General features: G+C 40.7%; 2 protein-coding genes across 2 annotated transcripts; both read right to left on the reverse strand.

The window, feature by feature from the left end:
- Nucleotides 1-5,543: 5,543 nt before the first annotated feature.
- mcm5 (minichromosome maintenance complex component 5) lies at nt 5,544-27,855 on the reverse strand. The gene is made up of 17 exons (XM_003220931.4): nt 27,702-27,855; nt 25,884-26,058; nt 25,217-25,343; nt 24,014-24,142; nt 23,118-23,290; nt 22,810-22,965; nt 19,858-20,024; nt 18,514-18,685; nt 16,325-16,436; nt 12,757-12,900; nt 11,533-11,598; nt 10,704-10,880; nt 10,255-10,367; nt 10,023-10,151; nt 8,921-9,063; nt 7,794-7,921; nt 5,544-5,955 (listed from the first exon to the last, which is right to left on the reverse strand). The coding sequence occupies exons 2-17, from the start codon at nt 26,045-26,047 to the stop codon at nt 5,854-5,856; spliced, it is 2,202 nt and encodes a 733-aa protein (XP_003220979.1). The 5' UTR covers nt 26,048-26,058; nt 27,702-27,855; the 3' UTR covers nt 5,544-5,853.
- A 3,273-nt stretch (nt 27,856-31,128) lies between these two features.
- hmox1 (heme oxygenase 1) lies at nt 31,129-43,961 on the reverse strand. The gene is made up of 5 exons (XM_016993664.2): nt 43,821-43,961; nt 41,761-41,884; nt 35,041-35,532; nt 33,627-33,735; nt 31,129-31,553 (listed from the first exon to the last, which is right to left on the reverse strand). Exons 1-5 carry the CDS (start codon nt 43,943-43,945, stop codon nt 31,426-31,428), a joined length of 978 nt encoding a protein of 325 aa, XP_016849153.1. The 5' UTR covers nt 43,946-43,961; the 3' UTR covers nt 31,129-31,425.
- Nucleotides 43,962-60,630: the final 16,669 nt, after the last annotated feature.

Genomic DNA, 60,630 nt, shown 5'->3' on the forward strand with positions numbered 1-60,630 from the left:
TCAACGGATTGATTTCCAACTTTCATATCGACCATTGGCTCCCCTGGTTCAATCCTAACCACTCCATGGCTACCCGGGGATCCGGGAGCCGGTCTGTCCTATTGCTCATACTCATCTTCCTCCCTCACGGAGGCCAATCCATGCACATCTAACGCAGGGTCTACCAATCCAGCTGCAACCGGAGCCCATCTGGGCTGGCCGGCAGCTCCACGGTTCTGCCTCTTCCCTTTCCAATTTCCATTCTGCACTTTTCTATTCTGTCCTTTCCCAAGATCCACTTTGCAATCGGCTGCCCAATGCCCATGCTTGTGACACCTTGCACATTCATTCTTTCCCAGTGGTTTGCCCCCTGGTCCTTTCTTTCCTTGATCCTTCCCTTTCCAGCCTGCTCCTCTGGGTCTTTGCGGCTGTTCCCCTTGGAACACCGCAGCTATGACCTTGGCCCTGCGGGCCACCGCTGTTTCTTCTTTCTTTGCCTGCACAACCTCCCGAGACAAGTAAACCTGATTTGCAATCTCCAAAATCCTTTCCAAAGTCAAATGAGCCAAACCAGCATCCTTCTGTAACTTTCTCCGTATGTCTGGACTACACTGGCTAGAGAAAACACTCTTCAACACTATCTTTCCTGCAGCTTGATCCCTCTGGTCCTCCATGTCATATGGAGAAAACTTCTCAAACGCTTCTCTGAGTCTTTCTAGAAATGCTACCGGACTCTCATTCTTCTCCTGCTCCATCTGGTAAATCTTTTTCAAATTTGGGACCCTTGGAACTCCTTTTCTCAAAGCACGCACAACCAGATTCTGATACAACCTCAGTGCCTCCTTACCGTGACCACCTTCTTCATTCAAATCCCAATGTGGGTCTTCCCTCACTGGGAATACCCTTTCCTGGTACACATCCACAGCATCTATACTACGAGAGGTTGCATGCTCCTTTGCAGCCTCCTGTCTACCCACTTGCGTCAACAACACTCGTTCTTCTGCCGTCAACAAAGCCTCTAACAACTGTTTCAAATCCACCCAGCTAGGATTGTGTGTCTGAATGATACCTTCAACCAGGTTCGCCATGCCTCTCGGATCTTCTGACCAGGCGGGACGGTTCGTCCGCCAGTTGAGAATGTCCGAAGAAGTAAAAGGAACGTGTTGAAACAAAGTCCTAGTCTCAAATCTAGGGCGCCCCTGATCATCTAGGGACAATGGCACAAGTTGCGGCACCTCCCTTATGGGGCACAATGTTGCCTCATCATCACTTGATTCACTATAACAATGGGCTTGCTTCAATTCTACCAGCTTCTGGCGGGCATCTATTTTTGCCTGCCTCTCCGTTCGCTTTATCTCTTCTGAGGGGTAGAGCGGCTGGGGGCTAGAACTCACCGCAGGCTGCTCCTGCTTGGGGGCGCTTGCCGCTGCCGTGAGGTCAAGTCCCCCTACCGCACCTCCCCTTACGTGTGATGTCAGTGGAGTATAGAGGGTAGGTATATACGGGGGAGCCGGCATGGGTTCGTCAGCCGGATTCCCTGAATCTTGGTAGGGGGGAGGTTTGGCAATTTGCCTCCCTCCTTTCTTTCCCATCGGGGTGCCAATTCCCTTCTGGGGATCCCCTAAGACCATTCCTCTATTTCCCTCAGGCATCACCTCTCCAACCACCATGCATTTACACTCTCTCAACCAGTCTGGTGGCTTCCGTACAATATCATACCAAGCTGAGATGTATTTGGCCTGATCAGGGTGTACCTCACCAACAAATCTATAGACATTCGCAGTCAAAGCAAGATCGAGTGACCCTTCAGGAGGCCACTGGGGACTGAGGGGGAATGAGGGCCATTCCACCTCACACAGCGAGCGCAACTTATTTGGCTTCATTCCTTTCTCATATGTGTATTTGGAAAACTTATCAAAATTATCTAACATGCATTGGAGAGGGGTCATTGACCCTTCTGCTCCTTTGGATCTCTTTGATTCTTTCCCACCCATTGTGGTATGTGGAGTCGACCCTGGCCGGCACCCCCAGACGATCAATGGCCAGTAACCGGGAACGCAAGGTCTTCTCCGCCCTCCCACAGGATGCGAAAAGAAAGCACAGAAATAAATTTTTCAATGGAGTATGTCCCCCAGACTGTGGTTGGATCTCCCGTGCACGTCCAGTTAATAGGGCTTGCCTCCTAGACCCGGTTGGATCTCCCTTCCAGGTCTCACCTAGAGCTCTTCCCTTTGGGTTTCTCACGTTTTCCCAAGGGCTTCTAACGGGACCCAGAACAATTCTACAATTTAAAACTCTCCCTCCCCGCAATGCTAAACAACAGCGGTTTAAGAGATATACTTGCCTATCTGGCGTTCTGTCCCGCGGCGGCCGCCTTCCCACGAGCGATGGTTGTCTCCCAACAGGTTGTTTTTGGAGGAGAGCTCACCTTCCCTCGCCTCGGGTGCCACTCAGGGAACCGCTGGTATTTTACCTCGAGAGGCCGTGCACGTCTCAGCGCGGACCGTACGCGGCACCCCGGAAGGGGAGAGTGGACACGCCCTTGCTCCCAAGAGCAGCTCTTAAGTGGTCTACAACGGAACCTTGGCGAAGTACTAGAAATCCCAAAATTTCAAAAATCCCGGACGAGCCCCCAGAAATGAAAGGGGTGATTTGGGAACTACCCCAATCACTGAAATTACCCGAGTTCGCCAAGCCGCTATGAGACCAATAAAGAGCCCAAAATTAGTTGAGGACAAACACACCTTTATTAGGTAGCTACCGGCTGACAGAGCCACACAGCAGTGTGAGGCTGCAAAAGCTGTCGGCCAAGAGTGTTTCCATCTCGGCCAATTTATAGGGCAGTTGTTTATCACATTTTAGTTCCTCTTTCTGAACTGGAATTTACTGGAAATCCCCCCAGTTCAGTTTGTGGTTAGCTAGAGTTTCCTGCGTTGTCAACAAGTCCAGGATGTTCTAACCACAACATTTCAACAGGTGCAAGCAGAAAATATGTAACATATATATATTGCATACATTTCTTGGAATCGGCCCACCACAAGCTTGACCACAACTGAATTCTTGCTTAAACATAGAACACATGCTGAGAAAACAGCAAGTTGCAAATCTTCATAATTCAGAGGGGAGACTGATCCTTTTAATTTCAAAGCAGACAGGCAATTCTAAAATGGAGTCACGTTGGCTAAGTGACCCCTTCAGTGGCAGAAAATCCCACAGGAATCTCTTCTCATCCATGACAGTAAAACCACAAACAAGTACTAGCAACTTGCTGCTCTTTTAAGTCATGTTAGATTTACTGCTTGAATAAGCTGGCCTATTGGTAGGGTCAGCTCCGAGTCTCACCCATCATGTCATCTGATATAATTAAGAAGGCACAATGGCCATCATATCTTCAAATAAATGTGTAGTATGATTCCACGTGAGGACTGGAGTTAACTTTTTTGCAAATGCTCATGTAGAGCTCAGCCGGTGTCTTTCTAGCTGGGCAGGACAGATGCCCGAGGCTAATTGGTACGTTCTCATTCCAAGCTGGTTCATCTTTTCTATTTTGGTAAAAGAACAACATCTCAACATGGCATTGTGTTCACTTGTGGAGTTCGGTTTGTTCGTCCTCAATTTGCCAGCTCCCTCTACTGGTTATAGTTCATATACTGTATAAAATTAGTAGTACTTCATGGCATTCATAGATGGAACATTTTCTTAATTTTCTACTGGGTGAGGCTATTTTACTGGTCAGAGGATTAGAGAAAACATATAGGCACACCCTTTCAAAGATGAATACAGAACAAACAAAAAATTGAGGGACTGGCTCCAATTTTTCAAATAGAACTCTAACATCCTAACTTAGGAAAGCAAGTTCCTTTTGTCACTGGTGTTGAAAAACTAGAAGGGGACATACACATAAAACTGTTTGCTCTACTGGAAAAAAAAACCTGAAGATCTAGATCCATCTACCTATTTGTTACTCACAGGCCACGGGTCCAGAGCCCTCAGCAGTGTCAAAGGATGGAGTCATGTTAATGCTGTTGGAGAGCAAGTCCTATCACACTTCCCCATTAAGTGCCGACTAGACCTGCTGGTGGTGGTGCAGTGTGTTAAAGCGCTGAGCTGCTGAACTTGCAGACTGAAAGGTGGCAGGTTCAAATCCCGGGAGCAGAATGAGCGCCCGCTGTTAGCCCCAGCTCCTGCCAACCTAGCAGTTTGAAAACATGCAAATGTGAGTAGATCAATAGGTACCGCTCTGGCGGGAAGATAAGGGCGCTCCATGCAGTCATGCCGGCCACATGACCTTGGAGGTGTCTACGGACAATGCCGGCTCTTCGGCTTAGAAATGGAGATGAGCACCAACCCCCAGAGTCGGTCACGACTGGACTTAACGTCAGGGGAAAACCTTTACCTTACCTAGACCTGCTGGATCTTGCAAACCAGGATCTGGAGATCTGCATGTTCTCCAGCCCTGATTTAGACCAGTGGTTTGGACAGCAATTCCAATAATCCCTCATCATCAGAGTTCTCCAGGACTGATGGGAGCTGTAGGCTGTTCATCCCTGTACTATAGCAACTGTCAATGGTTCGGTTTCCTATTGCTTAGTCTTAGGTAAGGATGTAAATAACCTAACCTGACCTTGTTTGGCATGCAAAACACATTTTACCAGAGCTATGTGTTTTTATGTTCATTGGTTCACATTTATCTCTTTTCAGTGGTGAGGCAGTTATTCTTGTAGAATTCACTATACAGCTCCTTGGGAGAATATTTAAAGTGTGCCAGCTATTCATATTATACTGGTCTGATTGATTGGTTCCTAGGCTTTAATGCTGGTGGGCTTTAACTTGCTGCCATTTTAGATCTAACATCATTAAATGTTATCTTGTTATAGTTCTTACTACTATCCACAGGGTTTTAAGTGGTTTATTCACCATTATTCATGTGCTTTGTAGGAAAAATCAGCGTAATATCCTTTTCCCTAAGAAAGAGTTCTAATGTTTCATTGTAATGGGAGCATCATAGACAGATATTGAAGTTTCTGAAAAATGAAACATACTTCCATGTTCATTTGTCTACCACTTGCATTCAAGAAAAGCATGGTGACTGAAGTCATTTTGTTACTTTTGCCATGACATAAATTAGATATGGAGAAGCATTTCATTTTTAAAATGGAAAGGGTTCCCTACCAGCCAGCCCCCAAGACCTAGTACATTTGCTTTCCTGCCTCTAGCATTGGATGACACACACAAATTAGCTCTAAAACTACTGGCTGATTACTTATTGATGCATCGCTGCTGTGTACAAGAGTCAAGTTGTGAAAATGTGCCTTGCAACATGCATCTCTCAAACGAGGGAGATTTGTTTCAGAAAATGCCTTGTGCCTGGACCACTATCAACATCTTCAATGCAGGTCACTTGAGATCACAACAAAATGGAAGCACAGCTACTCAACTAAGTGGCCGAAGACCATGACCAGAAAGAAACAAGTTGAAGATTATGTTTACATATGAGACCCTCTTCCATTCTTTCCCCCCAAGTCTTCAAACAGAACCATCCATCAATCCGTGACAAACTTACATAACTTAGTTAAGTTTTAATGCAGTTAAAAAGCTTTTAATATTCTAGCAAAAGATCAAGGCGACATTTTAATGGGGAAGCTGGAACAAACAACAACAAAATCTATTCTGATCTAAGATCCCTGTTGAACACTTTCCCAGGAAGAACTCCTTTAATTCAGGATGCAAGTGTCCCATATTCTTCACCCTCTGTTTGCTATAGAAATTATGCATGGCAAAGAAGGCAAGCAGCCCAAGAGAATTCCTGGAACTTCAGTGCCAATGGCAGGGAAAACCAATCTTCTTTAAGTTCACAGGAAAAAGATGGGCCGGTTACTTGATGCGGTATAGGACCCTGCGTTGCAAACGATGTTGTATCTCTCCCCGGCGCATCATGAGCTGCAGCACTCTGTAGATGGCGTGCTCAGGATATTTCTGGGAGGAAGACACACAAAAGCAGAATACATTTTGTGAAGCTTGTAATGTCAAAAAGCAACACTAGAACTTGGAAAGAAAATGTTAGGCTTGCCTCATGGACAATTTTTCACACATTGTGCTCCCCAATAATTTGTTTGTATATGATTCTGTTTGCTTACTGTATTGTATATGTATGTTTTGGTATGCAGTTTCCCCTTTACTCTATGTTTCTTGAGGTTGTGGGAGGGGCTGCAGATCACATGATCTGATCTGGGAGTTCTTGGAGCTCAGGCTCCATTAGAGCACAGGCTCCATGAGATACTGGGCTGTGGCGCAGGCTGGTTAGCAGCCAGCTGCAATAAATCACTCTGACCAAGTGGTCATGAGTTCGAGGCCAGCCCATGTCGGGGTGAGCACCCGACAATTAAAATAAAAAATAGCCCCTGCTCGTTGACCTAAGTAACCCGAAAGATAGTTGCATCTATCAAGTAGGAAATTTAGGTACCACTTATATGTGGGGAGGCTAATTTACGACACCATAAAAATCATCCAGCCGCTGTTGGAATGAGGAAGTTGCCATCGCAGTGGATGATGAAGCAGCTGCTCCTCCTGTGGCTGGAATCAAGCATACCCTCAGGAAACTGGAAGCTGGAGAAGGTTTAAATTGCCTTTGCATCTGTCTCTGTTCTATGTTTATATGGCATTGAATGTTTGCCTTATATGTGTACAATGTGATCCACCCCTGAGTCCCCTTCGGGGTGAGAAGGGCGGAATATAAATACCGTAAATAAATAAATAAATAAGAACAAACTCATGTTGCTGTTGACTATAAGAAAGATGCTGTGTTATCTGCATTGAGAAACCACTTCAAATCTATCTGTAACTGGATTGACAAGTTATGTATCTGTATGCCAAATACATGAAGGTTGTGAGTAAACCAAACATGTTACTTTTAATGAAGTCTGCTTTATTTTTGTCTCTTGAGAGCATGATATAGACACAAGATATTTTATGGGAGAGCAAATGTTTTTGGACACTGAAAAGAACACTTCTGAAGAACTGCTATATTTTGTGCATTGGCATAATCTCTGTTCTTAACAGATCAGAGACAACTAGGTTATCAGTCTAACAACTGAAAGCCAAATTGCCTTGCATAAGTATATGTGGATATATACTACTGAAGAGACAATTATACTCAAACGAGATTTTGGCTCTTCTCTAGAAGATTATACTTTTACAAATGTTATGATTTTCAAATGGTTGTGAATGCAATTTTCTCCAAAAGGTTATGGAGATTCCGTTTTTCCAAAAGGTTATGGTCTGTAAAAGATTATGCCTTTCCAAAAAGATTAGTTTCTGCTTGACTGAGCTTAGTTTCCAGGGTACAAAAGGGATACAATGCTGAGCTTTGATTTGGGGGGGGGGGGGGGGGAGAGCTATAGAGGACAGATACAGCTTATTTTCCCACTTTAATTCTGTGCTCCATTCTGGGCTTATAGTACAGCAAACCTCTGTTATCCAGCATGTGAATCATATTTGGCTCAGCCAGAACACAGAGAGCTTAGACCACTAGAAAATTGTTTTAAAAACAAGCAGCCCCTTTATCTCTCAATTAGCTATTAATATTGATGATAGGTGCATGAGCACACAGGTGTGTTGAACAAGAAGTTCAGGTCGACTCCTTCCATTGACAAGAATCTATGAGACCTATTATTCAGATCTGCACAATAGTAAGGGAACTTTCCAAGACGCTGAGCATATTAAAACCAGCATATTGCCCTGGTGAAAAGGACTCCATCAAGCACCACTGCCAGTCTTCCCATGCCATCTCCAGTCCCCTAATCCACTTAACTTACTTGCTTCACAAAATCCTGGATGATACTATGTTCCGATACTTGGGAGCCAATGGCAAAGCGACGCTTGAGCTGTTTTTCAATACGAGACAACATCTCCTGGTCCTCTTGAGTGGTGAACCCTTCCACTCCTAGGGAGGAGGGAAACATTTCAGACACACACAATTCTACATGGACATTTACTATGGACATCCCATGAATCCATGCAATTCACTGAGCATGGGCTGTGTTTACATCAATCTCCTCACTGGGGAACATCCACAATCAGAATAAATGTAATAGATGAACTGCTTCGACATAACTACGGGTTCTTTCAAAGTGAAAATATTAAATTTCATCCACTGTTGAACCCTCATGTCCTTTCAAACAGGAAAACAGAAGATATCAACAAGGGAATAAGCTCACACTCCTAATCTATATTTCTAGTGGATCCAGCCTTTTCAACCCCGACAAGAAAATGAGCAATTTGTATAGTATTTTATAGATGCCAAAAGCACAATGCACCTATATTATTTCTGTGCTTCTCCTTACAGCATCTTTGTATGGTGATGTCAAAAATGCCATGAAAGTGCTGATGTCCATGAGTGAGAAAAGGCTTTAGTTTTTCGTATGTTGTTGGATTGCAATTTCCATCAGCCCTAATCATGGGGCTGAGGAACACTGTGTAAAAGGCTACACTTTGATTTAAGTTAACAGCAGAGGCAGGAAAGGAGCATTTTCTGCATTGATTCTGCCAGATTACTAACTGGAGCTAGCTACAGGGTACATACCATGCCCCTTTTGAAGAAGCTCCACTGGTTTCAGACAAGTTTCTGGGCTCAATTCAAGGTGCAGGTTATTACTTATAAAGCCCTATACACTTTATTATCCTCCAGCAACCATCATTCTATATTAGAATATAATTGGCAGGGTTAGGAAGGGCAGCACAATACTATGCCAATTTTGCAAAGTCTCCAAGCTTCAAGTAACTGTTTTTTAGATTTTAAAAAATAACAAAATTGCTTACATTTTGAAAACACACCACCATTCCCTTCTGCTTCCATTCAGCATCATAGTAAGTGCCATGAAATCTCTGGGCAACAAATGCTGTGAGAGCTGAACTGCTTGTTTCCTTTAGGCCCCCAGCTCACCTGACAGGTTGCCTGACATGGCAGCATCCAGCGTTGAGACCTGGAAGAGGCGCAGAGCTTCCTCCACATCTGCTTCAGTTGCAAAAGGCTGGAGCTTCATCTTACTGATGGATTCAGCAATCCTCACAATGGCCTCCAGCTGTCTAAAAGACACAAATGAAGAGACTATTTATTTTTATTTTTAAAAAAAAGAAAATCAGCAGGAAGAAGAAAAAATAAATGAGTGTGCAGAGAAAAAAGAAGAAAAGGCACTAAGGAAACCGGAACCCCCTCCACAACGCAAAAAAAAAAAAAAACCCAACCCAAAGGTAAAGCATAAAGATGTTTGGAACAGAAATGCATACTAAGTATAAAAATGAGCACTGGTTATGTTCCAATAAAGATTTTAAATACCAGACTCTACATCTCCTTTTCTTCACACTGTACTTTTTGGAAGAGGTGAATAACAAGTCACTCTAAGACCACAATCAGCCAAGCCTTGCCTTATAAACCAGAGTGTGTGTTAGCTTGGAACAGGGTAGGAATTGTGCAGTCCTCAAGAGGTTCCAAAAGGCACAGTCAATAGTAAGGAAAGCTGAGGGCTGCAGTTCAACAGCACACAGGCCCCATCTACACTGCCATATAATGCAATTGAACTGCATTATATGGCAGCGTATTCATTTAACACACAATTCCTATTTCTGCTGTATAGATTTTTTATTGTGATTCAAAGAACCAACAGAACATTTCACCCTAAAAGAAATACCCTGCTCTTATCTCATGTAACATATCCCTTCAAACACCAAGAAGTAAAAAAAAAAGCTCCCATAAAAGCACCAAGAAACCCAATCCAGAGGGTAGGATCTCTTTCAACACAGACATGAACTGCTTCAAGTTGACTCCTGCTTCAAATATGTCAAAGTGAGGACCCTCAGCTCTATGGCAGACCACTCATTTACTTTATTACACCCACTATCATATCTAATGTATTAAATGCAAAAAATATTCCCCTCCCCAATACCATCCAAAACATCAAAGACTCACTCAAGGGAGCTGAACATAACACTGAAGATGTCTTCCATGTGCTTTTGCCATAATTCAGAGAGATGTGCTGTCACCTTACCTGACAGTAATGGGAATGCTGGATCGATGCTCGCTTTCCTTCTCGTGTTGTCGGGCGCCACTGCGCATGAGGATGTAGCGGTTCTTCAGCTTCTCTGCAGCTTCTGCAGAGAGACGAGGGCCACACTTCCTGTTGGAGGAATTGCATCACTTAGTCAATGAGATGGGAGATATAACCCCTTGCTTAAAAGTTCCTGTCAAAGAACTTCACTGCAATTCTCCAACTGACTTACGTGCGGCAATAGGCAATCATCTTCTTCAGTTTGTTGAGCTCAATCTCACCCTCAACAGCCTGGGTCTGTGTCAGGGCACTCACATGCAAGGACATCACATGCTTGGCCAGGGTCTATGGATAAAGCACAGAACCAGAGGGTTTAAATGAAGAAACACGCTAAACCTGTTTTGACCTTGCAAGAGATCCCTGCTTGTCCTTAAATTAGTCACCAGTTGTAGTGTGATGGTATAAGTACAGGGTTGGAGTCCCCACTCAGTCACGGAACCCACTGGGCAACCATGGGCAAGCTAGGCACTCTTGAGTCCTGGAAACCCTATATGTTTAGGGTCCGTATAATTCGGAATTAACTTGAAGTCACACAACATCAAAATATTGGAAGAACTGTTTGCTTTTATTTTCATAGTATAGGCACCTTAACTCCCTGCACTGCTTGAACCAGACACCTACCATGTCTCTTTCCTCATTGTGTTCATCCTTGACAATGAAGATCATGTCAAATCTGGACAAAATGGTGGGCATGAAGTCTATGTTCTCCTCGCCTTTAGTATCATCCCAGCGCCCAAAGACAGAGTTGGCAGCCGCCAACACAGAACAGCGTGAATTCAGAGTGGTTGTGATGCCAGCCTGCATAAAGGTGAAAAGAAACTTCATGTCAGTAGGGGTTGACAGCATTACAATAGACACAAAAAAACAAGTCCATATACAAGTCCTTCTCTGAATAGTAAATGTTGAACAGAGCTTGAAGTTTCAGTAATATTATGCTTTAGATGAGCTGAGAAATCTGCCATCTGCCTCTGAAGAGAAATGAAGCTTGCTTCAACAGATTTTAATAAAATATTTATGTATCATTCATTATTTGGAGCTTTATTGTTCATAGCATCACCATAAGCCAAAGCCAGCTTGACTGTGATTATCAACAAACACCAATCATTTGTTAATAGTTTTATCTTGCTTCTCCTCCAATGAGTTCAAGCATGTGTGTCTCCTCCTGCCTCTTTACCCTCATCGTATGTCAAACAAAGGGTGCATCTACACTGTAGAATTAATGAAGCTTGACTCAACTTTAATCATAATGGCTCAATGCTATGGAGTTATAGGAGTTGTAGTTTTACATGGTTTTTAGCCTTCTCTTCCAAATAGTGTTGTTGCCTCACCTAATCACAAAACCCAGAATTCCACAGCATTGAGCTAAATTGTATTCCTTCTGCCCATATGTTACACTTTGTCCACCAATGCTATAGATATTTAAAGCAAAGTGTGTCACAGCATCACTCACCTTAGCAATAGAGATGGTCTGCTGTTCCATTGCTTCATGGATAGCCACCCTGTCATCCTCACGCATCTTTTAAAAGGGGAGGGAATAAAATAGAAGGCAAACAATTAGAGCCAGATGTAACATGCAAAAATATGAATGGTAGAAGACTATAGCATATCTCAACCACCACTGTTGCTTACTTTATCAAAGCTAGGCAAATGATGCTAAGCTCCCTAGGCTACTGGCAATCCAAGAATGGTAGCAAGACAAGATCCAAGTAAAGACCGATTCACTGAAATCTTTAGAAGCAAAATATTTATGCACATGGTTTTGGCCTCTTAAATCTCCATTTAATTTATAAACTTGCTTTATATGTTTTTAGTCTATTTATGTTTTTGTAAATAGTTGATACAGATTTTACTCACGTGCTGCCCTTAATGATAAAGGACTGGCAACACATTTTAATAATAAACAAATAATGTTAACTTCACCTCTGAGTGAGGAAGAGACACATAAAATTGTATGTTCTGGGAACTTCAGTTTATTTACTCAACAGTTCAGTTTGCTTGCATTTATTTACTAATTTAGTTTCCAATTATTAACATTAAAACATCTTACATTAAAAAGTATCATAACAAACAAGAAACACAGAACCAGAAAAGATAATACTCATTAGAATAGTGGGGATAAAAAATCCACTTTGAATTACAAGCTACTACAGTATTTTTATTTTTCCTGCTGATAGTAGCTTCAAATAGAGCTAAATATTTATATTAATAGATTCCCTCTCCCTTCTCTTGTAGTGTCAAAATCTAGAAAGAGGTCCATCATTGCAGTAGGACCCTCATTTTCACAGGTGTTGGGGTGTAGGATACCCACAAAAGTGGGAAACCACAAACAAAAAATGTTGTTTTTTAAAAAAATCTGGCAGAACACCTCTTCAGGAATCTCTAGGTCCTCCAATGCAACTCTATGGCTAACTTCCACCAGAAACCAATTACAGAGTTACACCAGAAGACATACTAATGACCTAAGAAGTGTTCTCTAGATCCTCCAATATGATTATATGGTCAATTTCCAGCAGATGTTTATCATAGAGTCATGTTGGAGAATTTAGGAGATTCCCTGAGAAAACCTATCAATCAAATTCAAAAATGTTAAACCTGCAAATGGGAAGGGTCAACTGTACTGAAGTTCTTTAGCAATATAACATCCCAGGCTTTTGCTGCTGTATCCCATATATACCTTGTCAAACTCATCTATGCAAACCACTCCTCCATCGGCCAGAACCATGGCTCCTCCTTCCATGAAGAAGCTTCGTGAAGTTGGGTCCCGGATGACAGAAGCAGTCAAACCAGCTGCGCTGCTACCTTTCCCAGAGGTGTACACCTGTGATTGGAAAATAAGGGAAAATACAACATGTCAACCAAGCTTGGAAGATTTTTTTTTGAGACAACAGCTCCCAGAATGTTCTGTGCTGCAGTCTACAAAAATACGTTTTCTCCAAGCTCTGCATATCAGATCATACAGGTCATGTTCCAAAGACAAGGCAAACATAGAGCTCTGGGAGACCAGAGGAATACATACACATTGTTTCACAAACGTCTGCATTATGTAGTTATAGCAGTGACATAATATTGGTTGTCAAAATGCCATCCTGTGATTTGTATTTAGTGAGGTACTCATAATTCTCAGTAGAGAACAACAGAGCTTTCTAGCATATAATTCAAAATAGCTTAACAATCTACGAATCCCAGGATTCTGCAGGATGGAACCACAATGGTTAAAGGGCTATAAAACAGGTATAAGTGTATAGTGCAGATGTACCCTTTGTTTAAGCAAGCAAGCTAACTTACAAAGTTAGAGAGAAGTAGCAGAAATGGTGGCAAAGAATGACGAGCTATAGCATGTTCATCTTAAAATCAGAACAGTTTAAATCATAAATAGAGGACAGAAAGAAAATGGGAGTAAGACAGGCACAGTAAACAATATTTTCAGATATTGGGTGCTGGAACACAACTGTCAGATTACTTTTATGAAAATGATTCAGCAAACCAGGTCATGACTCAACAAGTTTGATAATTTACAAAGGCTTTCCAGGACAGGACATACTGAGCCATTTCAAAGATTTTACACAGTATTAACCCACATTGAAGCAAATCAAACAGGTGAATTCCACACTTGCAAAGCGTCCACTTTAGGGAGGCAGCCTAAGTATCTAAAGGACACATTAAATTCCAAAGCAGTAATATGCAATAATGTGCCAAATATGGTATGCAGGGGGTGAGCAATCTTTGCACCCATCAAATACGAAAGGAATCTTTTAATTAAAAGTCCACTCCTTCGTTCCATATTTCAGATCCATTCTTGCTGCATCACAGAAGTGGAGTGCAAGATGTTGGTTGATGGATTTGTTTCCAACATAGAAGGTTTTTCATCATAAGTCTAATATGTGATAGCAACAATAACCATAGACTGGAAATGATGCAACCTTTGGACTGCATGCAGTGGACTGTAGCTTCTGGTGTTCCTCCAGCATTTGCCGTTTTTTCCAGCCTAAAAAGGAGTAATTCATGCTTCCAAGAATTTCCAGGTATGTAATTAGCCATTCAAAGGTTGTTTTAGCATTTTCCATAGGCTTCTTTTATGCTTGTAGTAGCATTTAATAATTTTTAAAAGGGGTGCTGTGATAAGGCTTGGGGAGGGACAGGGAAGATGAGAAAATGAGGTGGTAATGACCTCTGGACCCTTGTTGGTGGCCCACTCCTGACATTCCCTATTCGACTGCAACAGGAATGCTACTATCTGAGTGAAAATTGCTGCACGTGTCATTGAGTCAGATGGGAAAAGGTTTCCTGATATACTTCCACAATGGTGTTGATTGCAAGGTACAGGCAACTTCTACTGTGATAAAAGTGCCAAGGACACTGTGCCAAATTGCTGGAAGGATATGATGAGGAGTTATTACTGTGGCACAAAGACTCCTTTGACCACTCCACATGTACAAATTGCATTCTGCTTCCACATGGCATGGTCGTAATAGCACAGTGTCAGGACCCAGGCTGCAGAGCACCAATAACCATGCGCAGAGACCAGAATCTATCTAATATCTTTATTAAGGAAATATATAAAGTCAATAAAAACAAGTGAAGAGTATAGTTCAGAAGCAGACCTTTCAGATGAGGTCAAATATAGTCCAGGAAAATAATGTCCAATATAAGATATTAGAGTTCAAAGTTATAATCCACTTGACCGAAACACACACTTTGCCAAGCAAAGTGTGGGGAAATGACAGGGTCTCTAAGGTCCAAGGTAGCTTGACAACAAGGCTGGAAAATAGGCTTGAATCTTGGCTAGATCAAACTTGAAACAAGGCAAACATGAAACAAGAACTGAGTCCATAGAAGTCCGTGAAACAAGGCAAGGCTGGAATCTTGATCTGTGAAACAAGGCTAGGTTGAAAACTTGATCCGTGAAACAGGGAACTGGGGTACGAAGTCTACACACGATCTCTCTCCTCAAGCTGAACAAATTGACTCCGCAAGGTTCCCCTTGCGGCAAAACCCCTATATAGAGTCTTGTTTTCCCGCCAATAGAACACTTTCCCTGGAGAACAAGAAGTGAAACCCAAACTGTGTCCAGATGCATGACTCCTTAGAATTTCCCAAGGGAAGCAGACCTAATCAGCTAATTGTCTGGCAGCAATTCTGAGGCTCCGGCGATTAGCCTCCCTCGCCCCTCTATCTCTATTATAATTGTCCTTTCGGGAAAACGGGGGAGAATTCTGCCCAAGGCTTGTTTGGTTAACTTCCTGAGGACAAACATCCTCCAGGTGGCGAGGCTCCGATTCAAGCTGAACTGGTGGAAATCCCAAATTTTCCTCCTCATCTGCCACAATAGCACTAGGAACGGGACTACAAGGCCCATGAGACATCACACACAGGCAGTGAGGTAAATGTCTGAGTAAGAAATGACTCCTAGGGAATACAGACAGAAGCTTCTTGTTTTTCTCCTTACTGGTTGCAAATGTGTGTGTGTGTGTGCATGTGTATATAACACGTGGACTAACACTTGACTTGCAAGCTGAACTTGGTTAAGTTCTTAAGGGAGCCTACTATGTCCTTCTTGACATCCAATCAATCCTGGCTCTGTGCTTTCTCCTGCTCAAAGAAACCAATATAGATTTAACAATTGGTATGCAGCTAACACTGTTGCTGTTTTCTAGGCTCAGTTCTGATAAGAACTTGGAATAATTCATTTTGCAACACCCAGATTTCACCAAACAGCATGACTGGGAGATTCTGGGAGCACAGTCCAAGACAAGAATTTTACTAAGCTCTAGTTCTGATGAAATTTGGTTGGAAAATTATGGAGATCCAGATGCTAATCCTTGTTCAATTGAACTGTAACCATCTTCCAGTCTGACCTATCTTATAAGGATACGAAAGATAAGGAAACCACGTAAGATGCCCCTGTGGTCCTTAAGAGGACCAGAAGAACCAAAATGCAATAATTAAAGAAAGTGCAAGAAACCTTTTTTCTTGAAGAGAAAGTGAAAAATGGAAATGAGATATAATCAAAAATTCTACTATGAGAAGTCCGCATTATTAACAGTAGATGCAGCTAACATTCAAATCAGAAAGAGAATATCACATTTTAAGTCACAGGTGATTATCACTGTTGACATGCAGTTTTATTTTGATGCATCTAAAGATTATTTTCCTATTGATTTAAATGTATGGTATATGACAAGCAGTGTTCCTCCAAAGCAATACACTGGTTGATATGAAAATTCACAAAACTCCCCACTTACCCCAATAGGCGAGCATCGCTCTACAAACTTTAGTAGCTGGGACTTGGCTGTTCCAGGATCACCCAACATGAGCAGGTTAATATCCCCTCTGCGGGTCAAGCCATCAGGAAGCCTGTTGAGAGAGCCCAAGACAGAAGACTATAAACTAATGGTTTACAAAGATAAACTCCCAGACCCCAAAACTATCACTACAAACATTTGGGGTTGCATAGCAGAGCTTTGATGCCAAGAATCCCATTCTCCCAAACCTTAGCATTTCATATGTATAGAAAACATATTTACTGTGGTCTTTGCAAACAAACTTGCCCAGTGTTTTCTGGGCAAGTTTGTTTGCAAAGACCACAGTAAAATTTTGCACAAACAAGAGCAGAAATATAGCATATTTTATCACAGAATGCTTTCTGCTAACCATTTTAACCGTTTAAAACAGAGATAGAAACATGAAACATGCAAGCAGCTACCCAACTGTGGGATCACGGGCAGAGCCGACCCTAGGTATTTTTCAAGTGTAGGCGAATAGAATTCCCCCCCCCCCCCGCCAAACCAATCACTGAAAAATAAAAGCGTTGGATTAAGGAAAAGCCTATTAAACATCAAATTAAGCACCAAAACATCATGTTTTACAACAAATCAACAGAAAAAGCAGCCCAATACATGGTAATGTTATGTAGGAATTACTATATTTGCAAATTTAGCAACAAACATTAAACAGGGATATAGGGCAGTGTGGACTTAGATAACCCGATAGCCCCCAGTATTAAAAAAAAACCTCTAAAATCAGGACAATAAATGAACAACACTCTGAAAACAGGAGAAATCCAGACAGTAAACAATCAGGGACAGCTAATACCTCCCAAAAAAGATTCTCCCAGGCAAGAAGAAGCCAGGCCTTGAAACCATAGGGCCATTAAATGCTAATCAAGGTGATTAATTAGAGTTCTTTCTCCCACCCTGGACCTTCTACAGATATATAAACCCCACTTACCTCACAGTCTCTGAAGACCCCAAAGGCAGGCCCAGCACGGGCACCAGGAGGCTCAGTGTGGGCACTGGGAGGCCCAACGTGGGCACCGGGAGCCCCGAACACCTTCCTGGCGAGGCCTTCCTGATGAGGCCTCACCGGGAAGGCATTTGGTGGTTTGGGGAGCAGAGAAGCACCACTTCTCTGTTCCCCAAAGCCCCGAACTCCTTACTGGTGAGGACGAAGGTGTTCGCCGCTTCTCTGCTCCCCAAACCGCTGAACGCCAGGAAGGTGTTCGGCGGCTTCTCTGCTCTGCAAAGTCCCAAACACTTTCCTGGCGCTGCTTCTCTGCTCCCCAAAGTGGCAACCTCGGCTCCTTCCTTGCAGAGGGAGGCGCGGCAGCGGAGGCAGGCCGCAGGAGACAGGAGTTGCCTCGATGGTGCCCCCAACAAGATGGCGCCACAGGCAACTGCCTAGTTGGCCTGGTGGTTGAACCGCCTCTGATCACGGGGAAGCAGGAATGAAGAGCCTGAGGTAGCTAGATTAGGAGACAGGCCGGATATAGCACCGGAGGCCAAGTTAATCTAAACTATTAAAGGATAGCATCATCCAAATCTTAACTACAGTTTACCCCTTTTACATTCTAATTGACACTTAGCATTCCATAGTGGATAGGTGATAATCACACAGCCCTCTAGATGTTTTTGGACTATAGCTCCTAGCATTCATCAGCACTGGCTAAGATACTGGGACTGGTAGTCAAGCAACATCTAAGAAGGTTATGAATCCCAACTCCACCATAGTTAGTGACTCTACACAGTACTCACTGGACTGTTTGGTATCTTTGATTGGTTTTTTAAATGGTGTTGTGCACTTCTGTAGTTCCCCCCATCTGTCAGGATTAAGCTCCCTGCAAGTGTCCTCTTGAATGGCCTTACTCAGCTTGAGAAGAACACATGCAAAGTTAGAAAATCAACTTCATTACTAGAAGACAGCATATGTCGAATTGACATCCTTCCAACTCAAAGGTCAGTATCATGCACTGCTCCAGAGGTTCCTGGTTTGGAGCTCTCAGATTGGACCTCCCAGAACTCCTCATCATTGTTTCTACCAGAATGGACTTTTGGGAGTTGTAGTGTTCAAAATATCTGGAAGAAGTCACATATCCCACTCATGTCCTAAGTATATCCTTTTGGTACACTTCTCTATTCATGGTCAGGGTGGATACCTTTTTCGAGAGCCTCCAAACAGCATACACGCAATAGCCTTCTTAATATCGGTACTGCCATAGATGGAGGGAGCAATGCTTTTGGCAATAGTCTCATAAATATTGGGCATGGAAGCAAGACGCCGAAATTCCTCTTCCTCCTGAGGAGTCACAGAGCCACTGATGCTACGTCCTGAAGAAGGTAAAAGAAGAAACATACAGCAATGTTAGATTGTAGGAATATTTGGGTGATTTATTACAATTATAGGTTGGGTATCCCTTATTCAAATTGCTTGGGGCCAGAATTATTCCTTATTCCATATTGGTGGGGTTGTTTTTTTGTTTTGTTTTTTTGGAATACCTGAATTTGCAAATACAAAATGAGGTAACTGGGACATGGAATTAAATGTAAAGCATAAATGTTTCCCTTTTTAAAATTTTGAAGATTGTATTTTTGGTGCATCCAGACTGCAAATGTGCCATTTCATTATCTTTTGTGTGCACATATTGTTCATTAGCTATTTCTGTTGTGTATGAGATGTGAGGCTGGAGAGAGACTGAGGATCCGTGAAATAGCAGGTTGAGAAAGCTAGAGACATTGGGTTGCAGGGCTCCTGCTCATTTATTTCTCAGTTTCCAGCCTTGTAACATAAGTAGTGAGGGAACAAGATGTGAGGCTGGAGAGAGACTGGGGATCTGAGAGATGAATGAGCAGGAATGCTGTTGTTGCAGCACTGAGGCAGAAGCAGGTGGCTGATCATAAAAAGAGATACATAAGAGACCAATGAGCAGAAGCATTGTGGCCTCCACCTCAAATCTTTTGAAACTTTTCAAATGTTGGATTTCCAAATAAAGGAAACTCAGTCTTTATTTCTATAATTGTAATATTTCTATCACACTTTTTCCTCAGTTAATTGACAGCAATATACATGGCTTTACTCCTCTATTTTATTCTCTACCTGGTAATTTGGTCCAGCACCATAACCGCCATATAGTACTTGCTATATTCTGATGACACATATACCCAGAAGAACTTCATCTATTATATTACATTATATAATGTCTTTGATGAGATTTACAGAAGTGAACAAGACATTTTCTCAGAACAGTTTGAGATACATGGCCTCTTAGTCACAGCTCCACAATTGCTATTCAAGTCAAGGAACAACATTTGGGAATGTTTAGCTCTCTAGATACTGTGAAATTGTAACACCCATGAGGCCTAGCAACCCAATGGTGAAGGATGATGAAAACTGCAGACGAACCACATCTGGAGGGCCATCCATTCTCCAACCACAGGTGATCAATATATTAAGATTACAAAAAAGACAGTAATTAGGGGGAAATGTCAATGAAGAGCTTTACCTGAGCCTTCTGTGTCTACTTGGATTCCTACCACACGGATGTAAGAGCTTCGGATACCAACTCCAACATTGTCTCGTCCCTTGTTCTTAGTGACACCTGCCTTCTTGATGGAGTAGATGCCCATGATAGTAACTCTGTTCCCAGGGACAACCTTGTCACATAAATACCTGGGAAACATTTAACATAGTCAGGGTCATTTCAGAGGTTGGGGGAACAAAAAAAAAAATGACTTAAACTGGATGACATAAGATTACAACATGCACCAGCCTTGAACAGTAAGACTGCAATAGGAGGCACAAATTAAATATTTCAGTTATGTCAATTAGTTTCTATCCTGCCTTTCCAGGAGCAGGATTTCAGATAGAGATGTCCTTTCCATCACATGCAACTTGGACCACAATGACACTTAGAAAGGAAAAAGAAAGGCTTCCAAGAGTAGGTTCTGTATGTTGCAAGCATCAACACTCTCCCCGCAAAATAAAAAAGATTCAACCCATCCTTAAAACTCAAAAAATGGATGTCATTTCTCTTCTGAATTTTATGGGTGGATTGTTCTGTATTTCTAGGCAGGGTACCACGGACAAAAATTAGGCTCCCAAATTTCATACCACTGTTTTAATCACATTAGCTAGGGACTGATCTTGGAAACTTCTACATGGAAAACTCATGCTTTGTTCCAAGAAATATTGGACCCTGACACACTATAGCTATAGCACTATTACTCCACTGTAAATGTCAGGTCTGCATAACATGGAATCCTGGGATTTGTAGTTTAGTGGTGCACTAGAGCTTTCTGGCGAATTCCAAGATTCCACAGGATGTTGCCATCAGTTAAAGGCCAATCACTGTGTTATAAAGTACACTAGCTGTGCCCGGCCACGCGTTGCTGTGGCGAAGTATGGTGGTATGGGAAATAAAGTATTGAGGAATTGGTGGTAGTTAAGGTAAAGGGTAAAGGTTTTCCCCAGACATTAAGTCCAGTCGTGTCTGACTCTGGGGGTTGGTGCTCATCTCCATTTCTAAGCCGAAGAGCCGGCGTTGTCCGTAGACTCCTCCAAGGTCATGTGGGATGACTACATGGAGCGGCGTTACCTTCCCGCCGGAGCAGTACCTATTGATGCACTCACATTTGCATGTTTTTGAACTTCTGGGTTGGCAGAAGCTGGGGCTAACAGTGGGGGCTCTCTCCACTCCCCCAATTCAAACCTGTGGCCTTTCAGTCCAGAAGTTCAGCAGCTCAGCGCTTTAACACGCTGCGCCATCAGGGGATATTATTTCCTAAAGGTTGTGAATATACAATATTTCTGATTGTTTTTTTTTGTTTGTTGGAGGCAAGTATGAATGCTGCAATTAGGAAAAATGATTAGGATGTAATGGCCTTGCAGCTTTAAAGCCTGGCTGTTTCCTCCCTGAGTGAATTTTTTGTTGGGAGGTGTTAGCTGGCCCTGATTGTTTCCTGTCTGGAATTCCCTTGTTTTCAGAGTGGTGTTGTTTGCGATATTTTATGTGCTTCTACTGTCTGTGGCCCTGAGAAAACAGGATTTGCCAGACTTTGATGATGGGAATACTTTGTTGGGAGGTGTTAGCTGGCCCCGATTGTTTCCTGTGTGAAATTCCCCTGTTTATTTACTGTCCTGGTTTTAGAGATTATATTGTTCTGCATTATTCTATCCCAGTAATTATTTCATATTAAAGAAGAATCTCACTTATCCAACATTCGCTTATACAATGTTCTGGATTATCCAACGCAGTCTGCCTTTTCATAATCAATGTTTTTGTAGTCAGTGTTTTAAATTCATTGTGATATTTTAGTGGTAAATTTGTAAATACAGTACAGTAGAGTCTCACTTATCCAACATAAACGGGCCGGCAGAACGTTGGATAAGCGAATATGTTGGATAATGAGGAATTAAGGATAACCCTATTAAACATCAAATTAAGTTATGATTTTACAAATTAAGCACCAAAACATCATGTTAGACAACAAATTTGTCAGAAAAAGTAGTTCAGTACACAGTAATTAGTACACATAGTAATTACTGTATTTATGTATTTATGAATTTAGCACCAAAATATCACGATATATTGAAAGCATTGACTACAAAAATGCGTTGGATAATCCAGAACGTTGGATAAGCGAGTGTTGGATAAGTGAGACTCTACTGTAAATACTACATAGCATTACTGCGCATGGAACTACTTTTTCTGTCAAATTTGTTGTATAATATGATGTTTTGGTGCTTAATTTGTATAACGATTACCTAATTTGATGTTTAATTGGCTTTTCCTGAATCCTTTCTTATTATCCAACATATTCACTTATCCTGCCGGCCTGTTTACGTTGGATAAGTGAGACTCTATTGTATATTGATAATCTTAAATTATCTGCTTAGAACTGGATTATATGAGGCCCCTTCTTCACAGCTGTATAAAATGCACACTGAAGTGGATTATATGGCAGTGTGGAGTCAAGATAATCCAGTGCAAAGCAGATAATATAAGATTATAAATGGGTTATATAGCTGTGTTGAAGGGCCTTGAGTCTACACTGCCATATAATCCAGTGCAAATTAGATAATCTGTGGAAGAAGCCTAAGTGAGGCCTAAATCTGCCTGTCCCCTAACTGAAACCTGGCTGTCCCTTGGTTGCTAGGCAACCAAGTGGGCAGAGATTAGCCCTCTAAACTGGCAGCAATTGGATAAAAAAAATTATTGCTCTCCCTCTAATTAGGACTTTATTTTTCTTTTCTTTTTGTTGTATCAACCTTGAGGCGTGGATGATGGGTTGTGTTGTCAAATTTTGAGGTTGGGGGGCCTGTACTTTTGTTGTTTTGTGAATTGCCGTGATGCCATCACTCTTTTATATATAGATAGTAAGAAAGGCCCCACCATTCCTACCCTCTTAATTCAGTTTTCCATCAGGTGATTGCAGAACAATTGGCAAGAAATTACCTATCACAATATAGCTGCATGTGCCGGGGCATCTCCCCATGAGGAACAGCATCAGGTGACTCTTGGAGTTTCAGTGTCTGGAAATCCACACACTTGCACTTGTCTGGAACAATAAAGTATGGGTCCAAAGGACATTTTGCAAGAACATTCTGTTCCCTAAAATGAAGTGAGAAAAAGAGTATATAAATGTTCCAGGCTAACTTCAAAAAGTGCTTAACTTACATATTTTATGCAGTTTTACACAGATGGAATGAATCAGCAACAGAGCAATTGCAATTGGGGAAAGAACTGTGAGCCTCTTCTCTTACGTGGTGCACTTCCGAGGGAGGGCATATCCTTCCAGACCAGGACGCAAGGCAATGTTGGGGATGACATTTCTGCACGTGCGGCACTGGATGGTGATCCTGGTTGCTTTGGCTCTTACAGCAGTTGCAGCAATGATGATTCCTGGAATCTTTACCAGGTGCGACATCTGCTCAGACTGCAAAACAAACAGGAGGAAACCACAGTTAGGGCAGAGCCATAAAAGAAGATGGTGTGCACTGAAACACAAAACATTCAAAGCCAAATGCAAGATTCACAAATTCCCATTTCTCTGCGTCAATACTGATCAAAATCTATTCTGGAAGCACAAGGTTCCAGTTCATAAAGGAAATCAAAATGAAGACTTCTTAGGATAGATTTTCATGCCCAGTACTATCCTATGAATTTATTAGGTCCTGCTACAACTCTATGGTACAGTCCAGGCAAATGATACCATATAATTTCCTGGAGGACCTAGGAAATCCTTGAGACCATTTGCCATCGAGACAAGGGAGAGTGAAATCAGAGATATATATTACATGATTACGGGGGTCTTACTGTAGACCAGTGCTTCTTACATTTTTCTACTTGTGACCCCTTTTGGCCTGAGAAATTTTTACATAACTCCAGGTATTTTGATATATAAAATAGGTAGAAAAATCAAACATTTACTGATAATAAATCAGCATTTGCAAGGTTTGCTAAACAGACTGATAGTCCTTTTTTTGAAGTACATATGAAACATCTTCTGCAGAGTCCACTGTAAGCACTACACAACAAATTCATATTTATGTCTAAAGCTTTTATTGTTGCCAAATTTTTCAGGACCCCAACACTGAGCTAAAGGGACCCCATTTGGAGCTAGGATCCACAGTTCCTCCCAAAGCAGACCCAAGCTCACCTTGAGGCTGCGGATATTGGATGGATTGGCATCAGATCTCAGCATAACCTGAATCTCTTGGAGATCCTCTTCTCCCACTGGACGAGGACGTGTTACTTCATCCGCTACCTCCTTTGCTGCTTCTTCTAGCTAGAAAAAGAATGACAGAAGTTTGGACACTGGAGGACAATGACTATTATTTCATCTAATAACAAACTTAGTTGGCTTTAAACTCTTAGGAGTTTAAAGTTGTGTTTCTCAAACTGTGCTCCTCCGAGTGTTTTGGACTTCAGTTCCTAGAAATCCCAACCACTTTACCAGCTGTTAGGAATTGTGTGAGCTGACATCAAAAAACATCTGGAGGAGCATAATTTGAGAAACTCTGATTCAGAGGCATGTTCAAGTCAACCCTGAAGTATGTGGAAACATTATAACCTTTTACTTTCCACACGTGTGAGCTATGTTAATCTATCATTGGGCAAACACAGCAGCAGCCAGGCTAGTGCGGAAGCGCTCAACATTTTGTTCTCCAGATGTTCAGAACCAAAATTCCCAGAAATCTTTGTTAATAAGATCAACTGGCAGACATTCTGGGAGCTGAAGTCTAAAACATCTGGAGGGAAAACACTAAGAACTACTGGTGTACTGGCAGGTTAAAAAATCTAACTTGTTAATCTCTGAAATTGCCACTAGGTTATTAATGTTTGTTAAAAACTAAACTGAACACATCTCACCCTATCTCTCAGAGATTCAATAGTTAAAGGTGATTAATGGTAGTTTAAAAGAAACTGGGGTTGGGAGAACAAAAAGGGAGATTTTGAAAGAGGATATAGGACACCAGATTGCAAACTCTACATGCAAACACTGATATTCAAGCAGATCTAACTGCAGCTCTGGCTAGTGGGCAATATTCTTTCCCTGGGACTCTCCTGGAGCCAGAAGAACTATCAAACATGTTCTCCAAATAAAAGGAAAACAAAACCAGAAGAGGCAGCAATCTACTCCTGGAATTGAAAAATGGTTGTTAAGCAATACATCGGACACTGTAGCTTCATATATCAATTGCTCTTCATGAAGGTTTACATAGGAAGGGATTCAGTCTAAGGAATGTGGAAGATCAAGGGCCATTAAAGCAGCACTGGGTTCTGAATGTGTCATGTGAACTGCACTTTGACCACAAAGTCTCTCTTTCAGGCAGCGTTTCTCATCCCATCCCACACATACCAACTGGAGGTGTTCTGCAGGCTGCTTGTACAGATAGTCTGCTAGGTCTTCATCAAAGCTTGCCAAGTCTTCCATCTCCACTTCAATCCAGTACTGGCCCAGATTGTAATGCCGTTTAAGTTCATCTCTAAGACAGAGTGAGAACAGCAGGGCTAGTGAGGGCGTATGAGACTGAAAACAAGCCACTCATGGCCAATAACCCACTTGTTAGAGCATTTTTACCAAGCAAGATAAATTACGCTAAGACAGCCACATTAAATCCCAACTACAAGTACATTTCATAATAATAATAATAATAATAATAATAATAATAATAATAATAATAAACTATATTTATATTCCGCCACCATCTCCCAAAAAGGACTCAGGACGGCTTACAGAGCACATAGTAGTGCAAACAGAATACACAAAATACAGTAAAATACATGTAACACATAACACTGTCAATTTACATAAAACCAATATATATAAAACAGCAGAAAACCCCTTCTAGTTTAGATAAAAAATACTCAATAAAATGCAGCAATAATTGTGAATTAAAATACAGCCATATTAGTGTCAGCCACATAAAGGGCAGGAATAGGTGATATATTTTGTTTTAATTATTTATAGGCAATCAGCTATGAAGTGTAGCAAAGAACATGATTTTATTTAGGAGGAAAGGCACCTGTATTTGAAATTGAAGCCAGTGCGGTCTGTTCCAACCCGATACTGTCTCAAGAACTCTTTGAAACGCTTCTGCAACTGGGACTTCCGGATATGGCCCTCATCTCCCCCTGTGTCACCAAAGCTATCACTGTAGAAAATGCCAGGATCGTCAAAGCCAGACATAGTGTCTCACTCTGCAGGGAAAAACAAAGATAAAGGATCTGAAAAGATGCAGAAATAGATATGACCATCATCCAGGACCTAATTTGGACCAAAGCTTAATTCTTGTGATGTTTAAAGTGTAGCTCAGCATGTAGAAAGCAAATGCTTCTCATAAAAAGCAAACTCTGCATAAATCATTTTTTCTTTTATTTTGGATGGCCTTTCCCCTTCCCTCCAGTTGAATGAAGTCTTGCCTTTCTTAGGGTGCATCTACACTGTAGAATTAATGCAGCGTGACACTACTTTAACTGCCATAGTTCAATGCCTTGGGATCCTAGACCTGTAGGATTCTCCCGTTTTCAGAGTGTTATTCTTTATTTACAGACCTGGCTTTAGAGTTTTAAAATATTTGTAGCCAAATTTTGTTCATTTTCATGGTTTCCTCCTTTGTGATGAAATTGTCCACATGCTTGTGAATTTCAATAGCTTCTCTGTGTAGTCTGACATGCTGGTTGTTAGAGTGTTGTTATTTGAGAACATTCCTGTGTTCTCAAATAATATACTGTGTCCAGGTTGGTTCATCAAGTGCTCTGCTATGGCTGACATCTCTGGTTGGAGAAGTCTGCAGTGCCTTTCATGTTCATTGAAATCCACAATATGTGGACAATATCAACAGAAAGGAGGAAACCATGAAAATGAACAAAATCTGGCTACCTGTATTAAAAATAACGCCAAAATCAGGACAGTAAATAAAGTACAACACTCTGAAAACAGGGGAATATCAGATATGAATCAATCAGGGCCAGCTAACACCTCCCAACAAAGGATTTTCCCAGAACAGGAATCAGCCAGGCTTTGATGCTGCAAGGCTTTTTGATGCTAATCAAGGTGATTAATTGCAACATTCACACTTGCATCCAACAGAGAAGAGTTCTTTCTCCACCCTGGACCTTCCACAGATATATAAACTCCACTTGCCGAGTTTCCAATATACCGCACAACCTGAGGATGCCTGGCATAGATGTGGGTGAAACGTCAGGAGAATGCTTCTGGAATATTACCATACAGCCTGGAAAACTCACAGCAACCCAGTTATTCCGGCCATGAAAGCCTTCGACAACATATTAAGCTGGCTTGCCTTTTTTAGGGTGCATCTACACTGTAAGATTAATGCGGTGTGACACTACTTTAACTGCCATAGTTCAATGCCTTGAAATCTTGGAGCAGCCGTTTCACGTTTTTAGCCTTCTCTACGAAAGAGTACTGGTGCCTCACTAAACTACATCTCCCAGGATTCCATAACATTGAGCCATGGTGGTTATGATGTCAAACTGCATTATTCTATTGCAGATGAATCCCAGGACAGTGTTTCCCAGACTGGATTTCCTGATGTTTTGGACTTCACCTCCCGTAAATCCTGTCTTTAATGTCCAAGCTGTCTGGGGATGATAGGAGTTAAAGTCCAAAACTGATGGCGCACCAAAGTTTGGTAATCACTGGATGGCCAGAAATATCAAGAATGGAAGCTCAGCTCACCAAGCCATCTTTAGGCCGACTTTATATCACTTGAGTAATTAGTTAGGTTCTAATTAGGAACTCCATTAGGACTCACAAAAGCAAGGAAAAAGTACTATTCTTAGCCTAACTCCCAGCAAAGTCCCGCTGCTGCACCAACCTTTTATCTTTCCTTTGGAATGTCTATTTTCCACTTAAGCCGATCTTCCTTCGGATCCGAGCAAACAGGAGAAGGAGAAGGAGAGAGATTTTCGCGGGAAAACACTTTTTCTCCGCCCTGTGACGGGAGCGCGCCAAACGCTCCCATTGGTTACAAAGAATTCGGCCATGCGCGATTGGCTTTGGTAAAATTTGCCTAACCCCGCCCTTTCGGTGCAAAGATTTCCATATCTTGAAGCCGATTGGAGGAGGAAGAAAAGAAGAGCCCGCCTTCGCCCGGCTTTTCCTGGAACCCTTTTTAGCGCCAGAAAGCCTCGCGCACAGAACGGAAAGAGGCTTAAGATGGCGGCTGTGGGCGGAAGTGGGAGGAGCTAAAGCAGGCACGGGCAAACTTGGGCCCTCCAGGTGATTTGGACTTCAACTCCCGCAATTCCTAACAGCCTATCGTTTCACCCACATCTAAGCATCCTCAGAGGTTGTTTCCAGTCTGGAAACCCTGTTTTCTGAGTGTTGCTTTTTATTTACTGTCCTGATTCTAGAGCCAGCTAACACCTCCCAACAAAGGATCCCCCAGGCAGGAAGCAGCAAGGTTGTTCAATGCTAACCAAGCCTGCCAATTGCAACATTCTCACTTGCCTCAGACAGACAAGAGTTCTTTCTCCCACCCTGAACATTCCCCAGATAGATAAACCCCACTTGCCTAGTTTCCAACAAACCTCACACCCTCTGAAGTTGCCTGTCATAGATGTGGGTAAAACATCAGGAGAGAATGCTTCTGGAACATACAATCTGGAAAACACACAGCATCCCAAATGTTTTGTCCATTGAAATAAAAGTGTTGTTTCTTATGTGGGCCAAGAAGGCCATAGGGCAGTCATTATTTTTGCATCTGTGCAGTTGATTCAGGTCCATCATATTATCAACTGTGAAAGGTTATATGCATGAAGAGCTTAGAACATTCAAAAGTACCGTGCAAATAACAGGTAACTGTAATCTTTCATGTAATGTTATCCTTGTGTCCACAGATGGAGCTATGTTTCCACTTTAAAGAAGTGCCTGCCTGGTTAACAAATGAGTTGACTCAAAAAACAAGTGGGAAGAAATGGGCAGGCTAGAATTGATATGAGATGTAGAACCACCTGAGATTTGTATGTGTAATACGTTGGGGTTCACAGTAGATCTTGAAGTTTAATACCATCCAGGAGACCATTTTTGCACTGAAATTACTTTACTGGCTGTTAGGAATTGTGGGAGTTGAAGACCAAAACACCTGGAGGACCAAAGTTTGCTCATGCCTGCTGTAGATGCTCCCTACATTTACAGGCTATACAGTTACTTAACTGTATACTTTATACAGTTACTTTATACCCAAGGCTATACAGTTACTTTATAATGATGCAAGAATTCAGTTGTGTGTTGCCTTCTTGCCTCTCTTTAAGAAAAGTTACCATAAATTGCTAGTTTTTAACTTGGGCAATTACTGAGTTTCAATATACATTTTTTTTTAATCTCAAAGAAGTATATTGCTTTATTACTTTGTGGCAGCATATAATAGCCACATTATTGCTGCTGCTGTTGAGAGAAGTGTTTCATAGAATCATAGAGTTGGAAGAGACCTCGTGGGCCATCCAGTCCAACCCGCAGCCAAGAAGCAGGAAAATCGCATTCAAAGCACCCCCAACAGATGGCCATCCAGCCTCTGTTGAAAAGCCTCCAAAGGAGGAGCCTCCACCACACTCTGGGGCAAAGAGTTCCACTGCTGAAACAGCTCTCAGGAAATTCTTCCTAATTTCAGGTGGTAGTTTGAAGCCATTGTTCCATGTCCTAGTCTCTAGGGCAGGAGAAAAGAAGTTTGCTCCCTCCTCATGACTTCCCCTCACATATTTATACATGGCCATCATGTCTCCTCTCAGCCTTCTCTTCTGTAGGTTAAACATGCCCAGCTCTTTGAGCTGCTCCTCATAGGGCTTGTTCTCCAGACCCTTGATCATTTTAATGTCTGTCAGTTTTTCCCTCTAAAATGTAGCCTACAGCACCAGCTATGCTTTGGGTCTCCCATCCAAGTACTAACCAAGGACTAACCCTGCCCAGCTTCTAAGGTCAGCATTTAGTGTCTTTAGGATATTTAGGCCTTTGTTTACCACTTTTCTTTAAAGTTCACAGATGGTTTTGTGAAGCAACAAACATGCATCTTTTCCCTAGTATACCTATTCCATCCTAGCTTTCCAGGAATTTGTTCCCAACTGGGGTAGATATATTAAAACGAATGGGACTTGATAATACCAGTCTAAGTTGCATTGATTTCAATGGTTCTGCTCTAGCTAAGATTGACATTGGGGATTTATCTGATTGCATGTACCTACCAAATATAGAAACACAGGCAACAAAAAATAGGTTTCCACGTGGTGGAAAGTTAGTTTTGGGGCTGAGCTACCAACTGGAATAATTTCATATAGTCAATAATAAAAATCACTTCAGTCAATTCAAAAGAAATTTTAATGGTTCCATATATACTGTATAAAGACAGATTACAAATATTGTAGGAAATGGTTCATTCACTAGTTCATTGCTGAGGTATAAATATGTTTCATAAAAAGAAACATAATAAAAAAAATTAGTTTAAGCAAAGTCTTGTTTTCCAGGATGGATACATGTAAGCCACACAACATTAGAAAGTTATACAAAATAAACCAGGGGTCCCCAAACTTTTTAAGCAGAGGGCCAGTCCACAATCCTTCAGACTGTTGAGGGGCCGAAATATCGTTTGGAAAAAAAATACAAACAAATTCCTATGCACACTGCACATGTCTTATTTGTAGTGCAACAACAACAACAACAAAAGACCAATACAATATTTAAAAATGAAAACAATTTTAACCAACATAAACCTATTAGGATTTCAATGGAAAGTGTGGGCCTGCTACTGGCCAATGAGATAGTCAAGTTAATTAGGATTGTTGTTGTTGTTGTTGTTGTTGTTGTTGTGTGCCTTCAAGTCATGTCAGACTTTGGCCGAGCCTAAGTCTAAAATTAATTATTTATTTACTGCATTTATTTAATACATTTATATCCCACCCTTCTCACCCCGAAGGGGATTCAGAGCAGCTGTATGTACATACAATATATTATATTATTAGCATAACACAATATTAGCATTATATACTACTGTATTGAACCACTATACTATTATATAATATGTAATATATAACATACAATTAATATTATTATATGGTATTACTATTAGTATTATATTGTATAACATAGTATTATTATCAATATTATATGTATATACAATATATTATATTATTAAAACTGATATAAAAATATATTATAAAACTGAGGGCAGGGGCCAGGTAAATGACCTTGGAGGGCCGCATCCGGCCCCTGGGCCTTAGTTTGGGGACCCCTGAAATAAACACTGGACAGAGTAACTGCAACAACATTTATTCCTCAGAGGTCCAAGATAGAAAGTGCTTGATTTCTGATTCTTCCCTTTGTTTAAAGACTTGCCACACTGTGACATTTCAGGGTCTTTGCAGAAATGTTCTCCCCACTATTTTCAATTTTCAAGCCATTTGTGTCGTCTGGATTGTTAGTAACATGAGAACAGCTAGGCTCAGGTCATCCAAGTTGGGGCTTCGAGGCATATCTTCCTTGATTATAAGAAGAATTGTTAATTTATGAAAGGGCAAGGACTGGCGAAACATGTTTGAGGTCCCTTCTGTTCACATGGCATACAAGCCTACAGCAATTGTTGCTGCCATAAAGAAAAGAGCGAGAGTCCAACGCAGCAATGGTGTGCTGGGCAACATGTTCTTGTGGGTCATTCTCTCTCTATCACTTTCCTTTGGACCTATATCAAAACAAAGGGAAACTCGTCAAACATGTAAACCTGTTGGAGAGATTTTATTTGTAGAACATTAAGCAATGCCACGGTCACATTGATAATATAATTGGATGCCAGGAATACACTTTAAGCATGATACAAATAAATGATACTTAGAGATAAGGTTAGAGCTCAGCTGTGTGCTTGATGTTACTCCATTGAAAACCTGATAAATAGATATAACTCTTAAAATAGGAGGGAGGTACCTTGAACCAGAGGTTCTTAAACTTTTTCCACTTGTGACCCTTTCCTGTCCAAGACATTTTTGCCTGACCCCGGGAATACAGGGTGTTTGAAAAAGAACTCCCTATTCACTATTTAAATTAAATGGTGAATAGGGAGTTCTTTTTCAAACATCCTGTATAGGTATATAAAATTGATAAACAAACCAAACATGTTCTGATAACAGTTCAGAATTTGCAAGGCTTGCTAAATGAGCTGATTTCTGCTTTTCATGAAGTATAGTTGAAGCATTTGAGGCAGAGTCCACTGTAAACACTGCAGTGGCAGTGCTCTGGCAGTTTAATGTTAAAGGTTTCTGAATACCATTAGACAGCATTCAGAAATCTTTTACTTTTGCCAAATTTTTCATGACCGCAGCATCAAGCTACGGGAATCCCATTTGGAGTCAGGACTCACAGTTTAAGCAGCAGAGCTTTAAACCAACAGCTTCTGTGAACATTTAACCATCAGAAAGGTCTTATCTCATTCAGCATTATAATCCTGCATTCTTATATATGCATGCATTCACAATCTGGAGGCATAGATCTCACCGTAGAATTTAGTTTCACATACATATGCATAGGATTGTGCCATATATTATGCCGCCCAGAAAAACTGTAGCAGTACCGGTTTCTTTCCCCAGCAATAACTTCCCTTTAATTTCTATTTGCATGCTAAGGCAAAACAGGTGAACATTTTCAGGTAGAGGTTAGAAATGAGGCAATACTAAAAAAAAAAAAAAACACACACACACAGTGTGATGAGTGACTGGTATATTCTAGGAATAGCAATCCAAAAAATGATTTCAATCATCAGTTTCATGCAAGCAATGAGAATGAGTGTGACGAAATGGTTCACTACAGTCACTCTAGCAGCAAACACTACAAAGGTAATCTAGTTTCATATCTGTTCATCTGTCGTGCCCAAAAAGCCCTTAGAAGTGCAGTTCTGTGAGGTCTTTGTATGTAGGATATTGTGTACAGTTCTGGATTCATGGGTGTAGTTATGGAATTTTGCCTTCCATAGGAATCCTCCCCCATGTCTTGCATTGCACAGAGGGAGACATTAAAATGCATCACATGTAGGTTCCTTATTTTTGTTATGTTCACATTCCCTTAGGTACGTTTACACTGTAGGATTAATGTCATTTGACGCTACTTGGCTCAATGCTATGGAATCATGAGGGTTGTAGTTTTACAAGCCATCTTTGCTGATGCCTCACCAAACTATCAGCCCCAGGATTTCATAGCACTCAGCCGTGACAGTTAAAGTTGTGTCAAAGTGCATTAATTCTAGTGTAGATAGTGGTTCTCAACCTGGGATCCCCAGATGTTTTTGACCTACAACTCCCAGAAATCCCAACCAATTTACCATCTGTTAGAATTTCTGCGAGTTGAAGGCCAAAAACATCTGGGAACCCCAGCTTGAGAACCACTGGTATGGTTTTATGCATTCCTTCTTAACACAACCCTTTTTTTGGATGCTTATACTGTATTTCTAAATGTTCAACTGCAATTTCAAGTTGCAGCAAGTGACTGGACTGAAGAAACGTTTTGTAGAGGGGGCATGATTCTCATGGTGAGAGGAAAAATTCCTTATTATTCTCACCCCAGTACAGCCCTATCTGGTTTCAAGATAACTTAAATTTGCAGTATAGATTTCCATCAAAATCCACATTCACTCATTACACTAGTGCTAGTTAACACATAAAACATGACAGTTAAGGAACTTGGACAGGATCACTCCTTTCTTTATGGATCCCAGTGAAATCAGAAAGTAATGCATTTGCAGAAGTGGCTCTCATAAATAGGTACTTACTGTGAGTTGTGTTGCCTCGTCTTGCATGAAGTTCAAGCTTGGGTTGCACAAGATGGCCATTCTCCAATGGTTGTCCCTGACTTGTCAGCCTCTGTAGTTCTTGAAACACCTGAGAAGATGGATTGTAGAATAGTTTTGTTATTTAGGAGCACACATTTTCCTTTTTTAGACAAGTATATTAGAATTCTGCAAAAACCTATTTGAGCAAAACTAAATGTCCCTTTGATTTTCCAAACTTTTTAACATTTTTAAACTGGGACATTGAAATCTAATTTGAGTGGTGAATATGGCATTTCTTGCAGAGAAGCCTGACAAATCCATCAATTAGTCTTTCCCAAACCAAGAGCTCATTGAGCTCTCCAGATATTTTGGACTATAATTTTCAGCACCTCCAGGAGGTATAGAGCCTATTCCCAATGTCAATTAAAGAATATTTGGGGTTTAAAAATAATGACATTTGAACTTCCTTCTGTATGGGAGACCCCTTAACTGAGGACATGTGTTTCGGATTTAAAGCACCCAAATGTTGATTTTTAGTTTAAAATTAGTAGGGCAAATGAAGGCAGCCTCAAGATTAATACAAACAGGAATGTAATCAGATCAGCTACTTGCCAACAATTTTAAAAGTACATCCAGTTCAAATAATTACTATTTTTTATATTTTGAAGAAAAATAAAATTGTTCATCCTTGTCCCAGAACATGCTGTTGTAGCTTGTAGGGCCCTTCCACACAGCCATATAACCCATAATATCTGCTTTGAATTGGGTTATCTGAGTCCACACTGTCATATAACCCAGTTCAAAACAATGTGGGATTTTATACAGCTGTGTGGAAGGGGCTGTAGTCTTTTGGACTCAAAGCAACTAAATTAGCGAAGAGTAGTCTGAACCCCTACCTTAATACTTAAATGGAGTCACAATATTTTATTAGGCAATTTGATACTATTACTATCTGGATTTCTTTCCTGCTAAAACTAAGGCTTTTTATATGGTTGTTGGACAAGCCACGCCTGCTAAAATTTGTTCTATACTATCATTGATTGTAAAGGAACTATCCTCTGTTTTCAGTTGGTAACCTTAAATTATCGGTTTGGACTTCCAGATGTTGAGGAGTACAGCCCCCATCACCCCCTAGAATCCCAGTGGCTAGGGATTACGGCCCCTAAGGGTGCAACACCCATTATTCCATAGCACTGAGCCATGGCAGTTAAAGTGGTGTCAAACCTGCATTATTTTCAAGATGCACCCTAAAGCCTTGATAGCTTATTTTGTGTTACTCTTAGTGTGCCCAGTTTAATTTACAAATTATACATTTTAAATGGGAGAAGCTCAGTTCTCATAAGCCAGCATCTGTCAAAACTCTTTTCCATATAGTTGTATCTCAATAAGAGACTATTGCCAATTGATTACTCACTTCTATGTTCAGCAGAAAAGATTTTTTGGCCTCTTCCAGGATTCTCTCCTCAGTAGCAGAATCCATGGGGAGACTGTTCATCCGAGCTCGATACAATTGTTTAAACTTGGAGATGTTAGTGACACCAGGAAAATTGAAGAAAGACAGTCCTTCTCCAGTATTAGGCAAGTGGAGAGATCTCTGGGCAATTTTTTTGAGAATCTGACCTCCAGACAAATCTCCAAGGTACCGGGTGTAGGCATGGGCCACCAAAAGCTCTGGTTCATATTGGCCCACATGATGAAGCCTGTCCACATATTTCTGAGTTGCTTCATGACACTGAATCTCCTTCCTCCATGTTGGGCCATAGAAATACTCCAGGTCTTCTTCCAAAGCAGCCCTGCGATTCAGCTCATTTGGGAAATAAACAGGGGCGTAGACTGGGTTGTCCTTATTCCGCTCAGATTCCTCCTCCAGTGCCAAATAGATGTAATATAGAGAAGCTAAATACAGCTGAAACAAAGAGAGAAAGATGAGCTTACTAAAGTCACTCTTTAACCTCACAACACCCACTTCTATGTTATATAAAACTATCATTGGAAATTATTTTATTTATTGAGACTTTCTATTAATAGCAAATTCATGATCCTAGAGCTGTGGCTATGTTGAACTCAATGGTTTCACATTGATGTGGCATTGGGGGCTGCGTGGTGGTGGTGGGAATGCGGAGGGATTGGTGTGTTTTGTGGTATGTACATTTAATTTTGTTGTACAATGTGCAATGGCAATAAAGTTATTCTATTCTATGATTGCTATTCCTATACCCCATATTTCTATCACTAAACTATCTGTCTGCCATATAAACCTTTCATCAATTCGTGGTTCAGATTCAACCACTATTTCAGAGAAATTATATATGCAAGAAATCCATAAGGACCAACATAGCATACACATTTTGTCCAGTTTGTTTCCATCTTATGGCAACCTTAAGACAAACTTATCACAGAAGTTTCATGGCAAGATTTGTTCAGAGGGGATTTGCTTTTGCCTTCCTCTGAGGATGAGAGCATGTGACTTGCCTAGGGTCACCCAGTGGGTTTCCAACACCAGGTTATAGTCCAGTGCTCAAACCACTACACGGCACTGGCTCTTTTTAGTTTCAGGCAAACATTTTAAATGTAGTAACTCGTATTTGATGTCAGCAGAGTTTTCCCTGGTCTTTCATCATTTTAAACTTTACTTTTAAGAAATATTATTATAGTCCTGTCATGTGCTAAAATGTTATATATAATGTATATTTTAAGGTGAATGTTTGCCTTCTGAGATTACTCAATTTTTGTATCTTGACTTTTCCCTTTACTGTGGTTGTTTGATCAGGGAATTGACCACCTTTCAACAAGGCCTACATAGCACAATATTTTCTTTCACTTATGATAATTGCTTTGTTTTTACATTCAATGTTTGCTTCATGACACTTGATCTCTTCCCTCCAGAAATCCAACACACCTGGCACTCTTCCTAGGCTTTGTACCTGTGAAGTTGTGAGTCTGAATCATCAAGTCCCTACTGGACAAAAAGGGGAGCAGGTTTCTGTTCTACACGTGTTTTGTAGATGAACTCCACAGTGACCACATACTTTATGTGCATAAGGTGTCAGTTACAGGTGTTTCCAATGAGAAAATGCTATGAAACAAACAAGATCTGATGGCAGCAGTTCCATGGGTTTATACACAAAATGGCTGAGACCACATCTGGAGGAATCTTCAGGTAGTAATTGAGGAAAGCTTTGTGTTTTGGAGGGCCTCTACCAGTTAAACTAGATGCTCCTGACCTGCATGAATAAATGACATGCTGCTATAAGGAAGCTTTATATGTCTCTTTCCCTATCCAGTCATCCAGGATTATGTTCTTGTCACTCGAAATAATTGGTTTTGAAAGCATAATTGGATAATTGTCAGCAGAACAGCAAGAAAATGATTCCGATCATGATTTAACTACATCAAACCTATATTGATTTACATCCATCATGCATTTGGACCTAAATCCAAGTATTACTCCTAACTAGACTAAACCCATTTAATCAATAGGAACTAGGCACATCAAGATAAATGTAAGATGTGTTGATTCAATTGCTGTTCTTAAGTGTAACCATTGGATTTATGCTACAAAGCCTAATTAAAGACACTCTGCACCGAATCCAAGAGAGCTCACTTAACTTTCCCAGACTTGCATGCCTAACAACAGTAGAGGGGAAGTGTCAAAATGTGCTTATAACTGCAGATAAAAATTATGCAAGTGGCAGAAAACTGCTTCCACTTGTCTGAAGCTGGGCTCCCGATTAATCCTGATTCCTTTAAGTACAGCCTCCCTTCTGTTCAATATCATCTGGTTTCCCCACAGAGGTGTAAGGGTCTTGTGGTGGTAGGGAAACATGTGAAAATCAAGTTCTGTACAAATAGAAGGATTTTCCAATAAAGTTGTCCCTCCACATTTGCAGATTTCAGTTTTGCTGATTTGCTTATTCATGGATTTGATCAATATGTTCTGTTTAGGAATTTCTAGGTCCCCCAGTGTGACTCTATGGTCAACTTTCTATGTGACCACAGAGTCATGCTAGAGATCTTAGAGATTCCTAGAAAAGTGTCATCTCAGGAAAAATATATAGTGGTTTTTATTTGTTGTTTTTCACTTTTGCAGTGAATGTAGTGGAATGGCTATTACAATATAACTAAGTAAATAAGATTCTGTCAAACTCACTGACTACTACCCTTATCAAGTGAAATTATTACCTTGCTAGACCTTTTATAAAGTACTTTCTGTCCCCTTCTGTTACAAATTGAAAACAAGAACAAGACTAAACACATTTTAAACATTAACAAAGTTCCAGGAAAGATCTATTTACATGCAGTAAAGTCCAGCCCATGAAATAACACAATACTTATGGGAAAATATTCTGGGGCTACAATGCAAAGTGGCCTATACAGAGATTAGAGTTCCAGCCAAAATCAAAAAGTGCTTCTACACAATGTAATGAGTTTTAGGATACCAATATGCAAAAGTGGCTGGAGTGAGGTGGGGAGTGCTGGCTGCTTGATTTCCATTATCACAGTGTAAACTTTACGGGAAATAATATGTCCACACAGCTTTCCTTTGACCTCAGTTGGTCAGCTGTACTAACAAGGAAATTGCTCAAAAAAGGCCAGCACTTTTGTTATATTTTGTATATTGCTGAATTCCAGAATGATTCTAGTCATTTGTATTACTTTCCTCGTGCCAGTTCTCTGTATCATATTTGTGGGTTGTAGCTGGCAGGAATGAGATGGAAATGCCAGAGATATGTACAGGGTGTTTGCAAAAGAACTCCCTAGTTTTAATGTATTTATACTTAAAACTAGGGGGTTCTTTTTCAAACACCCTGTATTGTGGTACCTCCCTCAGCCCATGTTTTGGACTTCAAGGTAGAGTCCATAAGCTTGAAATCTGCTTTAGTGTGAAATAGCTAATAATTCCCATACCCTCAAAAGCATTGTGAAGCTCTTGAAGTCCTTATTCTTTATAGTAGCTGGAAATTAGTGCAGACTGGATACAGAGAGAGGTGTTGCTGCTCTTTCCCCCAGCTTAAGGGCTGATTTTCTAGCAGAGACAGCAAATTCCAGGTATTGCATTACAAACCCCATCACACCAACTCACCACAGTAAATGGTGGAGAGTGATGGGAGCTGTAGTTCTGCAATATCTGGAGGAACGCACATTCTTCACTTCTGCTTTAATGGAACAGCAAATTCCACTCAGCCTTAGGGATCAAGCTATTTCCAACTGACAGGTTTTAGATATTTTAACATGTATGATATTTGTTTGGTTTGATAATCTCCTGGAGCCTCTCAGATAATAAAACCATCAACCTGAAGCTGACATGCAATAAATGTTTGATTTTTGATATCTGATATATATAGAGAGAGACATACAGAACAATGTAAGGCATCAGATCCTGCCTGATCTTAGAAATGAAGGAGGGATTGTCCTGGTTAGTATTTGGAAAGGGAACCATCGGTGAATATCCACTGCTGTAGGGCATATTCAGAGAAAGGCAATGGCAAACCACCTTTAAATAACTCTTGCCAAGAAAACCCTATGAGAGAATCACCATTAGCCAGAGTTGACTTAAAGGCATACAATAATAGAGCAAACCTGCATTTTGCTAAGGAGATCCAAAAGCGTATGTCCTCACATCTTTTTTTTTTTGAACCCTGAAAGCAGACATTGGTATGTGGATTTGATTGAACCAGTGTCACTGCGAGAGAGAATACCCAAGCCTTCCTCCACATCAATTTCTAAATCAAAATCTCTCTCCCCTCCCCACCAAATCACACTTTGAAAGTACCATCCAAGGTATAGAAGGGGATATAGTTTGGCACCTCAGATAGCTCCCTTGTTTTATCAATGTAGTTTAAGTGCTGGACTAGGACTTCTGGAGTTTAGGGTTTGAATCTCATCTCAGCTATGGTAAATCATAGGGTGACCTTGGGTGAGGAAGACAAAGGCAGCCCTCCTCTGAATGAATCTTGAATTGGAAAACTCCATAAAAAGTTTTCTTTAAGGTCACTGTAAGTTGCAAACAACAACTCTAAAGTTCAGACTGACAGCTAGAGCAGATTCTTCAATCCTCTGACATTGGAGCCACAAGCTCTGCTGCATCTCTAGTAAATATTTGTAGCTATGAGACAATATTTCAACTGGCAGAAATGCAGAGCTTCAAAAAGAATACTGGCAGTTGTAATAAAAAAGAAACATTTCTAAGTTTTAGTGAAATTGCACACCCTACCTCTGGTTTTGCTGCTTTGATCTGATTTTCTCCCATTCTGCTTTTGTAAAAGATGTTAGGAAACTGATCTTCTGGGTGATATCTAATTTGGCCATGTTTCACATTTTTGTCAGAAACTAATTTTCCTTATATTGCTGAGGTCTCTTTTACCTTTGTACCCAGGTAGTTACAGATTATGGCATCATTTCCTCTCCTCTCACTCAACCAGTCTGGTTTAATGGACACCAGCCAACCAACAAAGAATTGAAATCTCCAGGCAATATTCCATGTTTATTTGCTTGGCAATATATTGGTCACGTGGACTAGTCTTTCAAGAATGTCACTACTGCTCCCATTGTCACCTCTCTGGGGTTTTAACTTCTTTTGCTTTTTTCCTGTTGACTGTTACATCTTGTTCCTGACTACTCACACCTCATTACCTCATTATCTCAATAGGAATTAGGAGTGACACCCAATGATTATTTCTAACTTGTTCTACTAGATGGCAGTGAACAATGCTCAGCCTTTTAAAGTGCAGTGTTTCCCAAACTCTGGTCTTGCAAGTATTTTGGAGTTTGGCTCCCAGAATCCCTGATTGGTATAGCTGGGGCTTCTGGAAGTCCAAAACACCTGGAGGACTAGAGTTTGGAAATTACTGCATTTTAGGTTATACAGTTCTGAAAGGCAGAGTTAATTTCAGTCTCCAAATGAATCCGGGAACTGTGTTGTTCCCCTTGGCATGAAGCGGAATTCAACTACACGTCCCCAAACTATATATTTTTTGCTAAATTACTATTCAATTAAATTATAATAATGATGAAATATGTAATGATGTTTAGATACTCTTAGCTTTAAAATTTTTCCTAAGTGTATATATTCTCGTTTTTAATATGTGAGATTTACATGCCTTTTAATGGAAGGCTTTTATATTGTATTTTATATCATACTTATTTCTTTTGTTTGCAAGTAGATTACAGTGTAAGTTGTAACAAACTGCTTTTATATTCCAGTTAGTCACAAATCCCAGCAAGACACAGCTGTATGATCTTGGGCAAGTCACATTCTTTCAATCTCAGAGGAAGGCAAAGGGAAAAGATCTTGCCAAGAAAACTCCCTGGTAGGTTTGCTATAGGGTTGTCATGTTGGAAGCTACTTGAAGGCACAGAACAACAACAGTGGGCCCTTTCACACAACCATGTAACACAGAATATCAAGGCAGATAACCCACAATTTCTGCTTTGAACTGGATTGTTTGAGTCCACACTGCCATATAATTCAGTTAAAGTGGATTTTATACAGCTGTGTGGAAAGGACCAACCTTTCTCTCCTTATACAATGGGCTCTTGGTATCCACCGAACCCCTGTGGATACCAAAATGCATTGGATGCTCAACTCCTGTTACATACAGTGGTGTAGTAAAATACTATAAAATGTCAAAACCAAGGTTTCAGGGGATTAAAAATATTTTCAAGCTGTGGACGATAAAATCTGTGGATACTTTGGAGTGACTGTATATAAACTACTATACTAACAAGAGGAATTTTTTTGATTACCATACTTAACATTTAAAAAAGTGTTTTAATCCATTGAACATTGCACTCTGAAAGCTAAGCCTTCCTGGTACCTATGAGGGTAGGCCCATTGGATCAATTATTAAATGGCGAGTAATATACAGGCAAATTCCATTGGAGCAATGGATCTCCTCTAGTTGGAAATCGGAACAGGATTCAGGCCCTGATGGGGCTAACTAGTTGAGGCAGCACAGCTCTAAATTCAGACCGTGTGAGGGGTCCCTATTAACCTAGACACAGGCTATTAAAATAGCAGAATATTTACACCTTTATTTTATCTAAAACATTTTGACTCCACATTTTCCATTGTATGAAAGCCCAAAGCTTCCCCATTTCTGACCATAGGTCCTACAAAGTAACCCACAGGTACCTTAAATTCACGGAGGGACACCTGCCCCTTCTGGAAGCTCTCCATGAACTGCGTGCTCTCCGCCTGGACATGGACCTCTTTGGTGCTTTCCTTCAGGGCTTCTGACAAATCCCGACGGGACATCCTGTTGGAAAGAGGTTTGAGTTCAGAGGGAAGCGTCAAAACATGAAAATCATTTATGCTTCATTTACACCTTATACACATGAGGGTAATTTTATACACAGTATCTGTAATAATTTTGAGCATGAAACATTTCGTAAACCATCAGAATGCAAACATATCATTATCCCAGCCAACTATGTGGACAATTTTAGATTTGGGAATTCTGGACATGGGATGCTCAACTGGGACCTTAAAGGCGAACAGATTAAATGGTTTCTGAACTGTGGACCTCCAGATGTTTTGGATTTCGCTGCCCAGAATCCTAATTTGTTGGTCATGGTGACCGAGGCTTCTGGGATTTGAAGTTCAAAGCACTTGGAGGAATGGCATTCGGGGCACACTGTTTTAGTGGGGACAAAGCTTTGGGGAGGGAGATACAGCCCATTTGAGCATCAAATGTATCATGGAGTTCACATACTGCCTCATCACACTAGAGAATGAATTCACTTTGAATTCAGTTTCTGCCTCCTGCAGAATTCTGGGGTTTGTAGTTTGGTAAGGCCCAGGACTTGTCTGGCTGAGCTGTTTAAAGCCCCCTCCCTAAAGTGGATTTAAAGTGGTTTTAAAGTCAATCCAAGCTCTAGTGTGATAAGTTACAATCCATGCACACATGTGTACATAATACATATGTATAGCATAATTCAAAGCTTGGAAAACTTACTATAATATCCCAAATTCTCAAGAAAAGCTTTGGGAACCCCTAATTAGAGGGGAAAAACCTTTAGAAGGATCCAGCCCACTCAAGCATCAAATATAACACTCAGCTGGCATAAGCTTTAACATATACACACATATGTACAGAAGGTATACACATAGTACATGTCATAGCTTTGAAAAGTTACTGTAATGTACTGAATCCCCAAAACAACATCAGAAAAGCTTTGCGAACCGCTTTTTTAGAGAGGAAAAGAGCTTTGGGGATCTAGCCCACACAAAAATCAAATGTAACAATTTACACAAGCCGCAATATATATACACATATATGTGGAGCATGTGTGGAACACAATAGAACTTTCTGCCAGAGTGTGGTGGAGGCTCCTTCTTTGGAGGCTTTTAAACAGAGGCTGGATGGCCATCTGTCGGGGGTGCTTTGAATGCGATTTTCCTGCTTTTTGACGGGGTTGGAGTGGATGCCCATGAGGTCTCTTCTAACTCTACGATTCTATGTACAAAATATATACAGTAGAGTCTCACTTACCCAACATAAATGGGCTGGCAGAATGTTGGATAAGCAAATATGTTGGATAATAAGGAGGCATTAAGGAAAAGCCTATTAAACATCAAATTAGGTTATGATTTTACAAATTAAGCACCAAAACATCATGTTATACAACAAATTTGACAGAAAAAGTAGTTCAATGAGCAGTAATGTTATGTAGTAATTACTGTATTTACGAATTTAGCACCAAAATATCATGATGTATTGAAAACATTGACTACAAAAATGCATTGGATAATCCAGAACGTTGGATAAGCGAGTGTTGGATAAGTGAGACTCTACTGTATGTATAGTAAACATCAGAGCTGTGAAAAGTTACTATAATGTCCTGAACCTCTAAGCTAGCATTTGAAAAACTCTGATGTACATGTGCAGACAGAAAGAAAACGTACTTGTATGTGGCGATGCTAAGGGTGCATCTACACTGTACAATTAATGCAGCTTGACATCACATTAACTGCCCTGTCTCAATGCTGTGAAATTCTGGGAGCTGTAGTCTGGGGAGGCACCAGCACTCTTTGGCACAGAAGAGTAAAGATCTTGGAAAAGTCCAGCTCCCATTGAGCTACGGGTAAAGTGGAATCAAACTTCATTAACTGTACAGTGTAGAAGCACCCTGACATTTTACAAAATCCAGCGTGGATTTCTGGGGAAAGGAGTCCTCGCCATTCGTCCTTACCTTTCCGAGCTCTGTGCCATCCTCGCCTGCTCGTTGTTTCCTCCGAGATCTTCTCTGCTCCTGGGTTTCTCTCCTGCCGCCCAGAGCCCGAGAAGTTTCTGAGTTTGGCTGCCCGGCGCTCGCATCTTCCTTTATATGTGCCTCCTTGCGGGTCACGTGCTCAGCTCTGAAAACATCTGACCTCACTGTACAGTCCCTTTGTACCGTATAGACACATCCATGTGTTTTGTTCTCTCTCTCTTCCTCTTTCAATGGGGCAGCTTCTTCCCCTTTTAGGGGGAAGGAAAAGTCACTTGACGCAATTTGACAACTCAGCACAACAGGATGTCGAGAAACAGCTCTTTAAAATGTATATGCTGGGTCAGGCATGGGCAAAGTTGGGCCTTCCTTCCAGGTGTTTTGGACTTCAACTCCCACCATTTCTAACAGCCCCGGGCCCCTTCCTTTCCCCCCTCAGCCGCTTAAGCTGTGAGTTTTCCGGGCTGTATGGTTATGTTCCAGAAGCATTCTCTCCTGACATTTCACCCACATCTATGGAAGGCATCCACAGAGGCAGTGAGGCCTGTTGGAAACTAAGCAAGTGGGGTTTATATATCTGTGGAAAGCCCACGTTGGGAGAAAGAACTCTTGTCTGTTTGTGATTGCAAGTGTGATTTTTTTTCAAATGGCCAGCATGATTAGCATTTAATGACCTTGCAGATTCAAAGCCTGGCTGCTTCTTGCCTGAGGGAATTTTTTGTTGGGAGGTGTTAGCTGGCCCTGATTGTTTCTTGTCTGGAATTCCAATTTTCTGAATGTTGTTCTTTATTTAAGGTAAAGGTTTTCCCCTGATGTTCAGTCATGACCGACTCTGGGGGTTGGTGCTCTTCTCCATTTCTAAGCCGAAGAGCCGGCGTTGTCTGTAGACACCTCCAAGGTCATGTGGCCACATGACTGCATGGAGCGCCCTTACCTTCCCGCCGGAAGTTTTCAAACTGCTAGGTTGGCAGGAGCTGGGGCTAACAGTGGACGCTCATTCCGCTCCTGGGATTTGAACCTGGGACTTTTCGGTCTGCAAGTCCAGCAGCTCAGCGCTTTAACACACTGTGCCACCATCAGGGGTCTTTATTTACTGTCCTAATTTTAGAGTTTTTAAATACTGGTAGTCAGATTTTGTTCATTTTCATTGGTCCACTAAGTTCAGGGTCCCCCAAACCTGATATTCCATCTACATATTTAATGCAGATTCAGGACCATTTTATTATTGAAATGCACAAAAGTGTTGTTTAGCTGGAGAGGCAGGCATTTTAATTGAGGTGAATGACCGTTTAAGAAGTATGACATGTAATGACATTCCTGCTGACTCAGCTGAGCTTCTTCTCAACTTCTCTTTTCTTCTTTCGAAGCAACTGGAGCAATCTCAAACTCTATTGCAAAATGTTCTCAACTCTGCCAATAGCTGTATTGCTGTTGTATAAATTCTAGGTATCAAATATAAAACAGTACTAAAATTCTGCCAGAAGTCACCATGTCCTCACCATCGAGCTGATGAATCTTCTTATGATCAGCAAGGAACCACATTTGTGGATGAGTGTTCAATGGATCCATGTGAGGTGACAAATGCATTGTGCTCACCCGTGACTGAGGAATTCCTGATATAATTCACCTTAAATAAGAAGTAGCAGAGATGAAAGCTTTCAAAAAGAATACTTTCTCTTCATCCCACTTGAATAACAAAGGATGCTTCTAAGCAACCTTATCTTGACCTGCTATCAGTGTTACATTGGAGTTTCACTGATATCACCCACCTGGTTGTTTGTTTGTTTTTGTCCAGTGTTTTATGATCATTTATCTATTTGAAAGGGGAAGGATAGAAAAGGAGTACAACAAAATATGATCCATGTAATGTCACAAAGGCATCATGTTTGTCAGGGATTATGGACAAGGACAATTCATATCCAGTGTGCAGTACTGGAGACAGAAATGAGTGGCATGACTGAGCTTAGCTACAGTTTATTGCTTAGTTATAAAGCATATTGAATGACCTTAGGCTGTACATTATATTTCAGCCTAATTTACTAGATTGTTGTAAAGTTTAAATGAATAAGGTGATAAACTAAATGTATACTTTCATCTGCTGGTTTTATGATTAAGCTGAGAGCGACAACGACCAACAGATTTTTTTTTTCATGTCAGGAGCAACCTGAGTTGCTTCTGGAGTGAGAGAATTGGCCGTCTGCAAGGACATTGCCCAGGGGAGGCCCGGATGTTTTGATGTTTTACCATCCTTATGGGAGGCTTCTCTCATGTCCCCGCATGGAGCTGGAGCTGATAGAGGGAGCTCATCCGCGTTCTCCTCGGGTGGGATTCGAACCTGGTAGCCTTCAGGTCAGCAACCCAACCTTCAAGTCACGAGGTTTTTATCCCCTAGGCCACCAGGGGCTCCGACCAACAGATCACCAATAAGTTTTGGATATGAATGTTTGTGGTGACAGATAAGTCTTCAAGGACTGCCACTTTTAAAAGATCATCTCTCTCTCCTTACATATTTGCCTGAGAACTGAGATTTGATGTATGTGAAGACATAGTGACTTTTCTGTTGTAACACCGAAGTTGTGAAATGTCCTCTCCTCGAATGCTCATTTGACATATACAAGGACTTCAATGGGGCACCATAACAAAATGTGTCTCTTTACCACTTGGGGGTATACGTATAAGGATATTTCATGGAATTAATATATAAAGTTTGATCTTGTTTTAAATTGTTTACATTGTTCAGACTGTTTTACTATTTCAGGTTGTATTCAATTTCTTTTTAAAATAATTTTAATTACCCTTTTTGCTTCTTTCTGGCTATGAATGGAGCAGTTAGCTTTATACAGGACAAGGATAGCTGCATCTCAAGTGAAGTTACTTTTCTGTTGCTAATGGAAATTTATTATCTGTGTTTTGTTGCCCTACTCTTCATGTTGCCTTCACCAGCCAGTGGCTTTTATGTAATAGAAAAAAAATGATAAGAATCGCCCAAGCCAGATACTCCACAAAGCAAGGCTGAGGCAGGATGGCAATGCTGAATAAATGTATGCAGGTATTGGGTGGCTCCAAACAATACCCATACTGAATAAGCAACAAATGCCGGAAATACTCAGGACCTGCAAAAATGTTCTTTCTTTAAGTACTGCTCTCAGTATTCCAGCCAGCAATCTCTTTCCACAGAATGCTCCATTCAATGCCCTCATCTTACCAAGTTTTCTGTTTTCTGCAAACCAATTGAACAGTACTCCATGGCCATTTAATACAATCACACCTTTTTGTATGTTATGATGCCTTGTGGGGTAGATGAACGAGAACATTCACTTCTGGGTGTTTGGAAAAGGAGGGAACAATTGCTTTGCTTAGTTTTTCTCCTTCATATAGTTTTCCAAAGAATGAAACCAAAAAACCCCCAGCCTTGCCAAAAAACCTCAAAGCTACCTATATCACAATGTAATATTTGCCATAGTTAGTTCAGTACTGCCTCCATTATCATCACTAATTCACCACATTTCTATTATCTGTGTACCCCATTTCACCTATGGCACATAGGTATAATATATATGAGAGATCTTTATGCCTCTCTCTTTAGCTTCATGATTGAAACAATATAATATATAGGCAAAGGTAAAGGTTTTCCCCTGACATTAAGTCTAGTCATGTTCGACTCTGGGGGTTGGTGCTCATCTCCATTTCTAAGCCGAAGAGCCGGCGTTGTCTGTAGACACCTCCAAGGTCATGTGGCCAGCATGACTGCATTGAGCGTTGTTACCTTCCTGCCGGAGCAGTACCTATTGATCTACTCACATTTGCATGTTTTCGAAGCTGGGGTAACGGTGGGGTCTCTAGTATAACATATAATACTCACCAAATCTTGACATCCTTTTCCTTTGCGCCCTTGTGATGCTAATGTAATTTTAAAAATTACTCGTATATTTCTCATTATTTTTATAATGAATTTAAATTAGACCTCATTTCCTGATTCTTTATTTTCTTACCTGCTAGTTCAGCCAAATAACAAGTAGCTTGTTCTGAAGAGAAAACATATTTCTGTCAAAAAACAGTGGCAGTGTCTTCATCCAATGTAATTAGTACAAGAAGAGTTCAAACAACTGCCATGTTTTAGGCAATTATGTTGTATATCAGTGCTTTGTCAGGCAGTTATTTTGTATATTAGTGCAAGTTTAATGCATTTTAATGGACTTTACATTTGATGTGTAGATTATAATAATAAACTTGATTTGATTCAAAAATAGATCCTCTGTATTCCCAGTGACAGCACATGAAAATAAATCTGAAAGTCAGCCTTAGGCTCTTTTCCAGACTTGCTGACTTTGTTCCAGTTGCAGGGAACAAAGTCTGGTGCCAAACTTGGAGGAAGATGCATGTGTTACTCAGCAAAAGGAATGCCTTCCTTTTGGGATATATCTAAAAATGACTCAGCAAAAGCAACAATGAAAGGAAGTGCTGAGTCAAGGAGCAACATGCACAGCTGTGCAACAGGAAAGAGCAATTCCTGAGGGGATGTAATAACGGTTTGGTGGAGACTGAAAAATGCCCAATAAGTGCAAAATTAATCTAATTCTTTTTATCCAGCTGTAACACCACAGCAGATATTGAAGAACTGAAAGTATTGTTTGTACTCTGCTGCCATGAAAGGGGGTAAGGGGGTAGGGTAAAGAACCCCTACCTAAGTGAAAAAATTATGCATAAAAAATAACCCGAGAAAACACTTTTCTGGAAATCTTTAGATCCTCCACCAAAGTCTCCATTGATGCTTTTCCACCATGAACATCTTTGGGGCAAACATCTCATTTTCTCACTCTTGAAGCTAATTGGAAATAAAACGAAACACAGGGAGAATGCAATAATGGAGAGAGGAAAGAGGAGAGAAGGTGAGTTCCTTGTAAAATCTGGCTACCAGCATTTTTTTTAATAAAAAACTCTAAAATCAAGACAGTATCTAAAGAACAACTCTGAAAACGGGAATTCCAGACAGGAAACAATCAGGGCCAACTAACACCTCCCAACAAAGGATTCCCCCAGACAGGAATCAGCCAGACCTTGAAGCTGAAAGGCTTTGCAATGCTAATCAAGTTGATTAATTGCAACATTCACACTACCGTTCAGCAGGCAAGAGTTCTTTCTCCCAGCCCGGACCTTCCACAGATATATAAACCTCCCTTGTCTTGTTTCCAATATACGTACCTCACAACCTCTGAGGATGCCTGCCATAGATGTGGGTGAAACATCAGGAGAGAATGCTTCTGGAACATGGCCATACAACCTGGAAAACTCACAGCAACCCTGTGTTAATTGTTGTTGTGCCAGATGAAAAGCCTTACTTAGTCAGGAACCTGATGATGTCATATGTGCCCAAAGGTGCCTTTCACTCTGACATGATTCCTCAGCACTGCTGTAAGTGCTCACCTAATAAGCATGCCACATGCTAGTTTAATCCATGTTGTTAGGATTCCATGAAAATAGACTGTAATCCTTTGATTTATGGATTCACTGAGGCATGGTTGTTCATAGTGAAGATCTAACAGATTACTAGATGTCATGCTTCAGCATGGGTTGGTCTGACTCAGTCAATCATACAGAACAGATGAGAAGTGAGATCATAAGAGGAGCATGACATACTGTAAGGAAGCTTTGTCAAGCTTGGCATCCTCCTGGTGGATTGAACTACAAGGCCTATTGGTATTATGGTGGAGCGAGGGGGGATGGGGTGGCAGCACCAAGACAAGGAAGGATGTAAATCAGGCATGGGCAAACGTCATGGGAAACTCTCCAGGTGTTTTGGACTTCAACTCCCAGAAATCCCATCCAGCTTACCGACTGTTAGGAACTGAAGTCCTAAATACCTGGAGGACCAATGTTTGCCCATGACTGATGTTCAATGGATTCATGTCCATCAACATGAGAAATCGTGAAGCTTTTATTCCTGTACTTTTATTATTCTGTTAATATCAGTATCCTTGAGATGTCTCCTGATGAACAGCAATTCTAATCTACCTGATGACTTTGATTCTAGTTACTTTGTCAAATGACACTATGTATAGTTAAACAAAGGCATACAATGAGTTCTGGTTAATTATTTAGGTGTGATGCAAGTACACAGCAGATATTACATATCACATGGAAACACACCTTGCTGAGCCACACACCCTTATACAACGATTCACAACATTAACATATCTTCTAAGAACTTTATCCAGAAAGCAGCTCTTAAGTTTATGCTTGGAAGACGTAAATAACCTTGGTTTGCAAGCAGGGGTGGGGCAGCCTGCGAAATGGCTTGAACACCCTCAATCTACCTTTAGCCCTGAGTTGGGGCAGATGGGACTTGTAGGTCAAAAACAACAGAAGAAAAGCTTCTCCATTGTTGATCTATGGCTTCTGACACTAAGTAGAAAATTTGTCTTATACTAATGAACTAAGGTGAGAAATACCCACCTTCCAAGTTGTCTACTTCAATAGCTTTAACTATAATTATTATATAATTATAATCATTATAATCATTATATTAATTATATAATTATTAAAATCATTATAAGGCAATTTTGTATCTCTTTGATTGAGTGTCTTATTTGACCTATACTATGAAGATTTCAATGACTTATTAGCCATAATGGAAATAAAAATCATAATATCGGTTATTAAATTGTTGTAATTCTCTATACAATTTCATAAGCTCGTTCAAAGTGAGCGCCCCCCGTTTTTTATGTGCTGCATTCTTTTCCATTTTTCTAGCTTAGTTTCAGGGTTTGTAAAGCTCGCCCCATTTTTTAAAATTGTTATTTCAAGGGAAAGGGGTAAACATACATACATCTGCATAAGAAATTGTTCGAGATGGTCTGTGTATGCTTTGCACTTTACTATGGCAGTCATTAGAGTCAAAAGAGATTGGAGTCAGATGGCTTATTCTCAGATCATGAGGTTTGTTCCCTGGATGTGAGCCAGCTCAAACATCTGCAATCTCAGGACAAGGAACAGGAAACCATTTGATTGCAACACAGGCTCACATGTCTCATCGTGACTCAGCAAAATGTACTCTCAGAGCTGAAACCGTTACTCAGCAACGCGAAGAGCTAACAAAATGCTACCATGACACAGCAGAAAGCACAGAGGCACGTCCCTTGTTTGGCTATAGGAAAGATTTGTCAGCACAATCCCAGACAATTTCCCCCCCTTACATGCTGTGCGATTTTTGCTTGTTTGGGATATAAAACTCAAAAAGGATTACCGAGATATAATTGCCAACAGATACATTTAGTTTTCTGTACTAGAAATATATTGCTGGTAGAAGATTCCATTTTTTAAAAGAAATCCAGTCCAATTCTGTGTTGTTTGATAAAGAATTTGAGCAAACAACAGGAGGAGAAAAGGCATGATGGAAGTTTTGCCTTAAGGGTGGGCAAAGTGTGGGATTCTTCAGACTGCAAAGGTTAGGGAATGTATAAGACCCTCCAGATTTTTGTAGGGCTGCAACTCTCAGCAACTCCAGTCAGTATAATCAATGGGAAGCAGGCATGTAGCGGGGGGGGGGGGGGGTGTGTGTGTTTGAGGAGCTTCAGCCCCCCCCTCCCCAAATTCTCATGGTGATCCACGAGAAGGCACGGTGGCATCCTTCTCCGCACCTGGGCCCTCGGCGCACTCTCTCAGCCTTCGGTGCCCGGAGAGGAAGGGGAGTGCGCCGACAGCCCAGGCGCCAAAGAGGATGAAAGTAAATAAATAACATTTATTATTTAAACTGTTATGTTTATTCATATCATGATCTGAACACCATGCTCAATATATCCAATGTGTATGGGGTGTATGGGGATAACGATACAAAAGTTTTGCTAGGGTAGATCCTCTTTCACTCAGACTCAGCCCCCCCCCCCTCTCCGAATCAAAATCCTGGCTACGGGCCTGATGGGAAGGAATGATGGATGCTGCAATCCAGCAGCATTTTGTTCATTTTTGGTATAGATGTAATCAAAGTGATTGAATGGTGATGATTGTGATACAGTGAGCCCACAGTATCCCCTGAGGTTTGATTTCAGGGCCACCTCCCCATGGAGCCCTAGTCCAGTGCTCAAACTGATACACTTATAACTTCTAATATTTCACAGATGAAAACTAGGGCACATGTGACCAAGTAATATCAGATAGTCAAAATTATTAATAAATAATTAAAAACAATAATAGATAAGTTAGGGGGTAAGTTGGTTTGTTTTTGCCTGATCCTATTGGGAAGACCAAATTCAATCCACCCTCTTCTCTCTATCCTGTTGAGAACCCACTACAAACTACTTTTGCACTTTGGGCTCAATTTTCAGCAATTGAAGTACGGTATGCTGAGTACAAAGGGGAAAAAGCTGGTGGAAGAGAGAGAAACTGGGAGATCTTAATAGCAGTTGAAAAATCATACAAAGGATTAACCAGGACTGACTCTTCCAAATTCAGATGAGTTGGATGGAATATACACCACATTGGCTCCTTTGACACGTCTAAGGATAGCAAATTATCCTGCTCAGCCTCAGGTCCTCTAGGGAGAAGCTCAGCAATTTCCCTTCATGATCCTGTTCATCAGTCCTCTCCCCTCCCCTCCCTGTTCTTTGCGGCCACAAGTATCTTTCAACATTTAGCTCTGCTTAACTTTCTTGTCTAGTAACATTCACACTCCAAACGTTTTTCTGGTAATGCCTTAAGGTCATCTTCAACCTGGTGTACCTCAGATGACCCGCACTATGATTTCCATCATCCTCTAGCCAGTACGGTCTAAATTCAGTTGCAGCCCAACATATTTGGATGGCACCAATTTGAGAATGCCATAAAGCAAACTCATATTGCTTGTGATAATCACATTATATGTCAGCGATTGTATAACCAAATTCTAAATTATTACAGGGTTGCTGTGAATTTTTCAGGCTATATGGCCATGTTCCAGAAGCATTCTCTCCTAAACTTTTTTTCCTGCATCTGTGGCTGGCATTTCAGAGGTTCTGTTGTCAGTGAGGCAAGTGAAGTGCATATATACCTGTGGAGTGCCCAGAGTGGGAGAAAGAACCCTTGTCTGTTTAAAACAGGTGTGAATGTTGCAGTTAGCAAGATTGAATTTGTATTTGAGTAGCCATGAAGTTTGCAAAGTCAATCAGTGAGGGTCTCTGTATAGAGATAGCCTGGCCTTTGTTGGGGAGGTGTTTTCTGGCCCTTAATTACTTGTTGTCTGGAGTTCTCTGTTTCCGAGTGGTGTTCATTATTTACTGTATTGATTCTGATGTTTTTTAATACTGGTAACTAGATTTTGTTTATTTTCATTGTTTCCTTGTTTCTGTTGAAATTGTCCATGTGCTTGTGGATTTCAATAGCTTCTCTGTGTAGTCTGACACAATGGTTGTTAGAGTGGTCCAGAATTTTTGACTTGTCAAATATTCTGTGTTCAGGTTTGTTTATCATGTACTCTGCTATAGCTGACTTTTCTGGCTTACCATAATTAGTCTGCAGTACCTTTTGTGTTCATTGAATCGTGTATAGGCACTGCATTTGGTGGTCCCTATGAAGACTTGTCCACAGCTGAACTGTATATGGTAGACTCCTGCAGAGGTGAGATGATCCCTCTTATCCTTTGCTGAACGTAGCATTTCTTTAATTTTCTTAGTGGGTCTGTAAGTTGTTTGTAGGTTATGTTTCTTCATCAGCTTCCCAATGCTGTCAATTGTTCCCTTGATGTATGGTAATAACATTTTTCATCTAGGTGGAGCTTTGTCTTTAATTATCACATTTACATTTTTTTATTATAAATACTTTTTAAATTATTTTGGAAGCTACATTGAATGTCAGTATGGAGAAAGATATCATACAAATGCAATGAACAAACAAACAAATAAACAAACAAGCATTTTGAGTTTAAGGTTTGGCTAGATGACCTTGTACCAGGATGTAGGGGCTCAATTCTATATGAATCATCCAATTGTGTGATTAATTGTGGGTGACATGCAGAGAATGTGAAATCACCTTTGTGCTGGTCAAAAGCGATTGTACTGAACTTTCTCTAAATGTTTTCCTTCTCAAAACAACTTTGACCTAAAATAAGATGGAACTATTTTAGCTATGAACAGCAAGATGTACAAGTAACAGGAAGGGCACTGAAAGTCATTGTAGAGCAAATATTTCTAGTCATCAGCACTTCAGAGATATTTTTTTCAGTTTAGTTCTCAGTACTTCTGAATATCAAGAGATTAATACCCAGTATTTGGAGCTGGAACAAAATCAGTGATTGTGTTTGAACTCTGAAGTGGTAAAAAGGATGGTGAGTCAGAATAGTGTAGTGGTTTGGATCTTGGACTATATATCTGGAGACTAGCGTTCAAGTTGTTGCTCAGTCATGGAAATTCACTGGGTGACCTTGGGCAAGTCACATTATCTCAGCCTCAGAAGAAGGCAAAAACATACCTCCACAAGAAAATCCTGTTAGGTTGTAAGTTTGCCAAAAATCATAAACAACTGAAAGGTATACAACAACAAGAAAGGATTACACCACTTTAGACTGGCAGGGGAAGGATCTAAAACCACTAGGAATTGATTCTGGGTGCAGCTGTTTTGCTTGCCTGTTGTACACACAGCTACTGTAGGATCATCTACAGCAGAATCCCATTATTTCCAAGGTTAAACTTCATTGTTTACCACAAATACAATGCTGTAACCCAACAGTTTGCTTTCTTCAATTTCCCAGTGCCAATTCCACAAGGCAATCTTCCAGCTAGTTAACTAGAAGACAAAAAATGGGGGACTGGGCTGTTCTCCCATAAAAATACGTTGTAAAAAGGAACTTCCTTGTCAGAGGCATTTAAAACTGTGGTATACATGTATTATTAATTTGTAAAAACATTTTAAATAGTAAAGACAGCATGCTAAAGCTTCTGAGGGATAGTTTACACTTGTATGTTCATAGTCAACATTGCAGGAGCCAGTCATCATCAAAATCATGAGCCAACAGTTTTATTTTTAAAAATTGCTTTTAAAGGAAAAAGTTTGATATCATACTTCAGCTTTCTGAAACTGAGCTATGAAATAGGGCAGTGCCCTTTTCTCTACTCTTAAAAACGCAATAGCTTTTTGGTAACATTACAACAGTAAAAAGAGTAAACCTGTCCATTGTATTCAAGACATACCATTAAAAAAGAGGATAAAGAATGCTAAAGACTAGAATACAGGCTTCATTTTAAGAAACATCAGTAAAAAAGAAGACAGAACAGAACACATGGGTGCTCAAGTCCCATTATATACAACAGCATAGTAAAACTGTGTCCCTTATATAAATGGCAAAATCAAGACTTGCTTTTTGGATTTTGTGTGTGCTGATAATGTCAAGCTGTAGGTGGCTGAATCCACAGGGGGCTGACTGTACCCTTTAAACAGGTTGTTCCCATGACAATTAAAGTGGAATCGTGGTGCTATACAGTGGTCCTTTGATGTCTGTTTGCACTTTGTTCGAGGCCCCTCTATGGATACTAATATCTATGGGTGCTGAATTTCCATTATACACAATAGAGTAGCAAAATAATGTCCCTTTATATAAAATGGCAAAATCTAGATTTGTCTTTAGGATATTTAAACATGTTTTTTTCAAATGGTGGATGGTTGAATTTGTGGATGCGGAATCCATGGGTATGGAGGGCCAACTGTAATCGTGTAGTGAGAAAGGGATGCAGATGTGTACTATTGGCAGACAACTTGAAAGCTTTGATTTCCTTTATCATAGTACAGCATATAGATGACTGTGTAGTGATTTTAGCTATTACTGCGGTTAAGAAGTCTGTGCCTAGTGAGCATCTGCTAAACCAGATCAGTCAGGACAGAGAACCAAACTCCCCAGATTGAAGGCAACATAATCTGAGGTTTATTAAAATTCAGCCAAAAAGGATGCAAGTACAAGCAATTTGCTTCAAAAGGTACAAGCATAAACTCAGAGAAGCCATCCGAGTCCTGTTTGGTGAGGGGGTGGGATATAAATAAAGACTCCTCCTCCTCCTCCTCCTCCTCCTCCTCCTCCTCCTCCTCCTCCTCCTCCTCCTCCTCCTCCTCCTCCTCCTCCTCCTCTTCTTCTTCTTCTTCTTCTTCTTCTTCTTCTTCTTCTCCTCCTCCTCCTCCTCCTCCTCCTCCTCCTTCTTCTTATACAGTTCTGACATCTATTCAGACTTCCTGCTTCCTCCCCTGATTGGCTGAAAAAGAGGCAGGCTAGGATCCATGCCAGGATTGCCCAGGGGTTCCCTTGATGTCCCAGCTTACAGGAGGGGGATTCCTGTGACGTGAAGAACAATAACTGGTGGTTGGTCAGTTCAAAGAACCAGTCCATTGCAGAGATGCCCTTTGGGAGGGCTCAGTCCATGAGGCAATAAATATGTCAATGAATCTCTGATTAACTCAAGTGTCTGGTTCCGTGTGAGACAAAGGTGCAAGACCCAGTAGACAATCAAGGGCTTGGCTGTCAGCATAGTTAATAAATTCATACCTACTAAACCCCCTTTCCTATGGAAGAGGCAGACTCTCAGCCTCAAGTTAAATGGACAAACATCTTGAGCTTATTTTGTTGATAAAGAGGTCATCTATCTACATACACCTACAAAGATTCTGATAGTTATCTGGCTTGGGAAATAGCTGGAGGGAACCTGGCCATCATCTCCTTTCCTAATGGATTATGTACATTTGATACAGTTTATACTCTTAGGAATTGACACAGTAAATAAAAGATACAAGTTATACAAAAATCATCAAATTGATACATTTTATTAAAGGGTTAGATTTGATAAGAATTAGTAGGGTACAGGTGTTGCTAGGTCCATTCAAAAGCCTCTAGCACCATGGCATTTCACAACTCTGGGTCCACAGAAAATATTTTAATAAAAAAGAAAAAAAATGTATTATTTGCTTGAAGTCTATACATCTTGGAGGGGGATGCTGTGGCTCGACAACAGTTGCATTACTGGGGCACCCATGGGTGCTTCCAAGTGGAAGATCCTAGTGCTAACAGATTGTGCAGTCATTCCACTTTTTCCTTTTGAATATATTTTTTTGTATGTTGAAAAAAAGCTGTTGGAGGAGAAGACAATGTTGCCCAGAACATTGAAAAAGGGAGATCATCTGCATGATTATGATATAACTGAAATAGTCTTGGATTTTGTTGTATTTAAGTGAAGCATCCTGCTCTCTTCACATTATAGAACTCTGCTGACATCTGCTGGTTCACTTTGGGTGCATCTACACTGTAGAATTGAGGTAACTTGACTCCACTTTAACTCCCATGTCTCAATGTTATGGAATCATGAAAGTTCTAGTTTCACGTTTTTAGCCTTCTCTACCCAGGAGTGTTGGTGCTTCACCAAACTACAACTCCCAGGATTATATAGCATTGTGCCATGGTAGTTAAAGTGGTGCCAGCTGCATTAATTCTACAGTGTGGGTGCTCCCTTAGTTGTGCATATACTTTCTTTTTAATGGTAAATGGACAAAGGCCTGCCAAAACAAAAAAGTCATCACTTCGTTTAGGGTGTTGTAGATATGCAGACAAGAACTTGGAAAATTACTTGAAAACTCATTTGATCTTATTTAAATAATACAAAAGTGAACTTTTGGCATGTGTTGGTAAGTTGCTTAATACTTTCCCATTACTGCTAAAAGTCAAATAAGGAAAGAAAACCCTGCCAAAATGCATCTGAGAAATGCCTCTAGAAACAGACTGCTGGAAGTAACTAGAAACCACATTTTATGGTAAACAATATAGCTTCTTTTTGTCATTCAGATATGCTTTAATGGATTTGCTATATTTAATTTTTAATTGGTCTAATCTCACAAAGCTGATCTATTGATCCATGATAATAGTCATTTCAACAAATGAATGTGGGATACCTTCAAGGCTACTTCTACTGTAACAGTCGACCCTTGGTATGGGCCTTTTCCCTTCCTACTTTAGTTTTTTTTTATTGTTAGTTTATTTATCAGATTAATCAATTGCTTCCCTCAACTTTACATACACATTTTCACTTTCTAGCTCATAGTAAAACACAAACCAAAACACATACATACACATTTTCACTTTCTAGCTCATAGTAAAACACAAACCAAAACACATACATCCACAGTTTGGATTACAGCTCCCAGATTCTCCAGCTATTTTGCCCTGTGGATTCTTGGAACTGTAGTCCAAAACTAACTTTTCAAAGCTGTAGATAAAGCTACCTTTTGGCATATATGTGTGTGTGTGTGGGGGGGGGGGCAAGGACTTTTAACTAATCTAATTATAGATTATTAACAATAATGTTATTGTTTTAATTGATATATGCTTTTACCATGTTTTAATTGTTGCTACAAATTTTAACTGTTGGAATTTGTGTTTTTATGCTGTAAGCCGCCTTGAGTCCACACGCGGAGAAAGGTGGGGTACAAATATTCTAAATAAAATAAATAATTATATGTGGACAGAATAGTCAAAATAGTGCAAGATCATGAGAACAGATTGTTGGCATAAGCAAGGAGTATAGTTATACCGCCTTATACTTTTTAGATCAATGTTTTTCAATGTGTGGTCCATCAAATCTTACACTCTAGCTCCCTGGATCTCTCACCATACTGCTCTATGAAACCGAAACCCAAAGCATCTGGAACGCTGTTTCAGATGTCACAACTGGTCCAAAAGGTTTAATTTTCCATTGAATTTAGTGAATATCCAAAGCTATTACAGTAGAGTCTCATTTATCCAAGCTAAACGGGCCGGCAGAACTTGGATAAGCAAATATCTTGGATAATAAGGAGGGATTAAGGAAAAGCCTATTAAACATCAAATTAGGTTATGATTTTACAAATTAAGCACCAAAACTTCATGTTATACAACAAATTTGACAGAAAAGGTAGTTCAATACGCAGTAATGTTATGTTGTAATTACTGTATTTACGAATTCAGCACCAAAATATCACGATATATTGAAAACATTGACTACAAAAATGGCTTGGATTATCCAGAGGCTTGGATAAGTGAGGCTTGGATTAGTGAGACTCTACTGTATCTCATTTCAGACCTTGGATTGGGGTTTGTACAGCTGACCATTAAGGTTATTGGCAGATGCAGACTATGACCCAATGTCTGAAAGAGTATACTCATGGTAGATTCCAAGATGACAAAAGTGTTTACAGGGGGTAATCACAATATTCTACCTGCTCATGCTTCTTTTGACACTCTAGGAGGCACCTGTTCTTTGGGGATGCTTTCAGGGCATTACTTGCAAGACATAACAAATTGCTGAGTACTTTTGAGTGCCATTTTCCCTGTAGGCACCTCTAGCTTGTCAAGAACTAGCCACACATCATGGTCCCTTTTGTATGATGAGATGGTTAATTTCTAATAGCTCTTGAAAGCCAAGTATCAAAATGGCTAAAACCCTTATCTGGTTCAGTGGTAATCTCACAAGAGGACTTGGAGGCAGTTTTTGTTGTTTCATTCAGTCGCTTCTGATTCTTTGTGACCTCATGGACCAGACGACGCCAGAGCTCTCGTCGCCACCCCCAGCTCCTTCAAGGTCAAGCCAGTCACTTCAAGGATACCATTCATCCATTTTGCCCTTGGTTGGCCCCTCTTCCTTTTCCTTCCATTTTCCTCAGCATAATCATCTTCTCCAGGCTTTCCTATCTTCTCATTATGTAGACAAACCACTTCATCTTTGCCTCCAATATCCTTCCCTCCAGTGAGCAGTTCCTGGAGTATGGACTGGTTTGATCTTCTTGCGGTCCAAGGCACTCTCAGAATTTTCCTCCAACACCACAGTTCAAAAGCGTCTATCTTCCTTCACTCAGTCTTCCTTATGGTCCAGCTCTTGCATCCATAGGTTACTACAGGGAATGCCATTGCTTTAACTATGTGAACCTTCATTGCCAAGTGTGATGTCTCTACTCTTCACTGTGGTGCAGCTGGTTAGTAGCCAGCTGCAATAAATCACTACTGACCAAGAGATTATGAGTTCGAAGCCAGCCCGCGTCGGAGTGATTAAAAATATTAAAAATAGCCCAGGTCGTTGTTGACCTAAGCAACCCAAAAGATAGTTGCATCTATCAAGTAGGAATATTTAGGTACCGCTTATGTGGGCAGACTAATTTAACTAATTTACAACACCATAAAAATCGTCCAGCACCATGCAGAAAGGAATGAGAGAGCAATCCCTCAAGGACTCAGTCGATGATGTAACAGCAGCTCCTCTGTGGCCAGAATTGAGCATACCCTCATGAAGCCTGGAAGCTGGAAAATGTTAAATTGCCTCTGTGTCTTCGTCTCTGTCTGTATGTCTAATGACATTTAATGTTTGCCATGTATGTGTTCATTGTGCTCCGTCCTGAGTCCACTTCAGGATGAGAAGGGCGGAATATAAATACTGTAAATAAATAAATACATATTTTATCGAGGCAGTGCTCCTGCAGAATGAACAGGAAGCCTCAAAATGCAGCAGATCTGGCTTGCCATATTTTCAAGAATTTCCTTCTCATCACCCACTTGTGGCCTCTTCTAGTAGGAGGATGATCTTCCCAGTTAATACAATGATGTGTTTAAGTATAATTCACATTTCCTGAGGGTTACGTGAACCAATGTCCCTGGGAGCATGTGTAAACACATTGATATGTCTCTACAGTTGCAGTGTGTGCCCCTTCCCAAGCAACAATTACACAGTTCTCATTATGGATTTTACTGGAACAACAAGAGAATAAGGTATTGAAGATTTGTTTCACCTTATTATAGCAATACAAGAATTGGTTTGATTGGGTAAAA

This window comes from Anolis carolinensis, chromosome 5 (genome assembly GCF_035594765.1).
Source record: "Anolis carolinensis isolate JA03-04 chromosome 5, rAnoCar3.1.pri, whole genome shotgun sequence".
Lineage (NCBI taxonomy): Eukaryota > Metazoa > Chordata > Lepidosauria > Squamata > Dactyloidae > Anolis > Anolis carolinensis.

Coding starts and splice junctions, on each gene's coding strand:
- mcm5 (XM_003220931.4), bottom strand. CDS start 26,047: ATGTCTGGCTTTGACGATCCTGGCATTTTCTACAGTGATAGCTTTGGT. Junction 25,344..25,883: donor GGCTTCAATTTCAAATACAG/GTGCCTTTCCTC, acceptor ACTCTGTCTTAG/AGATGAACTTAAACGGCATT. Junction 10,881..11,532: donor AGACCATCTCTATTGCTAAG/GTGAGTGATGCT, acceptor ACCTTTATGCAG/GCTGGCATCACAACCACTCT.
- hmox1 (XM_016993664.2), bottom strand. CDS start 43,945: ATGCGAGCGCCGGGCAGCCAAACTCAGAAACTTCTCGGGCTCTGGGCG. Junction 35,533..41,760: donor TGTCCCTCCGTGAATTTAAG/GTACCTGTGGGT, acceptor TCTTTGTTTCAG/CTGTATTTAGCTTCTCTATA. Junction 33,736..35,040: donor CTTTTCTGCTGAACATAGAA/GTGAGTAATCAA, acceptor CCATCTTCTCAG/GTGTTTCAAGAACTACAGAG.